Raw genomic sequence first — 71,362 nt, 5'->3', positions numbered from 1 at the left:
GACCCAGGCATTGTGCTGACATAAGTGTGTGAGTGAAAATGACCAGTGATCTGGCAGCAGATATGTTGATCAATTACTTTAATGGTTATTGTTTCTACAAAGTTAAAATGATATATAGGGATATATTCAATTTTCTGAAAGTAGATTGAATATATAAAGCTGTTATACTACATATAGCCTGAAGTTTGGCTGTTATTTTTGAGTGTACGTTAAAAGTTTAATATCACGCTTGATTGAATCTGTTTAAACAGCCAGCTGATCCCAACTACTGGAGGACAATTTATTGATTAAGCCATTGCCTTAGATTTTGTAGCTGTGGATGTCAGAATAAATTTATTGATATGAGAAGGCATTGCTGGAAGAGCAATTTATGGCTGGCTTGAGAACAATAATAAGGCTTTATTTTATAAAAGCTCTTTGCGTCTACACTTGATATCATAATGCGTGGTCCAAGTATGATGGCGAATCTAAGAGAAGCGGTCGCCTATTTCAGTGCTTTTATGTGATTATATGAACCCGTATGAATCTTTGTCTGCACTTTCCACATTAGGTTCAGAGGTTTTCCCATCTTATCCTCAGATGATCATCCCTTAACAAAGCCCACTTGATCCTGACACATTGGGAAATAAAGCAATTACACTTGATCTTATACTTTTAGTGAGCGTGCCCTTTTCTAAAGCTTTACTGGATACAAGTAGAGGCTGAGGAAAAACCCACTCTCTGTTATTTGGCCTTATCCTTAATCCGATTAAAAAGTGTTTATCTGACCCATTCCTCCACTGCAGTCGCATTAATATTTTACATTGTTTTGTGGTCACAGTAATGAACACTAGCGGCCGCGTTCAATACTGATTTTGTGTATTAAATTTTATTCTGTAACCTCATCTTCCCAGGGGCCATTTCATGCTTCCATCATTCCTCACTGTCATCCCTCGCTTCAGTGCTTTTATCTACTACATTTGTCTTTCTGTTTCTAAGCTTCTGTTTTTCTACCATGCAGACCACAGGTAAAATAGAAGAAACAATCAGTTTATAATGGCCTGAGAGTGATGGTCATTTTTCTAAAAGCAGGAACAAGTCTATCCGCTGGGAAAGGGTTGTGGAAGTGCCCGTTTATATGGTTTTGAATTGGATTATTTGCTGTTGGAAGCTGGGCAGAGAAAACACTAGAGAGCAAAAAGCAAAAACAACACTAACATGTTAATCCGACCTTATACAAAGACCTTTTAATGGCAAAAATGTTTTCTTAACTTGCAGGGTGAACGGCTGAAAAATAAGGACTGGGCAAAGTCATAGGTCACAGAAATATCCTCATTGTGAAGGTCTGAAAAGAAACTACTGGAAGCTGCTTCTCATAAACCCTCTCACACACTCTCACAGTGTAAAACACATCCCACCGCCCCATGTCCAGCTCAGTAAAAAATAATTAGAGGCTACCTTCTTCTCTGTGAATCGGTTTGCTGGCAAAGTGGCCTGTTCCCTTGGACTTTCTGTATTTTCCAATCACTGCTGGCCTCTGTCCAGTATCAGAGGATGAAAAAGACTGTTTCATCCTTTTCTCTTCTTTTTGACTTTTGTATGAAGGAACATTGCATATGGAATAAAAAGAGATACAGAGACTGTGGTTTCTAGGTGGAGAAAGATGTTAGACACCTCTCTTGTAATTATTTTTTTAACTTTCACATCTTGAGCCTGTAACAAACAACCGTATTGGTATTGATCCCCCATAGATAATTATAAATCTAATTAAAGTCCTATCTTTTGAAACGTGTTTTTAATTCAGCCTGATTCCATCTCACGACTCTCTTAATGTCTGTCATTATTACCTTATTACCAGGGAGGTCTTGTTTTTGTTTTGTTTGTGTGTCTGTTTGTCTCAATTCAGTGTAACTTCCTCTCCAGCATTTTCCACAGAATCCATTCAACCCATGGTGGTAGCGGGAATGCAAATGCCTGCGCACTAACATTGCTCTCACGTGCGACAGAGTCAAAGTGACTAGGACACAGACTAAAAAGGGAAAGACAACTTTGTGCATCAGAGAGAACTGCATGGCATCCACTTGGGGCTAAGTGTACAACTGCAGCTAAACTATGAGGTCCGACCCTCTGTCTAGACAGTAAAAACTTTATGGGCAATAGCATGATTGAGCATGCTGCAAATAGTGCTGCACACATCTATACAATTTAGCAACGGAGCAAAACACCAAGTAACAGGTCTCTTATTTTATAACAAGAAGTGTAAAAAATGTTTGGTTCATTATAAAACTGTCACAGTCCAGATAATTATTGGCGAGATATGGTATTAGCTTTGGGAGAGGGTAAGTTTTATCTTTTTTCCTATGTTCTTTGTCTTTACTGCATTTTTCTTTTTATCCATATATACATTTAAAGCACTTTGGATAAGCTCATTTTTGTTTTTAATGTGCTAAATAAATAAATCAAACTGGACTTGAACTGACTGTAGCGACTTTTCTATTCGACTTCACATTAGTGTTTAATGTGCGTGCCGGCTCTTTCTGTGCCGATGACTGATTTTGTATTTGTTCACATAAAACCATGATTATGAAAGTTTCAGATTCAGAATACTGCCATAAAAAAGGAATAGGCCTACACAGTATAATAAATGCACAATTGGCAGATTCAATCATAATACACTGAGCTTGGCTGCGGTGAGCTGCTTAGCGTCAGGAAAAATACATAATCAAGCAACCGAGGGACGGCAATAAGGCAGAAGAAGTAAAATGAAAAATAACAGTCATTGCACTGCTGGTGTTTTAAATTAGTTTCAGTTTTGTGGAGCCTAACAAAGAGCCTCCATGAAAAGCACTTCAGGATTTTTCTTTTCTAGGCAATGTTCTTTGTCAAGTTTACTTTCACTGAAATCTTTGTCTCTCACTTCTAAATGTGATCGATGTGACAGTTGTGAAAGTCGCATTTGTATAGACTCTGCCACCAGGTTAAATGTCCTGAACCTAACTTCTACTAGCGCTGCCACACTAAGGATCTGTATGTAACGGTCGTAAAAGTTTCAACAGTGTCTCACATGCATTTTTTTTTCTAGCAGATATTGACTCACAGATGTAATTATCTCCACCACGGCAATTAATTGCCTGTGATTAATAGGTATCATTGTTCATTTGCATAAATCTCCATTTTCTCCTCCCATACTTGTGGTCCTGCTACCCCTGAAAATAGATGATGCATGTCACCAAACACACCATTATTGAACTTTATTTTTATCCACTTTTATGCAGTAGAACGGTGGGAGACAAGTCTTATCGGACAACACTAAATAATTCTGCAAATTGTACTTTAATAAACTACACTGGTTTTTACGATCAACTTCTTTTTTACACTGTATTGTAAGCTCATGCTAATAAAGGTTACATTATAGGAGATATATGTGCAGTCCCTATGCGCACTGGTATTCCAGCATCCTTTCTTTATGATATTCATCTTATTGTCTTAATTTACATACTGACGCTTTAATCTTTCATGAAAAAAAACATGTATTTCCGATGTAAATCTCCAAACTGATATATTTCAGTTTGGAACGAGTGTCGTACTTCTTGATTTCTCACAGTCATGCACATTTTCAAAAACATTGTACTCTCTCTTTCTGTTTTATTTGTAAGTGCTTGGGACCCCCTCAAAAATGAGATGATACATCTGAGGGGGTTTATTCAATGACAATACATTTCAATGCTTTTAGGTGCTCATTTGGTCACAGGCCTAATTTCCTCTGTCTAAAAATATATGATCAATATGTGATCATTTATTAAAAATGAAAGAATCCAATTTATCAATCTGTTATGAAATTGGTTTCATAAACCAGACTTAGAGAGCACATGTCACTACCCTGCACTTTACTCTATACAGAGAATATATTTTAATGTATAATTCAGAGTAATGTTACAGTGACGGTAACCATTTCAAATTCAAAACAATTTTAAAATGGCAATCCACACACTGACATACAGTACATCATACCGCTTTTTAAGCTAGTGTCAGTTATATACCCTCTTCAATCAAATGAGTCACTCAAAGAATTAAGAATCTTTTCACAGTGTTTTTATCTAAGAGCATTTGGGGAAGATATCATCTCACTAATTTCACACTCGCTTAGTCCCTTTATTTTGCTGCTTTTTTCTCATTTATCAGCACATGGAATTATAATACTAATCACCATCATCCTAGAAATCATTATCGGAAATCAGTTTATTCTAGCACATTGGCCAATGTCAATGTCAGCGCCAATGTCATTACATTGTCAAGTTTGTCAAGTGTGTGATGTTTTCTGAATGAGAATAAGAAAATAAGTTAATGGGAGGAATGTAGATAGAAAACTGTGAGACGAGTATAGAAAAGAAAGGAGAAAGAGGAAATACAAGATGAGAAAAACAAAGACAACGCAAATATCTCATGATGGAAAGGGGAGTCATCCGTGTGTAAGATGCTAACAAAAATGTAAACTTGGAAAAACAATGAGATTTGAGAGCTTTTCATGATAAAAGACCGCCGCCTGTAGCGACGTGCTGTAAACAAAAACGTGATCGCAGAGGATTTATGCATCATCTCAGAAGCAGCCCCTCACTTGGACCCCCAGAGGATTTTCCTATTGTTGAGAATGCACCCGACCAGGAGAATATCCTGCTGTGAGGCAAACTTTGGACTCCAGATCTCATTTTCTGGAGTTCATGCCTGGAAACAGCTTCACTATAAAGCGTTTTGAGTGGGCGATGAGACAAGAAGAGCACTGCATAGATACACTTTACCATCACTCATTGCGTTGGCTTGACATTGCATAGAACTAATGCGAAGGAAAGTTCTAGGTTCAAACCATCGACACAGAATAATCCTGGCTATCTATATGAACATATATGTTCTGCTTGTGTCTGCGTGGGTTTCCTCTGGGCACTTCCTCCTCCAGCCTGATGAGGATGTTGATGTTTGTTTGTTTTTGTGTGCCAGCTCTTTGATAGACTGTCGACCTGTCCAGGGTGTAACCCACCTCTCACCCTGCAGTATCAGTCGGGATTGGCTCCATTCCCTGGTGCAGCTGATGGATGCCCACTCTACTTTTAAATGAATCAAACTCTCCGCTCTCTTAGTTATCATTCTTTGGAGCTCCCTCTCTCATCTCCCCGCTCCTGCCTATGCTCCTGACCTTCTCCTTTTATCAGTGTCACTATATATTTCTTCTTTCTTCTCCACAGTTCAGTCATGCTGTCATTCTCCTCTCAGCCTTCCATCACGTATTATTTGACTTCTCCTGGACTCCTTTATTCACCGTATTATGCATATGTCGTTCAATCTATGGCGTAAGGTCACATTTCATATTCAGGAATATCTTTTTATTATTTCGGTATTTGTTTCTGTGACTGTGCATACGCTCAGACGGCTTACTTGTCCATCTTAAAAAGCCTTCAACTTGCCCCTCTCATTCTTTTATCTATCATTTTGTCATAGCGAAAGTGTGATATTCAAGTGAGGAGTTAAGTCATGTAACCTCGAGCACTGTTATAAGAAACTGAGGCCAAGCCCCCAATCAATGCACTAAAACTTCAGTAGGAAGGTTGGTGTTCCTCTCGGTGTTCTTTTGCTCATATGAATTTTTATGACTTCACAGAGAAAAGAAATGACCCAGATGATTTGTTTTCTTTTTAAATGTATAGAATTAAGTCAGATTCAGAAAAGCAGATGACTATGTCGCTTTTTAAAGGATCGAGAGAAGAAAAAAAAATATTTTATTTGCTATTTAATTTTGTGATTTACCTTCAATAACCAAACATGTAAACTGAAACACAGAGTGTGATAAGACCAGGACTGAGTAAATGTTCACCTCCCACACCAACTGTGGCTCAAAAACAACTCATTAGGTCCCAAGTGGAGACAAGACCACTCTCATGACGTTTCCAGCCTTGGGCTAATGACTTGTACAGCGTGTCTTGATCTCTATGTCAGAAACGGAGTTAAAAAAACACCTGGATTAAACAGGGGTTCCTCAATTGTTTTGTAAAACACAGTGTTAGTGAGTACCTCACTCATAAGTTTTCTGTTCTGTAACAGTTTTATCATATATTTCTATATTTCCTTCTCTTGTCTCTGTTTAACTTAAACTGTTGAGTTCTAAAACTTCCTCCACCTTCATTTGTTTCCTGTCACCTGACACTGGGTTTGTGCTTCGAAATCTGTCACCTTGAACGCCACTCAGCTGTGCCTTGGTGCCACGGCGATAACATCACCTTGGAGATCGATGTGGACAAATGTGGGGCTGATGCACCAAAATAGTTGTCATGAAGTTTCTGCAGAAAACCCATCCTACAGTTCATTTAGTATATTTATTTACATAACATTGTTTATTTTTAAATTTCTTCCCTCATTTTCTACTTTTAATTGTCTTTATTATCTGATAATTGAGAGAACACCCTCTTTATCTGCATGTGGATCTTGAATTGAATTGTGCTTTTAAAGCTCCATGAAGCTGCATTGTTTTTGGATTTGTTCTGCCCCCCGATGGTCATAAAATGTGCAATGCAGGTGTAATTGACTAAAAAGGCAGCATGTACTGCCCCCATCCTGAGAGAAAATGTTCTTCACTGAGACTTAAGTTTATGAGATGATGCTGCAGATGAATAATAGAATAACAATTCACTGATTGTGTCTGTACATAAACTATAATAGTGACTACATTTACTTCACCCTGTTTGTATTTGCTCCTGCTCTCCCACTGTGTCTCTTTCAGTGTGACGCCCAGGAAAGGTAGCCTCGGCCATGAACGCATAAAAGTTACTGGTGCTCATGGGAAATGAAGGCAGTGCCCTGTTTGTTGATCTGAAGGCTTCCTCTACTCTTCAGAGGTTATATATCCTTTCTTGACTCACTGGAACAAAGGATCTCATGTTGAATGTTCCTCCTAACTTCTGAAGTGTTCAGTGCTTTCACTGTACGTCCTTTATTGTCCATGTCACCTTCACTGAGACACAATGATAACAGAATTATGGTCTAGGGACAAAGCTACCTCTGCTATTACAAACACATGCTTTAAATAGAGAGTAGGGAAAGTGAGTGACTGTCCTCTCCTGTTTCACTCCTCTTTGTTTTTGGATGATGAATTGATACAATATAAACTCTCAAAGAGGGAGTTGTAAAAGACCATTTTAGATGTTTTCAGTATGCCGACAGTAACAGGGGGAGGTGATCTATCTCCTGGGTTTTCTCTCTCACCTCCTCCCTCTGACATATAATTAAATATGATATGAACACAGCACGGTTCTTTTGTCAACATATTCAAATAAAAAACCATTAGTAGCACTGTTGAGGAAGTGAACGCAGCAAAGGATTGAATTTGAACTGAATTTTCTTTCACTGAAAATACAGTTTGGGGAAAGTTAAGGCTTTGTGCAGGATGTTTTTTTGTATAATGTGGTTACACATGTTTATGTATAGCTGTGACACGGTCTCAGGTAGAATTTACATAAACCACCTCAATTTTCATTTTTCTTTGTATTATTCTATTCATACAACAAGTCCAAAACAATTTCATACCCTTGATTCAATTGAAATGTATACTGTTAATATAATTACTCTGAGTAGTCCATCTTGCTTTTTGCTTTGCACTAGGTTTGTACTAAAATGAATACTAAAATGTCACTGGGCATTTTCATGTGTAATTGTGTGTCTACATGACTGCCTGATGGACAAATCTGTTCAGCAAAGATAAATAACCAATCCTGTCTCAGTGAATCCTTTCCTCTGCGAAGACTCAGTACGTTAAGTCTGTGCTTAATTTAAAATCTTCATCACTAGATGTGTGATATGCTTTATAAGGTCCCCATATGAAGATTTAATGATCCATGTGGGATGTTGTATAGTTTTAAATTGGAGTTCCTGAGCTGCCTTATCAGTGAAATGTGAGGGACTGAGACCAAACTAGACTGAGAAGATGAGTCTCTCTGTCAAGACAAATTGTTGAGTTTAATGATGAGATAATAACTTTGTTTAGATTTACTTCTGGCTATCCCACTGATGATATGCAAATCTGCCACCCTAACCTGAAAGTTAAAAGTACTTAAAAGTCTTGTTAAGTTTTTTATCATCGTCTCATCGTTATCTTTTATTGGCAGAAGTTTCTTAAAAGAGCAACAGGGTAATATTTACAATGGGATGTAAAATGTGAAAGGTTATGAAGCATTAGCTAGCCTACTAATCAGCTTGGGTGTGTGTGTGTGTTTATGTGTTTGTGTTTGTGTGTGTGTGTGTGTGTGTGTGTGTGTGTGTGTGTGTGTGTGTGTGTGTGTGTGTGTGTGTGTGTGTGTGTGAGGGAGAGATCCAGGTTTTACCCATGTTGTGGGGACCTAAATCTTTTTACACAGTCACATTACACAACATGGGGACAAGGGGTTAGGGTTAGGCAAATAATAGTAATAGATGACCAAAGTGTTTTTTTTAATCATGTTGTCTAACAATTTTATTGACAGTGGCAGCATGTATGCGCATATTTTTTTTATCTGCCTTAAAAGCTCAGCGCTGATCCATCTAATTCTAGCATGTCTGAAGCAGAATTATGGCCACTGCATATTGTAGCTTTTCAGACTGTAACCAAATTAGCACAACCAGAGAAAGCGTGTGGATAAAAGAGAATTTTCAGGATCAGGAGTGGTTTACTAAATTCAGTTTAGCCTGTGTGACTGAGGAACAGCGTTTGCATTATTTACACACCAATCCACTAACAATGCCCCCATGTCCCTACAATATCCAGACCGTTTCCATCAGCACTGCAGGAAAGTTCAAACCCTGGTTTTCCAAAGTCATGCGGGTTAAGTTTATCTACAGCTCTAAAGATCAGATCCAATTTTTGTGTCTGCAAAACATATCGCTTTTGTGTTTTCTCTGCCTTGTTTGGTGCCGTTCCCCTATCGATCGAATGAACAAATGAAATGAAAGACAGAGTGAGGGAGCGAGGGAAGAGAGCAGGCAGGAGAGACAGGAGGGTAATTCCCAGCCATGATCTGGTGTTTGATATCTGACTTGTGGATCAGATCAATATTGTGTGTTTGTTGAGAAACACACAGCCTTGCTGCCTGACTGCTGACCACAACTTCCTCCTGGGTATATATGAAGTCCTGAGACATCTACATACGCTGCCTTCCTCTCTTCTGTTTCCCTCTCACTTTAAGTCCCTTCATCCTGTCTTCTTTACTACCTCCAACAAGGAGGTTATGTTTTCACCCCTCTCAGTTTGTTGGTTGGTCAGCAGGATTATGCAAAACTGCTCAACTTGCATACAATTTGAAGGCCAAAGGTCAGGGTCACTGTGACATCACAAAGCACATTTGCTGTGTGAATGCAATAAATCTAGTGTTTAGAGGTCTAAGGTCAAGGTCACAATGACCTCATGTTACTGTGTTTCAGTTGTCAGAGGTAAGGGCCACAGGGACCTTTATATGGAAAAGAAGATGTAGAAATATGCACACAGAAACTGCACTTCAGTGGGGTAATTGTAGTTCTCAGTTTTGATGGATGGAAGGTTTAAGGCAGTCTAAATCTGCAGAACATTAGTGTTTTCATATCTTTTCATTTTCTTTTCTTACTCAAATAATCAGAACATAATTAAATCCAGGAGTCGGTAAGAGGCCAAATCAATAGCCTATAGTTGGAAGCTTTAAATCTCACTTTTGCTCATTTCCCCCTTTCAGTGCTCTATTCTTATACTTTACTGTGACATGTCTGCATAAAGGGCAGATGGATGACCAGCACATCTTGGCTTGAAAGATGAATAACCTGTCTCACCAGTTCTCTCTTGTCCTGTTTCACAGTGTTTGCTCTGTGTTTATCTTCTGCTTCACTATCAGCGTGGTGAAGCCTTAAGGTTTACATTCATTCAAACATCCGTTTCTAAAGCTAGAATAAACCAAACCTCACAAAGGCTCTGCAGTTAATTTAAATCCAGTAAGAAAACATATTTTTCACTGTGCATGTGTAGCTGTGATGTGAATGTTTGACCAACATGGGACCGCCAGTATGTGCAGTGATACATGAATTAAGATTTATAGCCATATTTCTCAGGGGGACACAGTAACTAGAGTCATCAGCCGTGGTGCAATATATTTTCTCATAGCATTTCACATTAATTTCACCCTGCTGATGATTCTGCACTGGACTACATGTTCCCTTCGTGAAATAATCAGAGAGCTGTAGCATGAACCAAAAGGAATAAAAAGAGATGATGTGATGGGTCATGACTGAAGCCAGGCTCACATCATTAACAGAAAAATACAGAGTCCTAAATGTCTCTGGGGCACATGAGTAATTGTTTTTTAAAATAAAATCTGAAATAGCTGAATAATGCAGCATCACAGACACCACAGACACCACAGACAGCCTGACAAATTACCATAGAGATGAAATCAACACACATGTAACACAGTCTGGACAGTGTGCTCTCCTCAATCGCCAAGATGAATCAATTTAACCATATTTCCTCTAGAATTGAGTTATTGCAATAATAAAATACCAAAGTGACATTTGAGGTAATTTAGTAACAGTGTTAGAGAAGAATGACATGTTTATTTTTCACATTTTAAGTGTTCAGAAGACAGAATATCAAAGTAGTCACTTGACAATTCTTAAATAAATTCATCTGAGAAGTTCCTATATTTTCTTGGATTGTTAAATGTTAAAAAATACAAAAAAAATACAAGAACAGGTCTCAAAATCAGACTCAAATCAGGTGTTGTGTTTTTATCTATCTATCTATCTATTGATCATGTCTGTCTGTCTCACAAGATAGCCTGTCTGTCTGTGATCTGAAGTATGGATATGTGTGGAGAGCTCTGTTTTTGCTCTGTCATCTCACAGAGTGCACGATCAGCCACAGTCTGGTCCCCTCAGGGCTGTTTGTCTCATTCAAGATGACTTCAGCAGGGGGAATGCTTCCACTCACATGGGGCCTCTATTGAAGGTCTCTGTTAACCACTAAGCCCCCTTGTGCTCTGAATGTACAAGTGTTCTTCATGCCCTCCCTGTGGAACAACTTTGATGTCAGTTCCGCGTCTGACTCTGACATCTTTAAGCCAGGCCTGACCCCGCTGAGCCGCTGAAAGAAACGCTTAACACGACATTTTGTCTCTGTGTATCTTGTCCCATTGTGTATGTGCCTCCCAGTGTGCAAATGTTTTCTGCCCCTGCTTTCTGACTCACTGCCCAGCAAAAGGACCTCCATCACAGGCAGCAGTGCCGTGTGCCTGTCACAAACAATCTGGGTCATGCCAAGTGAAACAGACAACAGGGCCCCTCCGAGACTCATCGCAGGCCTCAGTGCAAAGTTTAAAGAGAGAGGCAAGGATGAGGGGAGGGAGGGAGCAGCAGGAGAATCACAGGAGGAACAAGTGGAGCAAACGGGTGAACACATTCAGTTTGTGTCTAAACACTGACGATTGTCAAAGGGAGAGAAAGAAAGAGCTAAAGGGAACATTTAATAGAATCTACTAAAATCTTGCATTACGTCAATTGAGCTGCTGAGAGCAGATTACTGTAGGGTTAGTTATCATTTTGATTTTTTTCATTGTGCTTGATAATGATGATAAACTTCTTGCCTCACATTATATTTCTGCTATATTTGAGGATCCTATTATCTATTTCAACTATAAGCTACTAGCATTCATCATTTTTTTGTTGCTGGAATAATTAAATATATGAAAGTTGATAATGAATAAAGCACCATGGATTTAGATAAAAGCAAGCTAATGTAATATACCGCTGTTTTACTGTAAATGGCAAATGTATACAGTGACTCAAACTTACCAAGCACACAAAGGTTCCACAGCTATCCTCATGAGGACCTTGCATAGAGGACCATTCTTTGTGTACAGTTGGGAGATGAAAATATGTTATTTGAACAGACTAGCGCAGTAAAGTGGAAGACAATTAACTGTGCGATGGATAAATATCTTTGCGTTTTAGTCAATTTTGAATCAGTTTGAAGGACATCAGGCACTTGGTCCTTCCAGTTGAATTTAGATGATGGTTTGTTGTTATTATAGTTCTAAAAGCACTCAAATAGAGCTTATTCATCCAGGGTAATTTATTATATCAAATATTTTACAAAATGTATCAATGTGCTTTCATATTAGCAATGAAGGCTCAGTATATTTGTAGAATTGTTGCTGCAAAAAGAGCACTTTGTACTTTTAAAGGTAGCCAACAGTTTGTAATGTGTAACCCCAAGGTGACCAGAGTGTACAACAATGTACTACAATCAGGTGGAAACAGTGCAAAGCAGGACTGCATCATAGTTGGTGCTAGTCTAACACTATATAATGAACAACTCTTATGTGTTTTCCCATTTCATTAAATCTTTTTTTGTTAAGATGTAGAAACAAAATAAACAAAACATCAAGCCAACATTATGAAACATTTCATTTCTTTATCGTGCAAGTTTATGAATTTCTTGGTTGACTTAGATGATATATTTTAATGTAAGACTGACTTGATACAATAAACTATTAGTTCTTAGGATATTGTCATTAGTTAACCCTAACCCTTCTCTGACTGAACTGCTTTCTAGACTTTAACACACTGGGCTAGATGAATCTGACCTCCTGCTGGACCAAGCAGAGATAAGCACCATCGACCTGAACAAGTATGAGCTGTGCATGAAGCCTCTCTTCCAACTCCTCTCCTGTGATTCCTTCAAGGACAACAAGCTGTCTAACAACGAGTGGTGTTACTGCTGCAAAAACCTGGGAGTGAGGGAGGGGGGAGAGTTTTCTAGAGCCTGATGGAGTCTGACAGAGACAATGAGGCAGTTGTTGAGGATTAAAAGATGCATCGGTGAAAGTGAATTGGACATGTTGGAGCGGAAAATTTAACTTGCACTCATTTTCGGTAACCAAAAAAGTGTCCAGAAATAGGACATAGTTGCAGTGGACATTCTCTGCAGGAGGTTAAGAGACAGTGATGGAAATGTAGGTGGTTGTACTGCCTCCTGCAGCCTGATGCAGAGAGAGTGATGGGAAAATAGAACAAAGTGCAACATGGACAGAGGAGAGAGACCGTGATAATGGAACAGAATTGCTAACTATTTGTGGGGAAACAGTAAATTAGGGAGAATCATTGTAAAATAAAGAAAAGTGTATCGTATGTGTTTGTTACAACAGGATCATGTTCTTGCGTGTTTGTAGGACTGACCTGCAAAGTAGTATCGGAGGACACTACTGACAGCTGCCAGTCACTCGTCTGTATCCAAGGACAACATGGCCACCCACAATAAAATGATCACACTGTATATTTCATGTTCGTATTTCTAAGATTAAAATGACGACATGGAGAAAGTAGTTCTGGAGGAGCTGTCTTATGTATTAACAGCCAGAAAACAAAGCCATTATAAACATTAGGGGATGAAAATATTTAAAATGATAAAATATCAAGATTAGAAGTTAATGTTTGCCTAAATGTCTCTGGAGTGAGCCATGTGCACCTCTAACTTTCAACCCAGTCAGATACTGCTGTCTTTTTCTCCACCTCTCAACCCTGCTGAAAGATGCAGAATTAACTTTCTCTTCCCTGTCACTTTTTTCTCCATGTGCAATTTATTTGTCAATTTATTCTCCCTCTCCCTGTCTTTGCCTCCTGTCTTTGTCACTGTGTCGTGGCCGGATCCTCTGGTCTCAGTCAGTGAGGCCAGAAATAAAGGTTTAGCTACCACTCGCAGGGTAATAAATATTTAATATTTCCTTGAGGAAGGCCAAATTCTGTCCGTTTTTCTTTTGTATTTCACAAATAGGCTCCTTGTAAGGTTTTGCGGGTTTAACGGTTTGTTGTATTGGGGACCTTGAATGGTAGAGAACTGCAAATAAACATAATATTTCAGCGTATGTGTTTTTTATTTTAATGTTCCAATTAAAAGTAGAACAACAATTTATCTTGGCAAAAATAATGAATGAAATCTTATGTCCAAGCTGATATAATGAATTCAAAATGTGATGTTATGTTTGATGTGTGATGGCTCCTGTACTCACTGTCGCTTGAGCTCTTCGTCTCCCCATTCAACCACTGTGAACATATTTGTCAGTCGTGTTTTTCATCATATTGAAATTCTAAAGAAGTGGTGCTTGGTTTTTCTGTGGCAGTTCCACAATGTTTGTCTGAATACATTTAATTCATCTTGTTCAATTCTGTCTGTTCAGTGTCCTCACTTCAGCAACAGCAGCCCACATGTGCCATAACTCACATGTTGGTATGGACTAGTTCTCTCACTCTCACACACACACACACAGGTAGGTTGCATATATTGACTCCAGCTGCAATTTCAAAAGTGTTTTAAGATTATAGCCCACACAATTATTCATTTATTCTGGCGTGAATGTGAGTAATGCATTTAGGGGAGTTTTGTTCAAATGATTTCATTCTGAGACATTTGCATATCGCCCAAATGGCATCAACTTTTGATTATTCCCATCATCATCCTTCAAAGTGAGCTTGTCATGCTTTTGTCTTCATTTAATATGCAGTACTAAATCCATTGAAAGGATGATGCAGTTTCTGTAGTCAATTTGATTAATGCTGCTTAAAGAAAATCCATTTTCCACCATCTTTCTACCCTGCTTCATCCTGCTTTTCTCATCTTACTACCGCTATCAGTCCATCTGTGAGGTTGTCATGGTGGTGGCTCGGATATGATGATTTCAGACTAGTTTGAAGCTGTACTGCATGAGTGATGGCATGGATAACTGCACGGACTGGACTCACTGGTATGAAAACTTGATCTTTCCTGGGGAGTGACAACCAAGACCTCTTCTTCTCGAATGCTCAGAGATACTTCAGCCGTAAGCAAATTGTCGCGCTTTCCTGGTGTAGATTCATCTCATACCAATTCCCTCCTTCTTCTATCTTTCATTACTTGCGAGCTAAAGAAGCAGTGAATATGCAGGTGTCAGCCACCGATGGAACAGATGTTTCAGAACAGCTGCATTTAGCACATTTTTTGCATAGACAAATATTGTGTTTTCTTCTACAAATGTTTACATGTAGACCGCTTTCCATTATAGGAAAAAAATATAACCAGGCCCTGGTAATGCTGTGAGATTGATGGGAGCATATGGTATTTTCTCCTTGGGAAGTGATGGGTGGCATCCAGGTTTTATCAGCTGGATGTGTCGACTGGAACACAGCACTATCCTCCAGGCTAACAGCAAGAGCTAACACATTGTTTGCTCAAGCAATTCTGCTCTGCTTTTCTTTCAATATCTATTAGTCAACAAATATTACAGAAACTGAGAATAAGGCAGAAAAAGAGTCGAACCTACGCTGCAAAATACCCATAAGTCCTTTCTCCCTGAGGTGTGAAAGACAATTGGATTATGCCCACGGTCAGTGAGTTGTGTAGGCAGGCCAGCTGGTCCACATTACCTTTGGGTTTAACCCCTTTCCAATGCATCATTAAGATTGACTATGTGTCCTGGCCTCTAAATGGAGGTTATTGGTCTTAATACACTGCGCTGATAAACTCCTAATAGCCTGCACTGTGTGCACATGAAGCATGTCTCACCCCCACCTCATAAAACCTCATTTATATTTATGACAACCTTGACTCTCCATTCCTGATTAATCCACTTAATATTAGGACACAGATCCGTAAATCTCCCCATGCCTCTGTGGAGAGCAGTAAGAGAACCAGGGATGTGACGAGCATGTCAACACAGATTTTCACCGAGAAACATACACTCGCACCCAAAACCTCCCAAATCTTTGCACTTGTCCCAGAACCAAAAAAACCCACAGTTGTGCAGGAGCCGACTGCCAGACACCAAGAGATGCACATTCTCATCTCTGTACAGCACATCCTAAGAAGATTGGTTTGAGTCACATGCGAGCTATTGAAGTGCTGATGATTATGATCCTCTCTTTCACTAGGAAGGACAGAGAAAGAGAGGCTGTGAGACAGACACATACAGAGACACAGATTAGCCAGTCAGCAGAGAATAACTGCTGCTTAATTCCCTCTGAGGAGTTCAGAGGTGTCCTCCTCTGTGTTGAGAGCTGCACTGCACAAACGGAGGAGCAAATGAAGTTTTCATGGGAGGAGAAGCATCAAAGCTTTAACACGTCCATGACAGCGAGGTTACAAGAGTCACGGAAACACGTGTCACGATGCTTTTGATTTGTTTTATGTTTAAAGCGTTTATAATCATTCGTGTCTGACTAACTTTTACAGGTCAGGGATGTTAGTCCTCTCTGATATGCAGCCAAGTTGAACAAACTCTGTGATAATGTGCTTATTATGTAACTGTAACCCCATTTTTTTTTTCTACCAGGGACTGAATGGATGTATCCTCACTCCCTCTGTCTTTGTACCCCACTCACATTTTCTTAGTGATGACAAGCAAGGCTGTGTCCTTGAATACCCCTGAGAGTCCCTCCTCCCACCCTAACTCACCCACAACTCTATTTAAGCAGATGGCTACAGATGGGAAAATGGGGCCCCTTGAACCTGGTGGCATCTGTTTTGAGTCACGCACTCCATAACTCTCCCATACGCATGTACACTCAGACTATTAGTCACTCCTGCTATGACATCATGACACGGTTACTGAAGGTTGGTGTTGATACAATGCAGAGCAAAGTGTGACATTCAGGAGCGAGATGACTGCTCTGAATTGCATAGCAAATGAATTTTAATTGATCAAGTTGAGTGTCTCTATGCCATAACTCACCCATCACACTGCAGGGAACTGTGCTGTTAAGTTATACCTGCTGCAGAAATATTCACCCAGTTACATTATTAAAGCCAAATAGAGTGCCTCTCTGATCGAATTCAACATGGACTTTTTGGTTGTTTTGAGGAGACAATGCGGAAATTAAAGCATTTGAGCCCTCACTTACTTTATAATTTAGATATTAAAGTTTTGAAAGTGTAAAAACTGTTGACAATTTGTATTTGTCTGTCAAATTGTACAAAATACATTTAAATGAATTGGTATTTATTCCAGAGAAAGGTATGAGGCAAAATGTAAAAGTCAGCAGCACCTAACATTGTAATTGTAGCACTGAAGGAGTAAAAGTTCTGAGTATGTAAGTATATGTGTATTGTTACTTGCTGATAACGACACAATCATGATCTGTGAGCTGTTGAATCATTATTTTAAATGGTGGAGGCCACCAAAAGTATGTATCTATTATGTATTGAAAAGAAAACAGTATGTTTTGTAACATAATTTGAGGCTCTTTAAGAAGAGATTACAAACGAAAATGAAGATTTATTTTGCAATTTTCTTTCATTTTGCTAAAATCCTGTGGCTTAAAGAGCCTGTCAACATTCTCTGCTTCTCTGAATGCTTGTGCGTTGACAACCAGGTGAAATGAAGCACTGGCCAGAACAGCTCCCATCCACTGCGAAGCATGCTCCATCCATTTCCAAGTGACAGATCATTACAGCTCTGATGCTCGACCGATGGTGATGAATTGGCACAGATACCGATGCTTGACAATTTTGGAGGCAGTTCATTGCACAAACTGCTATATCACTTTTTCTCCATGATGTAGCCGTCCTGAGTGTGCCAGATAATGACAGAAACTACACCCACCTCCTCCCACGCCCACACAGTTCACCAGAGATGGTTAATACCACAGGGATGATCACGCTTGTTGCTTCATGCACAAACAGATGTTTATTCTGACAGAAACAATCACCATTCACTGAAGACACTGACTAATATCCAGCAAAGCCAATAAAGCATGCTGCAATTAATATGACAAATACACAGCAAGACCTGACTTCTTAGTGTCCCACAGAGCTATACAACAAAAAAACAAAAAACAATGCCTCTCTGGGGATATGATGCTCCTGTTAGATGAGAGTTTGTGGAAGTCTTTCATTTTTGAACTAACCAATGCTGTCATCTAGTGGTTTACATCTGTAAAGGCTTCAGTATTTTTTCACTGACAAACTAAATGCCACATTTATGTTTGACATTTTTCCCTCTGATTTAGGCCCCTACTGCTACACCCACTGGTGAACATACTCTGAAAATAAACCATAAACATACACAAAGTACTTTGGGAAAAGCTCAATATGTTTTTTTATTGAAAAAAGAATGTTGGGAGATCTTTAAATTATCTTTTAAACAGGTGTCAGTGGAGAAACATCATGGTGCATTTGATTTGCAGGGGAATTGCACAATTATCACAAATGCTGCAAGTGTTGAACATATCATTTAATGTAGACATTAATAAATACGATTAAGCTGATGTAATCTCAACATATTAAATTAACAGTAACATTTTATCTACAAATATTTTTAGGTGGTTTTAATGTGAGCATAAATAATGTGAGTATAAAGTGTGCACTATGTATTTTCTCTTCTTTCAAATATTTTCAAAAGAACAAAATGTATAAAAGTCAAGGGAAGAACAATTCCAAAATATAATATTTCATTAAATGTGACCCACTTCATCTACAAAAGGCTTTGCTTGTTGTATTACAGTGATCTATAACCTTAAATAAGGGCCACGCTATACTTACACTCCAATCTTGGCCTCACCCAGTGTCTCACCCAATAATTTTCATGTGCATCATCAGCCTCAACAACAGACGGCGGCCAGATTACTGAGCTGCCTGGTTTAAAACATGCTGCTAGGTTTTTTTTCCCCTTCTATACCACCAGCCACACTAATTGCACAGCTGGCCTTTCAAATGGCCCACTCAGCAGTCTTGAAAGCCACATTGTCCCAGAACTCATACACTGAACAGATGATTGGACCCTGCTGACTTGGATTTACAGAGAAAATGTCTCATATGTGTAACATTCAAGATATCTGTTGTGTTATAAAATGCCGCAGTTAAAGTTGAAATTTGGTACAGGAAACTCAAGAAGAAAATTAGTTTTCCCCCTCTGTTCTTTCTTTCCTATATGTCAGCAACAACCTGAAAAAACATCCGTAAAAGACAGAGACCATCTCTGCCAGTAGCATTAAAGGGATAGCTCACCCGGAAATTCACTCATTATCTACTCACCACTATACCGATGGAGGGGTGGGTGAAGTGTTTGAGTCCACAAAACACTTTTGGAGGGTCAGGGGTAGGTCAAAGTAGCTGGTGACTCCTTCAAATGTAAAAAAAAAAAAAAAACTGAAAAAAAGATAAAATGTCTCCATACTGCTCCTGTGGTGTCATCCAAGAGTCAGTAAACCCCAACATTATAATTTGAATAATAATAAATAATTGATACTATGTTTTATCCTAAAAGTCTGCTGTTATCCATTATCCGTGCAGGGATCACAGAGGGCATTATGGCTTAAAACATGGTGTAAATAGACGCTGTTTCAATTAAATTTGTTGAAATGTTGAAACTCAAAAAGTGTTTTGTGGACTCAGACACTTCACCCAAGCCTCCATCGGCACAGTGGTGAGTAGATGAGTGAATTTTCAACAGACACTAGCTCATCCATCTGACCCCATTAGTTCATCTAGTTTCTGAAGGTAGGCTGTATGTGTCTCCCAATGGACATTGTTTAAACCCAGTGAGAGTTGTTGTTGTGTTTTGTTTCACATAAATAAACTCATCGGACAGATTGTGCTGAGGGAAACAAACCAATTTAATTAGGAGTGAGTTGAAACATGATGAACCATGTCGACGTGAACGAGAGGCAATATGTGTAGTTCTGTAATTTTCAGAAAGATAAACCCAAAGGTTGATGTCATAATGTTCTGGTGGATGTGTGTAATCATCCTCGAAATCACATCCAGGACCTGAAATTAAATGTTTTGGGGGGAAATGTGTGTAAAAGGGTGACAGCAGCTGATGTGAGTGGAATTTATATAGCGAGCATGTTTTAAAAGTGGCCAGCAGATGTCACTGTTCTCACTAAATAGTACAGCTTTACAAAATAAGTAATTACGAGGCAACATGTGAAAAGCTCGACATCAAACATCAAGAGAATGATTTAGTATCGACGTAAAAACTTCAACGGGACCAATTTAAAAAATCTAAGTTTTGCTGAATCTAGTACTTCAACTGGAGCCAGATCGTCTTCTCACCAACTACAAGTCCCACAATGCACAGTTGCAGACGCCCGCCCGGCCTCGACGATGTTTCGTCGCTTCTGTCCAATGGCTGTTCAGATTATTTTGATTGCCACGCCACCCGAGAGATCTCATTGGTCTCCATGTGGTTTCCAGGAAGTGAACGCCACGGTTCTAACCACCTCCCACATGTGCGGCCCCGTCGTTAGCACCACGCGCGGCGTGTGGAGGAGAGAGGAACCGGTCGGGAAGGCAACGTCACTCCTCGGACCACCGACCCGACGTAGCGCAGCAGACTGAGAGCGGAGCGGCGTTGTCCGAGGCAGGTAACGTACCGGCTCCATTTCTACCGCTGGCCGAAAATCTGACAGCTGGTTTCCATGTGTTTTCCAAGAGATCGGGGGGGAAAGTAGGTCGTATTAGATAAGAACAGGGTGGACGCTAGGGCCTGGCAGACTGTAGGCCTGTTATTCTCCACGCACTGTACTGACAGAGAGAGGCCGGGTAGGGTCTTTCCCTCACGGTCAGTCCAGCTGCCCGCTCTGGTCAGGTGCCTTAACGGACGCCGCGCCGCTAGTTTGGAGAGGTACTCACCCACCGAGTCGGCACGAATGATCCATCTGCCCACTGGGACCGTCAGTCTGGTTCCCGGTCGGTTCAACGCATGTGTTTTACTCTTCTTTTTCGCGTCTTTTCAGGTGCTGAAGCGACTACAGCAGAAAGATGGCGGACGACCCCAGCGCGGCGGACAGGAACGTGGAGATATGGAAAATCAAGAAGCTGATCAAAAGTTTGGAAGCTGCCCGCGGGTAAGTGATCGATTTAATGTGCGGGTCGATACCGTGGCCCGGTTATTGGCACCGGGCTCTTTGGCTTCGGCTGATGGTGTGAAAGTGGACCGCCGCAACAGCTGGAGATCGGATAAGTGCGGCCGAGTTTGGGAGTGGTTAGCTTAGCTTAGCGTGGGTAACTTAGCTTGCTAAATGCTAGCCGCTAACTGCTGGCGCATTTGGTCTCGTCTGGAGGTCGGGAAGACAGTTTAAATGTGGAGGAATGTGTGTTTTGAGCCGCCTGTGGTTGTGTGCTGTCGGTGACAACGCGGGCTTTGTCGCCTCGAGTCTCAACAAAGAGTGGAAAGCTAGCAACGGTAGCGTTAGCTGTGTTGCTAATGAGACCCGTTATTAGACGTCATCTCTGGAAAGAGGCCGCCATCGGTGCCTGTATCGAGAAAGCACGTTGACGGTGAAAGCTAGGCCGGCTAGCTTACAGCTTCCACATGCTTCAGACGTGTATCACGACTGTGAATGGCGTATGCGCGACAATTTTACACGTAGATTAGACGTCAAATCTTCTCACTACCCTGAAGACAATGTGAGTTAGTTGCCTCATGGCAGTCGGGCTACTCGGCGTTACATTAAAGTTTGGTGGCTAAATTGTGGTCAGGTGAAAAGAAACCGGGATCAGTTGTTTGCCGGTAGGGACACTGTGGCCTTGCTGAATAATCAGACACGACATGTGAGATGTGGGAGCTGCTACACCGGCTCCTAGCGTGCCTTCTAGTGTTTAGCAGAATTTGCTGTCCTCCACTGCCTGCCATGTTACACACACTTTGCCCTATATTCATCCAGCTGCTGCTACCTGCGCCGGTGACTGTGTGTGTGTGTGTGTTATAGGTCAGCCAGCACTGGCATGCTTTGCTTTCATGACAAGAATTGAATGGAGGACAACAATGTGTAGCAGCAGAACTGTAACTCAGTCCTTGGCTTCAAGGGCAGATATTGTAAACTGTGTGACTGAAAACTCACCCTCAACTGTTCAGAACTTTTCAAGGTGATATCTGCCATGGGGAAGTTGTGTGTTTACAAAATCATGAGAGGAAGAGGGGGCATTATCTGAATGATGATGAAGTGACAGGTCCAAGTTGCAGTTCCAATTAGTTGAAGTTGTGTATTGTTGGCATTGATAATTATGTTACTGTTGTGTTAGGCTAGTCACATGAGTGAGTATTGTTAGACATTGCATCCCATAGCATATTGTGTGTATGTATGCATGAGTGTTTTTATGTAAACACTAACATGAAATCATCTTTCTCTCTCTCTAGTAATGGCACTAGTATGATCTCGCTCATCATCCCTCCTAAGGACCAGATTTCCAGAGTGGCCAAGATGTTGGCGGATGAGTTTGGCACTGCTTCCAACATCAAGAGCCGAGTCAACAGGCTCTCTGTACTCGGGGCCATCACCTCTGTACAGCAAAGACTAAAACTCTACAACAAGGGTATGTGTCACAAGGCAAACCTAATATAACCTGCTGACTTCTTGTGACATTTTTTTGGTTTTAGACTTAGCTGGACAGAACTGATTCCCACCACAGTGTCTTAGCATAAATTGTATCCTCATGTTCTCAGTGAAGGAGACATAAGTCTGCTCTGGTGTTTATTTAACATTAAAATGTTACCATTTGTAAAGACATATCAATGGCTGAGACAACAGCAGCTAAACAATCACACAGAACAGAAGATTTGATCTGATTTTTGTGCTTGTGTACGTTTAATTCCAGATTTACAAACATGATCAGCTTTTGTTACAGTAGCTCTAGATTGATCTAGAAATCATAAATGTGTTCATGCAACACCTCTCCATCTTGCAAATCTTATATTTATTCCATGGCAAAGACATCAATTGGACATAACCATTCATTACAATGCTATCCCTCCATGTCAAAGTTGCTCCTAAACATCTAGTAAATGAGAGGGTGGTAAATGGTCTGTATTTATGTAGTGCTTTTCTAGTCTTGATGACCACTCAAAGTGCTTTACAGTACAGCTTTTTTTGCTATTCACACACACATTCATACAAGTGCCTCTACTGGCTGCACTTTTAATAGTATTGAACTGGGTTAAGATGTGGCAGTAATAGCATTGAATTACATGCTGTGTCTCAATTTGCATGCTGCCATACTCACTCCTGTTATTTTGAGTGTGCATGTGTCATCACACTGAGGTATGGCAACACAAGTGTAAGAAGATGCACTCACCCTCGTCGTTCACAATCTGGGTGATTTAGTGGAAAGAGAATTATAACTTTGTGAAAACAATGGCAGAGGAAGGAGGACATGTTAAATTTTCTTGTTGCATGACATGGGACACACAAGAAATTTAAATATTCCTTAGTACATCATCTCAGCAAAGCAGTAAGCAGATAATTTGGCAGATGACAATTGTGGTCACACGTTGTGATTGTCATTTACTGTGAATGTGCAATGGCCATGTCAAATTTGGGATAGTTAAACCAGTTAGAATTCACACACTATACCATTGAATACACCCGGTACACCGTGTACTACATGTGAGTGTAGTGTACAGACTGAAGTATCCGATTTGAGCATCAAACACAGCATCAATATAGGTGGCTATAAATATTGAGGAAATGTGTGTCTTACCCAGAGGCACAATAGCGATGCCCACATTATATCATACACCAGAAAAAACCAGGGAGAACTTTGGACATTTTGTCACAGATTGTCTTGGCCCTTTCAGAGCCCCTGCAATGCAACCAACACAATGACATACATGAGTGTCAGTAAGCTTGATGTTTCTCTACAGTGTCTGTCTCCTAACACTCCTCTACATTGTGTGCCACCTCTGGCCTCTTGTTGCATTGTATATGCATCTGTACAAAAACTTGATATTTCTTGAATGTAATCACCTCTCACTTTTCTTTCTAGTGCCCCCCAATGGTTTGGTCGTGTACTGTGGCACCATAGTAACAGAGGAAGGCAAGGAGAAGAAAGTCAATATCGACTTTGAGCCTTTTAAGCCAATCAACACCTCCCTGTACCTCTGTGACAACAAGTTCCATACCGAGGTGAGAGCTATTGTTTGCTTTCTGTGTCTTAAGATGATATCTTTTCTTGTAGAGAAGATTCTTGAGATGGAAAGTTCTGTAATGTAATTCTTCCCTCACTCTCCTAATACAGGCACTGACAGCCTTGCTCTCTGATGACAGCAAGTTTGGCTTCATTGTGATCGACGGTAGTGGGGCACTGTTTGGCACACTACAGGGCAACACCAGAGAGGTGCTGCACAAATTCACTGTGGACCTACCCAAGAAGCACGGTACTAACCCACTATGCTCACACAACACTGAAATCTAGATGTGTTCAGCTACACAAGCAGGGATCTGTAGAGAATTTATTAATATTACTCTGTTTTAGCTTTTACTTTTGCACTCAGCCAAGCAGATTCTAAAAATTTAATCTCTTATCTTTCTTTCAGGCAGAGGAGGACAGTCTGCTCTGCGTTTTGCTCGTCTGAGAATGGAGAAGAGGCATAACTATGTGAGAAAAGTGGCTGAGACGGCTGTCCAGCTCTTTGTGTCCAACGACAAAGTCAATGTGGCAGGAATGGTCTTAGCTGGCTCTGCCGACTTCAAGACTGAACTCAGTCAGTCCGACATGTTTGACCCAGTAAGTCTATGTGTGTGTTCTAACAAGAAAGGGTACAGTGTATTTATTGTGTAATATGTTGTGTAACATTTTATTGACTGGTAATATTGTGTATTTTTCCTGATAGTTACTTAATACATAATACATATGTTTATATGTCTCAATGGTTTAACTTTCATGTGTGTTTGTTTCAATAGAGGTTACAAGCCAAGGTTCTGAAGCTGGTGGACATCTCCTACGGAGGGGAGAATGGTTTTAACCAGGCTATTGAGCTCTCAGCAGAGGTTCTCTCTAATGTCAAGTTCATCCAGGAGAAGAAGCTCATAGGTGAGTCACTGTGCTGATTACTGGTTTTACCAGCAAGAGCTAAAGAAAAACAAAGCTTTTTTTTTTTTACTTGAGATTTTCCTAACTGCTCTCTCTCTCTCTCTATAGGACGGTACTTTGATGAGATCAGTCAGGACACGGGGAAGTACTGTTTCGGTGTGGAGGATACACTCAAAGCCCTGGAAATGGGAGCGGTGGAAATCCTTATAGTGTACGAGAACTTAGACACCATGCGATATATCCTACGCGTGCACGGGGCTGAGAGCAACGGATTGGAGAACGGTACACAAACCATATACAGTACATCTTCCATTGCTGGAAGATTATTTCAAATAATAATTAGGATGACAACATTGTAGAAATGCTGTAGTGTTAATATCCCTCTTTTTTAAATTTTCAGATGAGAAGACCTTGTACTTAACGCCGGAGCAAGAGAAAGACAAGTCTCACTTCACAGACAAAGAGGTATGCTCTGCAAAGAAAAGACAGATCCCTTTAAATGAAGTTAGACCAATTTACGATCATGACACGTGTCTCTGACTTCTGTTGTTTTTCTAGACGGGGCAGGAACATGAGCTGATTGAGAGCATGCCACTACTGGAGTGGTTTGCTAACAACTACAAGAAATTCGGAGCCACGCTGGAGATAGTCACAGACAAAAGCCAGGAAGGGTCCCAGTTCGTCAAGGGCTTTGGAGGCATTGGGGGTGAGCACACAGTTGTTTTACGCCAGGATCTATGACCCTGGATTAGTACATTTATACATCAATTAAAGGGGAAGGAGGATGTGTGCAGCTCAGTGGTTATCTCATTCAAGTTTGTAGAGAGTAGATGTAGTGCCCTTAAACTGGAGAGGTCAGTCTCTATGTCCTTTGTGTCCTCTGTATCTCCCATGCTGAAGAAGTTGTGTGCCAAATATGAAGGGTACCTTAGGACTGCTTGTCAGCTGGTATAATGTAGGAAACAAAGCATCTCAATTATCTAGGTGGCTGATAATTGAGATACTACGTCACAAAAACAGGTTTTTAAGAAATATTTTGTATGTCTCTTAAATTCAAGATTTACTCAAAATTCCTTCCATGCTGATGCCAGCAGCAATCAGAAACCCATAGCCTAGGATATACTGTATGGCTGCAAGAATGTCCCTTGTTAATAATAATTATCAGCTGGGCACTATGATCTATAAATAGGGGAAATAGCTGTTATAAATGCTGAACAGATACCATTTGGGACCAGTTTTGAGAACAAACGGTGAACACACAACCATAGCTATATTTGAATAAAACATTAAGTGTAGCACTCCTGCACTGACAGTGCATTGGCTACTTGTTAAAGCACAACTTGATATGTTTTCTCATAGTAGAGGAGACAGACTGTTCCAGTTTGGTTCTCTTCCCTTCTCGATTCACTTCCCCCTGACTAACTCCTTGAGTTAATTATTGAGTTTGCTTGGTAGGTTTAGAAATGTGGAGGCAAAGTAGAAGCAGCCTGAATTGATAATGTTGCGCTGTATATGCAAATTTATGTTGTCGAATGTGATGAAAGAATTTCACAAGGAATGCCATGTCATCAATAAAGTTTACACTAAGCTCTTCTTTACCAAGTGAGTGATTGTGCATTTGAACTTTTATTTTTAAGAGTATGTTAATCATCTTGCCAACCACTCACTCTAATAACTATACACATTGGTGCCATAATAAATTGACAAATTCAATATATATTTATTATGGTTTCCTGCTACAGGTAAGGCCTATTCATACTGATGAGTTACAACATAGGTATTAGTGTCAGTCATGCAGAACCTTTGTGTTCTGTGAACTGTTGTGATACGGAACATAAAGCAGAACAACTAAGGAATTGTTGATGACCTAAAATGTCAAAAGAATTTATTAGCAGTTCTTTTTACATTTCCTCCTTCTAAAATGTAATACTACGTTGGTTTTGCAACCCGTTAAAAAAAAAAAAGAGAGACAGAATTTCATGAATTCATGCTTTTAACAAAGTAATATTCCCTCCCCCATAGCTAATGAGGGTTAATTTATCCCAATACAAATTCTTCCTTTAATGCTTCCACAATCTAACTAAACATGACATAAGCTGACTGGCCATCATATTACCCCTGCTAATCTATTATCTCTGTGTTCCTCAGGTATCTTGCGGTACAGGGTGGATTTCCAGGGCATGGAGTATCAAGGAGAGGACGATGAGTTCTTTGATTTGGATGACTACTAGGTAGTCGGGGACTGAATTATTGGGAGAAAAAAAACAAAGGAATGAATGAAGAAATAAGGAAAGAAAAATGCCACCTCTCTTGCAGCAAGTGAGAGGTGCGACCGTGTTGACCATATATATGACAGACACACCTTCCAATTAACCTGTTGCATACACAAACTTGCACATACATTTCATCTGTACACAAAACAAAATACATCTTGCAGGCTGAAGAGGAGTGAGAGTTTCTTTCATCCAGAGAGGGAGAAAGCCCTTCCTGAATAAATCCCTGCCTTAGAGTGCTGGTTCCTTCCCCTAGTTGGATTGGACTCGACTCATTTTTGTTCTTTTTTTTTTTCTCTCCTCCCCTCCATTTTGAATGAACACAACAGCAAGTTCCCAGATTCCTCGCTGCCCCTGACCCGGTCTGAAGATGAACTTTGGACTCACTCCTCACATATAGAAAATATATTTTCCCTTCTTGCCTCATCATCTCCCTACCCTCTTTCTCTCTCTCTCTCTCTCTCTCTCTCTCTTCTCCCCTCTATGCTTTCTCTCTCTTTTTTTTTGCATTTCATTTTTTTTACTGGTAACTGCTGCTGTTGTATTTTATGAGAGTGGGGGATTTTTTTTACCTGGGTTTCTGTAGAGAAAGGGGGACAAAGTATTAAATTTGAACTGCTGAAAACCATTTCTACCTCCTCATCTGCTGTGGTCTCAACCCTGTGCTTTTGTCTGTCTGTACCTGGAAGGAATGATGTTTTGTCTTCTCCCTGACAATGGAGAAATGAATATGTATTGATGGTCCTGTGTGAGTCATAAGGACACTTGACTGCTTTCAGGGAATTCATGAGGATCACCTCATATCGAGCTAAATTATTTTTTAATTACAGGAAGTAATGTAGTACTTTTATAAAGATATTCATTAGTGTCCTGCTTGATATAAGATGTTTTCTCATAAAACAAAGTATTGAATCCAATTGCCAGTTTTCATCTATGACATATTTTAATTATTCTTGTAAATTAATGCTTTAATTGGGTACAAAAATTTACTTTTTTCAATGCATTCTTGTGGATATATTAATACCTAATCGTCTAGAAACTTAGATTTGCCAGTGGCTTCCTTCAATCAAAGATGAACTTGAGTTGTCTATAAAGCTTTGTCAAAAACTGATGAAAGGGCTGTTAAAGAATGAAATACACCAAGAAACATCCCTATTTTCAAACAATTATTTCACAGGAAAAGCTAAGGAGGTAAATTGAGCAACATTTTTAAAATTCTTGAAGTACGAAACATCCTGCACATTACAGTGCAAAAACTTTTCTAGGGAACCCATCTGTGACTTGGGATGTGATTAATTCAAACACAGCCAGTTTACTGTCAACTTCTTTTCTCTCATTCACTTGGGATTCTTTGGATTGCTCCAGAAAAGGTGAACTAAGGTAAAGAATGGCAGGGACATCGCTGCATGGGTTACTTTGCTGAATAAAGCTTGGAACGAACCCCCTTGCATGAATCCATGTTCAGCAGGAACTTCTGGGTTCTATTCTGCAAAGATGCACTGTAAACTCCTTGACTTTTGCAAGAGGCACCTGATGTAATGACTGTTGCATTGTATCATCCCTCTTCTTACTCCATTGCATTTATTCAAATCTTGCATGCTCTTGTGTGGATTTGCTCAAATATTTAGCTGGATGTAAATGTATCGACGCTGACACCCTTACCTCTTCTCTTGAGTTTGATCATATTATCTCAAAGCTACAGGAATGCTCCACCTCAAATCTTTGCCTCTCAGCTTCTGGAGCCGGATTTAAATAACGTTTCCTATTGCTCTCATGTGACATATTGAAAACATCCTGCAGCATCTCACAGCAAAGCTATGCGGATGATTGATTTCGCCTTAGTGTATTCCTCTTCAGGATAGCAACAGCATCTTCATCCATTTGCCCTTTTGTTTGGGGGAGTCACCGGGGAAGCCTTGGTAGCACGGCGAGCCAATCAATAAAAGGCTAAGCGTCGAAACGACCCTCCTTTTTGGCAAAATCCGTCCAATCGGCGCTGTTCCTCCGGAGCATGGGCGTTCCCATCCCCCACCCACCCTTTGACACTGCCCTACCGGAGCTGTGTGGCTGAGCGAAGTGAATGACGTCTCTGCATTTGCGGGCCGCCGACGCAGGGCTGGGTTTCCATTTTCAGAGCGAGTTTCGGGGGGGATCGTCAACATGGAGCCGGAGATGGAGGACAAAACGTTGGAACTGATGGTAAGGATCGTTTCGATGCGGCATCCCGAGCTCCCGCGGGCGGCGGTATCGGTGTTATATCCGGGGGGGATGAAGCGCCGAGGCTCGATTCGACGGCAGGGACGAGCTGAGGCGGCTTTTCGGGAGAGGTGGAGGAGAAAGGAGGGGGGGACCAGAAATCAGAGGGAGGGCCTGAAATGATCGCTACATTTTGTTAAGAACGCTCCTCTTACGGGTCTGATAGGTGAACAACACCGAGACGATATCATCCGACAGGTGTAAAGTGTGGGGATTTCGGGGTAATGTTGGTAATCAGCGGGGGGAATTAAAGGGTCAGTGTGGAGTCGTCGGCGGAAGACAGCGGAGGGTTCTCGGTGTAGCGTTCACTGCGGTGACGCTGCGCCACTTTAACTGGGCCCTGTCTGATACTTAGCCATCCTGCTAACACTGGCTAGAAGGCGACGAAGCACGTAAATTCACGGGTAATGTCACATTATGTCGTTTATGTTCGGAGCCGCCAACACGATAACTGATGTGTGGAGCAGTCGGGTCGTTTCCACAGCTCCATGTAATACAGCTAAAATCGTAGCAATGCGCTGCCTACGTGTTTATATTTTTCAAGTGCGTAGAAGGAAGTGTTGTGCTTTTTCATTCACACAGGCGAGGTAGCAATTAGCTTAATAGTTAGCGTGCTAAAATGCTAAGTATCCTTGACCACCATTTACACACCAAACAGTTAATTGGTCAGGGCGATGGGAGCTATTTTGGCGAGCAGAAACAGTAAGTACCATTATAAGACAGTTTCCCTCCATGTGAGGTCAGGTTAGGACAACATGTAACGTAGGTTTCTTGTGAAATGATTAGCTACCCCGATAAGCTACCCAGCTAGGCTAACATTAGCTCACCAACAGCTAACATTAATATTACAGGGGTCGAAGTGGTCGCAGAGAAGACGTTGGTTAGGATGGGGGCACAAAATGTGTTTGTCATTTTGCCTACACGCTGTTAGGGTCAGTTTGACAGATTAGAATATATAAACAACACATCTGAAGTAGTGAACATCCTCAATTGTCAAAGCAAACAAGTATTGTATTGTCAGGACGACCTGCGATAATAAGATATGATTAGAAAACGACAGTGTTTTGTAGATGTTATAGACTTAAAGCATCCTGTATGGGGTGATGGTTTCTTAAATTAGCAATTTGTGCCTACTTTTGCTCATAACCTTCTCCACAATCACTATAGATGTCTGTATGCCATGAGAAACTATGGAGACAAAATACATCAATGTTCCAAATAGATTATTGTCTATACATCATTGGAAAAGAGCACATGTTGTTGTTTTGTATTTTGCAACTCCTCTCTGATTTCACATATTGAAATATTAGCCTTAATATAAATGCAGCGTTTGAGGGATTAAATCCTCTGAAAAGTTTGAAATTTGTCTGGGTTGTCTTTGTATTTAATTTGAGTTTTTGAGTTTTTTTGCCCCAGTGTTATTCACTAACCACCCATGAGAGTGGGGATGGCAGAACAGTGGGTCGGGATTCTGTCAAAACAAAAATAATAGCAATAATTGACAAATTAATCCCATTGCCCCTCCCTCTCCTCTACCTATCCCCACCCAGTTCACGTCTAATAATGCTTCTGTGTGTGTGTGTTTACCAGTCTGTATCTTGTGTGTGGATGAGTGTGTGTTCCTGCGCTCACTGTGTCAATGTGTGTGTAGCTCTAATACTGGTTTTTCCCCTCACTATCCCCCACCTCCTCCCTTCTTCTTTTCTCCTCACCTTTGATAATTCCACTACTCACTTCCTCTCAATATCAAACCAAACCTTATTTATTTACATTCACATTATTTTTGTATTCCTGACACTTTTCCACACTCTTCTACCTCAACAACTCCTCACCACTTCCATCTGTCCATCCATTCATCGATCCATTCACTCACTCGTCTCCTTTGGTTTCCTCCTCTGAACATCCCTCATCAAACCCCCACCCCCCTCCTCTTTTCCTTTACTTCCCATCTCTGGTCTCTCGCTCTTCCCTTTCTCCTCCTCCCTCACCCTGTCCACTTCGTTCTCCTCCTCCCTTCCTCCCTTCCTCTCTCTCTTTCACACAGTGCTCTGTGCCTCGCTCTCTCTGGCTGGGCTGCTCCTCGGTGGCTGAGAGTTTGTGTGCACTCAGGTGCCTGCAGAGCATCCCCTCCACCCGGGCTCACAACCAGGTTCTGCCTCTCTCCTCTTAATTCTGCTGCTCCTTCTCCTCTCCCTTCCCTTCCTCCCTCGCCATCTCCTTACCCATCACTTTTCTACACCCACTCCTCATGAGTCCTAATACCGCCACGGTGCAGAATGCACCTACTGACCCTTCCCCACATCCTCTCACCTCCTCACCTTCCGTTGTCCTTTCCTCCCTGTTGGAAGCACACTGCTCTCAGGTTCTTCTCTGGTGCGTCCTCAAACTCGCTCTGCTTTAAACTTAATTTTAGCTGTGCAAAGTGTAATTGGTGTCTTTATAATCATGTTAAATCACAGTTCTTGCATCTAAATTAGGTCCCATAACATTTAGAAAGAAAGTCAAACAGTGATTGTGCCCTATAATGAAAACATGACTCTTATAATCAGTTTAGTTTGAATGGTAAAATACTTCCACAGTACGTTTGTGTGGGTTGAGGGAGGCTGCGGGGGTACCAGAGAATAACCCTGCATTGAGGAGTAATGTTTTCTCCCCTTCTACCTGGAGATGTGAGGGCCGAGGTGGGGGGTCTTCCTTCAAGCTCTGAGAGGCTACATGCTTGCTTGCCTGCCTGCCTGGCCAAACCTGGTCTGTCTGTTTTTATTTCTCCTTTCTTCTCTTCTTCTGCTCTGCATGATCATTAACACCAGCAAACTAGCTTCTTGTCCTGTCTGCTTCGGTCTTGGTACCTGTCCATTTGTTTGTATGTTTGTGTGATTCTTCTAGTGGCAACTACTAACATTTTCTATGTTGGTTTTGCTCTCCACATGTAGCAGCAACCCCAAGTTAGATGGATAACTGCAATGAGTAAAACCTGGCACTGCACTCTGTGATCCAAATTCGATGGGGTTCTCTCTTTCATTAGAAAAGAATATCTAGATAATTTAGCAGTAGCAATTTTAAAGAGGCCTCAGGTAGAGACCACCTATGGCAATTCTTAAGCTTCTGGAGAAACAATAACAGATGAGCTATTACAATAGAGAGACAGGCCTCTATTCTAGCTTTTTCGCCAGCATAGCCATTTTCAAAGACTCTGACCTTGTACAGATATACAATAGCTTTGACCCTCTCCTTAGTAAAGGCCTTGTGTGTCACATTCCCCCAAATTAGGTTGTGATATATCTGGGAATAGGGAATATACATTGTTAGGAAAATATATATACTTGGGAGTAGAGGAGGATTATTGTACAGTACTCTGACATGGCTTGGCTGTACGTTCTCCTGTCTGGAGAATTTGTGTTAAAGAGCTGTCATTTTAGATTAATGGACAACACGGTGAATATCCCTTGTATGTTTGAAGGTCGTCAAGTATGTGCTAGTTTGATGAGAATGTTAATTTTCATGTTGACCTTATAACTAGTCCTGTGTATCTTCAGTCACAGCTGAAAGCTGTAGATAGCAAGCACCCTAAAGAGAAAAACAGATCTCCATGTTGGTGGTGTATGTATGAAATGATGAATGCAACAAAATGATATGGCTGCCTCATTGAATATGACTTCCAAAGAAGTATGCCTGCTATAAAGAACTTGCTATTCACCTAATAATTAAAAAAGGGCTATTCTCCAATTGATGATGATGATGATGATGATGATTTAAATTATTCAGAACTGGACAAATGGTCACCCTTTCATTCTGTCTCTGTGGATATGTGAACTACAGTCATTGTAGGACTTCAGTCATGATAGAAATGGCTAGGATCCGGTTTCCTCTCAGTTTTTTTTTTCTATCTTCCATATATGCTGTATGACCACTATCTGACTAGAGTTTCATTACAGTCATGCCTGAGCTTCTGCCAGTGACATACCCAAGATGCTGCAGTTTAATTTCCTGTCCAGACTACATAGCCCACATCAGACAAGCAAGCAGATAGATTCCTTTTGTTGCAGCTCAGTTTTTTTCACTCCATATGTTTGTGTGTATGCACGTGTTTTTGTGCGTGCACGCCTCAGAAGTCATAAGAGTTACCCTTCCTTGGCTGTCTCTGTGGCACTCATGTGTCCAGCGCTATCTACACCGCTGCCCTGGTTCTCACAGTGCCTTCAACCCAGACACAAAGAGAATAAAACACTTACCTGCACCATTTCTTTGTTTTGTTCTTTTTCTACAGAACACATCAGGGATGGAGTCGCAGAACCTTGTGGACGATCTGTCGCCAAAGAAGAACACAGTTCTCAAGGTGTGTGTGTGTATGTGTGCGCGCGCTGGGGGGTAATATGTGTGCATGTGGGTGTGTGAACTGTTAGTGTATCTGAGACCACAGCTTGGTGAACAATTGAGATCTGCACCCCCTTTAAGAAAGTAACATTTATAGTAATGTTAACTGTGGTGATTTTTGATTTACAATATACAATGACAGCAGATTTTTTAAGCAATTATTATTCTTTTCATGCATTTATTCAAATAAACACTCAACATTGATGTTGAAATAAACATTTATAATAAACCTTTTTCTTTTGTTCCCACACGTACACAGCAGTGTTCTAGTGGGTTAGCAAACATTAACCTCAAGCAATGAAAATTGATTTTTAATCCATTCTACAACAGCGAGAGACATGATTATTTGCATAGAGTGCGATATGGCCCAGAACAGCCACATTGTCACGAGCCCTATTTTTATCTGTCATACTCATTTCATACATGAAAAAATGTTTTACATTTAAATTTTTCAAAAAAACTAAGTTTAAACAATGCTTTTACTCACTTTACCATCTCTCTCCATATTTGCATGTCTATGAGCCCTTTGTGTGTGTTTGGGATTGTGGGTTAAAAACTGCATGTATAAATAAAAATGAGTGTAAAAAGAATCTCCCCCTTGGGAGAGTATGTCTTACTAAACATCATCTGACATTTTCTGTATTTGCAGAAATAACTTGTTGTGGAATGAAATTAGATATACAGCCAAAACGAGTTTCTTTGTAATACACTGAGAATAGAGGAGTGTCCCCACATGACAGATATTTCTTTTTTAGTATTATTATTAATATACACTACACTATAATATAGATATTATAACTATTTAATATTATAGAAATATTAATTAAATATTTCAACACATTTTTAAAATGTCTAATATGGTGGTCTGATCTTTATAGCTTAGTAATGGGCCTGTTGTGGGGTCCCGCAAGCGTCCATCGGAGGGAAACTATGAGAAGGAGAAGGAACACTGCATCGCACTGTTTGACCAGTGGTCAGAGGCCGACCAGGTGGAGTTTGTCGAGCGACTGATCTCCCGAATGTGCCACTATCAGCATGGCCACATCAACTCCTACCTCAAACCCATGCTGCAGAGGGACTTCATCACTGCGCTGCCAGGTACACACTTTTAAATGCAATATGTACAGTACAGTCTGATGGTACACAGGTTGCCACTTAAACTTTATTTTTCTTTTTTGCACAAATTGCCTTCCACTCATATGACTTTATAAATAAGGAAAATCCAAGTTTAACTTGTGATAATTTTGAGGCAAAATTTAACTCTGCTCCATCTCTGTAGCCCAAGGCTTGGATCACATAGCGGAGAACATCCTTTCTTTCCTGGATGCACGCTCACTGTGCTCGGCAGAGCTGGTGTGTAAGGAGTGGCAGAGGGTCATCTCTGAGGGTATGCTGTGGAAGAAGCTCATAGAACGCATGGTCCGCACCGACCCGCTCTGGAAAGGCCTTTCAGAGAGACATCAGTGGTGAGATTTTGCAAACACGCATAGTGATGGCTATACTACTACCAAATATTATATAAAGGTAAAGATATAAATAGCTGAGGCTGGTATAATTTAAATGGATGCCTATTGAGATTTGAAGTAAACACTTAGTTACTGGAGTTCCTGATAGTCTTGTTTTTGAATTTTAAATGAGGCTGACTCAAGGAAAGAATGAGATCAGATTCTGTTGGTCTTGAGTGTCAAAAAAATCCCAGTTGACACAAAGCAGCCAAAGCACTTATATTTTTCTTCCCCCAGGGAGAAATACCTGTTCAAGAACCGCACAGCAGAAGTCCCACCCAACTCCTACTATCACTCCCTTTATCCCAAGATCATCCAAGACATAGAGGTGAGAACCAACAGCTAAAGGGGTTTTAGTATTACACTTGTTGTGTAGAGTTGAGTAATTTAGCATAGCTTTCTTCATTGCAACGGATAATATTTTCCTTCCATGTTTAACATGCAAACATTTTTAGTCTGTGGGGACTGTGTTGAAGTATTTTAGAGCAAAAACTGAATGCTTTGCTTTGTTATTTCCACTACAAAGGGAAAAAGACAAATTTCATGACATTATTATATATATATTGTATTAACCAAATTGAAACTAGTCAATTGTATTACATTTTTAATATTTAGCAAGTTTATTTACATTTATGTACAAGAGTTTTTTGGCCGGAGTGGTCTACAAATGCGTATATAATTCTTAACAGTTAATTAATATAGTTATTGTCTGTAAACCACAATAATATATGACCTTTTTCCACCTTTCTAGATCTCATATATTTCTGTCTGTTCTAACAACATTACGTTGCCCAGTGTGAAGTGCTACCATCTAGTCTTTGGATGCCTCCTGTGTTAATCTTTTTCATTGTTTCTCTCTCGTTCCTCCAGACTATTGAGGCCAATTGGCGATGTGGCAGACACAACTTGCAGAGGATTCAGTGTCGCTCAGAAAACAGTAAAGGGGTTTACTGTCTCCAGTACGATGATGACAAGATCATCAGTGGCCTTAGGGACAATTCCATCAAGGTACGTGTATTTTAATGTTAAAAATGTCTCGGAAAATCTGAGGTCTAAACACTGATGGCTTGGCCATCTCTTATTTTTATTGTTGCTACTGCAACCCACCATCACCATTTCTAACATTTCAGATGCAAAGCTACCTCAGAGGCGTGTAGAATGTTGGCAGATAATTTCACTGTCAATTTCATAGACCATTTCTTTTATTATCCAAGGTAAAATTTCCTTTTTTTCCAAATTTTTCTCATCGACAGCTGCTGAAGCAAATACTAATTTCCAAGAATTACAGCTGAGGGCCCCTGTTCTGTACGACAGAATAACAGCAAGATGTGAAAGTCGTGTTGAGTTAGTGACTGCAACTTTTTTACAAAATACAAATGTGCTGCACCACCACTAAGTCATTATGTTAACATGGACAGCTATTATTGACAATAGTCTAAGTAAGTCACTCCCATGTAAATGGCACTTTCTGATGACTTTAACCGGAATAAGGTCATACTAGGAATAACCAATACTCAAATTAAGACAACGAAGTATTCCAAGCTTAGTTGCGTTATGTAGCCATGTACGTCTTAGTTGAATTTTAAAGTCCTTTTTGGGTTTTAAAACATTTGAAACATTGACATGCAGCAGTTACCAACTGCTTGACGAAGCATGCCCTGGCTACCAGTGTTAACAAGATGGGAAAAGTAACAAGGAGTTTAAGCTTATAGAAAATTAGAAAGAAAACACTCAATAGGATAAACATTTGCATTGTGCACTTAACTATTACAGTTTGTGGTTTTAAAATCGTGGTCGGATGTATGGAGGCGTGGGTGTAATGTTAATGCAAGTCATAATCAGACTGCAATCTATAAAATGTAAACTGCAGTATGAATGGTATATTCTTTTAGCAACTCATCTTAACATTATAAATTGAGAATGTCTTATACAGCATATGGTTCAATAGTTTGAATATTCCTATCCATGTAAATATAGTCAGTGTTACAATTAATCAGAACTGATTTATTTCAAAACATAAGAGCCTGAGTTACATTTCAATTTGTGTGTAGCTACTGAGGCAGTGAAAACATATTGTAGACATTTACTAGTTTGCCCTACTTGCCCAAAATGACATAAAGGAGTAATTAACATGGATCCCATTTGTCTAAGCACCAGTAGTAGAGGGAGCCAAAAGTGTAAGCTGTGAATAACAATGTATGCTGTCTGTGTGGCTGTTTTCCTCCAACCTATCTTTGTGTATTTATGAATTGATTTTTTTTCTTCTGGCTCAGAATGGCTCATTGTCTATGTCGCTGAGCTAAACCAGCAGACACGGAGACATAACACAAGTGAATTATAGGTTTAAAGGGCTCAGCTCCAGACCCGTTGTGTGTTCCACTTATCTGTCTGGCCTGGGAGAAGACAAGAAGAAGATGATGAAGAGGAGGGGAGGATAGAGGGAGGAGAGGGAGCAGATTTGTCTTATTGTTCTGGAGGAGGCTGGCGCACACCCACGGAAGAGCTGAATTGCTCTTTTGCACACTCGCACAACTCAGCACAACAGTGGGGAAATGGGGCATGAACAATACACACTGTAAGAATAGGCCATTCTTGGCATGACCCAGATCTGCAACCTTTTTCAAAACCTCTTACTTTTCTTTTTTTTCTCTGTGTGCTCCTCTGTCAATGTCACCCTCTGCTTCACCCTTCTTCCTTCTTCTCCTCATCCTGCTGTGTTTTCTCCTCACAGATCTGGGATAAGCAGTCATTGGAGTGTCTGAAGATACTGACCGGTCACACAGGCTCAGTGTTATGTCTGCAGTATGATGAGAGGGTCATCGTAACCGGGTCGTCTGACTCAACTGTCAGGTACGGCACACGTCTTACAGAATTCATATGGTTTATTTTAAAGTAGGATCCAAAGCTGTGTTAGCAGAAATAAAAGTGATTCCTGTTGCTGAAGAGAAAGTTGTTACTCACCGCTCATTAGGCTTAACGACTCAATGTGACTCAAGATGAGGATTTATATATACTAAATTTGTTATCCTCAGACTAAAGTTAGAGATTGTATATTATTCAGTTTATAAGTCAATAATCATGCAGCTTATTGATGTTTCTCTGAGGGTTGAGAAATCACCCAGAATGTATTAGTACAGACACGTACAAGAGACATTTGATTCCATCACCGAGTACAAAAACAGAGTATTAAAAAAATGTTTAAAGCTTGGGCTTTGTTACAAAATAAAGAGGTTTTTGCACCACAGGCTCTGTAATTGAAGGTAAAGTCAGGTCAGACACACAAGAATATAGTCAAGGAAGAATTATATGAAATCATACATATACATATACAATAAAGCCTGGCAAATATTCATTTTCACTTTAAAACAAGCCATGGTGTATTTTAAATATAGCATAGTATGAGTTTTCCTCCTGTCTCTCTTTTAATGCATTCTGTAGCTGTCTCCACAACCTGCAACTCTGTTCAAATCAATTATTCCTGGTAATAAAAGAGCCAGCTCAGCTATTTAAATGGAAAGTATATATTTTTTGGGAGAAATTAATATAGCATACAAGATTATTTGACAATTCTTTTATAAACAAATAGACTCCTTTCAAAAATATTAGGGACACTGGTGTGTTTTCATCAAATTACTAATAATATTCTCCATCACTGTCTCTTGAGTTGTGAAAATGAATAGTGATTTGTTGTTAAATCACTGTACAGAGAACAGTCATTTGATAGAAATAGATAGGGATTGTATTTTTAGAGGCTATGATCACACAACAGGTGAGATTGGTGTTTTTAATAAAATCACTCATCCTGAGGGTTCTCTTTTGAAATTTCTTCGCACCTCATGCTTGCTGTCAGTGTGTTCAGTCATTCAGAATTGAGTGCCTCTGTAGATTATTGTGATGAGTTCACAAAAAAGTGCACTGACATTGTTTGTATGAATAGAGATTATCGTTTTCTTAACTTAATTCACCATATTTCATGCAAAATGCAGGACTGCCACGAACAATATTTATTTAAAAAACATAACATGGAAAATAAATTCCAATATCAGTTTATTTATTTTCATAATGTAAAATATACCTTCTGTGACCACATTTGATATAATTAATTTCAGGCTCAAAAGATGGTTCTACTGTTAACATTTCTATCATTTCTTTATGATATCATTACTTTATGTTTCTAGTCTGCTTTTCAAAGTCATGACCGAAATATCTTCTCCCTGTTTTGAATCCCCCAGTTTACAGTTGGTTCCCACCCAATCTACAGCTGCTCCCCACAGTCAGACAATAAAAACACTATATACAGATGCAATATAAAGAACTGAAGTTTATTATTTCATAGTGAGTTGGATTTACTTTCATTACCAGAGATAGCGGGATATGTTTTATTGCACATTTTTAAAGACCTGGCTTGTGTGTTTATGTCGACACTTGCTTGGCTACTGCACACAGAAGCTCAACATTAATTCTCTTATTACTTCACACTTCAGCCGTACTTGCTGGGCGGTATCCAAGGAAAATGTGACTTCACTTCCTTAGCAACAGCTTGACAGGCACTTTGTTTTTACATTTGGTTGTCAGCTTTTCCAGTGTTTTCTGCATTCGACTCAGCGGTGCTGTTCAGTTACATGTTCTTCACTGTGTGCGCGCGCACTAAGTGAACTCTGAGTTACTCTCCATTGTAAAACTAATAAACATAATTCTCTCTCATGTCTCCATTGTTTTCCTTTTCCTTCATTCCCACTACATGTCTTTTCCACTGTCCCTTCTTTTATTTCGTTGACATTTTCATCTTTCTTTCCTACACCCCCCTCCCCCCTGTCATTTTCCACTTTTTTTCCCCCCCTTTGTCATTCCTTCTCTCTTTGTCTCACACCCATCCCCTTACATTCAACATCCCCATTTTTCTTTCCTGCCCCAATTTCACCTTCTCTTTTCCTCCCTCCACTACCTTTGCCCTCATCAATTGGCCTCCCTGCCATCTCTCCATATGTCTGTTTTCATTTCCTCCTGTTTACCTCTGCGCCTCTTCTTCTGTCTCCTCTGCAGGGTGTGGGAGGTAATGACGGGTGAGGTACTTAACACACTGATCCACCACAACGAGGCAGTTCTTCACCTGCGCTTTGCCAACGGTCTGATGGTCACCTGCTCCAAGGACCGTTCAATTGCAGTTTGGGACATGGCCTCACCCACTGACATCAGCCTACGTCGGGTCCTAGTGGGACACCGAGCAGCTGTCAACGTGGTTGACTTTGACGACAAATACATTGTGTCCGCCTCAGGGGACCGCACCATCAAGGTAATAAGAGAACTTGACTTCTAAAGAAATATTTCTGATATTTGCTGGAGGGTAGGGTTTTGTAAAATAATGTTTAACTGCTGAGGTTTGGAGCTCTGACAGTTAAACAGAAGATGCAATTTTCTCAGTTTTTCTACAGTCTTATTTGAATTAAACCCAGAGGCACTGATAAACAGGGATGGATTTTTTAGTATTTAGTTTGGTTGCAACAGTGACATTTTAATGGTTTCATGGCATCACAGTATACAATATTTTAATTAATATTATTATCATCAGATTAAATTTGAGCAAGTATTTACATCTCTTATGTGAATAAAAGTACTAATAGCACTCTGTAGAAGTTATTCTGTGATAATCATGATAGATTAATCTGCTGATTATTTTCTTAATCAACTGATTGTTGGAGAGAAAAATTCAGAAAATAGTGAGAAATCTCTTCACAAGTTCTCTAACTGCGTAACAGTGTAGCCAGACTGATCCTGTCTGACTTCAACACCCATGCATATTAGCCCCAAGGTGGGAAAGTTTTGTGTGTTTCTTCATGGGGTCAGATCGGGTTAAGTGTGTGTAAGTCAATGATAGGGAAACATGCTTGATGTGTCCCCCTTCAACAATCCCTGTCTTTTGCAAACTTCCAAAAAAATCCAATCTCTGCGACAACAGCACATTCAGTTTTCCGGATATTCAAAGTATTCCCCCTCTGCTGATTTAAGTTTCATTTCTGGAGTATTGAGAAATGTGTTATCGGGTCTTGCTTCTCTCTACCATTGTCTCTGCTGTGTGGGTGTGTGTGGCACAAAAAAATGCTCACACACTGGTGTGATTGTCTATTCAGTTGCATTTTCTCCCGTATTCTGTTGTTAATAAGCAAATGGACACAGGAGGATACCATCAGTTTCATACCATGGTATCCCATGAAACCAGGGCACTGCTACAACTGATTTTGAATGTGAATTTTATGGATTAAGACAGTAAATTAAACACTTTTTTTGAAAGTTTTTTTTTTAATCAAACCAGCAAAGTGAGTCTACAAACATGTGTTGTCCTCCACCTGCAGGTATGGAGCACCAGCACCTGTGAGTTTGTGCGCACTCTAAATGGTCATAAGCGGGGTATTGCCTGTCTACAGTACAGAGATCGCCTGGTGGTCAGCGGCTCATCTGACAACACAATCCGGTACGCATCTGAGACCTGAGCATAAACCAGGCCATTTCAACCACCGGGTTGTCTTTACAGGAGCCTCTATTGTTAGCTGTCTACTAAAGATGCACAGGGTTAATGTATTTAAATATAGATATTAGTGTGAAGTAATAATAAATAATTTTGTCCAATGATTTGCAATTTATTTACTGTTAAAACACAGTGGATCTCTTAACCAGACATCAATGAGGCCTCTTGGGCTGAAAACATTCTATTATACAATGTAGCTGCAAAAATTAGTCTGTTTATTTCTGTTTGTAAACTCAGGCTTTTCTCTGTGCAGGTTATGGGACATAGAATGTGGGGCATGTTTGCGAGTATTGGAAGGTCATGAGGAATTGGTGCGCTGCATTCGCTTTGACAACAAGAGGATTGTCAGCGGCGCCTACGACGGGTGAGTGTTGTAAACACACACGTGGTTTTTATGCACAAAGACTGAATTTGTCCCTGATGTCCTGTCGTCTCATGTTTCATTCTGCAGTAAGATCAAGGTGTGGGACCTGCAGGCAGCGCTTGACCCACGAGCCCCCGCCAGCACATTATGTCTGCGCACTCTAGTGGTGAGTATCAGTGATTTAGTGTGTTGACACATGGCTAACAGGCGGGGCTAATGCACTAGTGTCTTAAAGGTCCAGTGTGTAAGATTTTGGTAAAAGGGAATCTATTGGCAGCAATTGAATATAAAATAATCGTAGTTACGTTTTCACTAATGCATTTCATCTAAATTGTACAAATTGTTATTTTCTTTACCTTAGAATGAACCTTTCATACTTAAATAATTCAATTAAAATAAATACTTTATTTATGAAATACTATATTTATATCTGGAGCGGGTCCCCTCTATGGAGGCCACCATGTTTTTTTTTACAGTAATCCAAATTGGAGAAACTAAACATCTTTTGAGTTTTTATGACAACTGAAGGCCACCACAGGTTCTCTCTCATCTTTGGAAGGGGAGGGTAAGGTGAGGGGTATTCAGCTGCAACATGCAACTTCACCACTAGATGTCATTAAATTGTACACACTGAACCTTTAATCCACTTCTTAAGATGAATTTAGAAGTTTGCTTTAAAACTCTCAGCTGTAAAGGATTAAAAGAGTTAATCAATGCTAATTAAATTCACGTATTTGCATCTTGTTGCTGAATTTGAGCGTCATTATGGAAATATTAGAGGGATGACCACTCAGTTTCTAGTTTGTATATAATTGTCTCTCATACAACATTTAACTCTAATGTCCTTTCATACGAAAATCTGAGTCAGATCAAGTATTTCCCAAACTTTGAGTTTCATGTGGTTGTTGTCTCAGGTGGGAAAATGAATCCTGTAAAAACACAACTGAATTCATAAGCTAATGAACAATCACGCAACAGTAGTAGATGAACCTGCACTTTCAGCTGCAATTGTGACATCACAAATGTCATACCTTTCTAATAATGTGTTGTGTGTCTTCAGGAGCACTCTGGCCGCGTGTTCCGTCTCCAGTTCGATGAGTTTCAGATCATCAGCAGTTCTCATGACGACACTATTCTGATCTGGGACTTCCTGAACGTCTCAACCAACGGGCAGTCAGAGGGACGGTCTCCCTCCCGCACCTACACTTACATTTCTAGATAGCAGGTACAAAAACACTCTCACACATGGCTGGAAAGAACTTCCTGTAAAAATGTAACATCATGCATTACATAGATGAGGTTGACTGAATTACCTCCTGAACTGTGCATACTTTATTTATGATCACTAAGTGGACCTGTGTGTGTGACTGGAAAAATGGTTTCTCTTCCTCAGGTGGCGTCGTCCACTGCACCCTTCCTTGGAGGAGCCCAGGGCTGATGGGCTGATGGATGCATCCATCATGGAAAAGGAGTCCATCTCCTCTCTTTCCTCTTCGTCATCTCTCTGTCCACTTCCCCACCCTGCACCCCGCCACCTCACCCCTCCTCAGCCCGTTCTGACAGACTCTAAAGCTTGTGCCCATGGCCTGCCAGTACGGTGACATGTACACACAGACACGCACATATACACACAGGTCAACACTGATGAGGACGCCCTACTACTCAACCAATGCAACTCTCCCAAGAAGTTCACCTTCAACTCTTAATTTATGTTTTGTAAAGTACACTAATGACAGTATTAACTTAGATAAGTCACAAGCTCCCTTTTGTCCCTTTGATAGAAACTTCAAGCAGCTTCTGCTCCTCAGTTTTCAACCCCTGCCAAAACAGGTTCCCACAGATATGGAATCGCTTATAGATATATATTTATATATACATATATATTACACAAACACGCACACACGCACACAAACACAAACAAACACACACAAACACACACAGTGGCGCAGTTGGACAGAGGATGACAGGAGCTGTGATGCAGGAGACAGAGACTCTTAACTCAGCTCTAGAAAAAGGAGGGGAGGATGGGAGACGGAGAGAGTGAACGAGGGAGAAATGTTTCGGGAATTACCTCCCTGCTCCCTCTCACTCCCTCTCACTCTGCCCTGTCTCTCTCGACACCCCCCGAACCCCCCCTCCCCTTCGCTCCCCCCTTCGCTCTAACCCCCAGAGATGCACACTTGCTTGGAACACGGGGGGGCACGCACACTCGAGTTTCGAGTGCGTTTGTGTATGTGGACTTATGTGAAATGGCCGAACAGAGCAGAAGCGTCAAACAAACAGACATGCATGTGAGGTTGCCATGGATACAGCATCCCGGCACACCTCTGCTTTTTTTTCTCTAACTCTTACTTTCTTACTGTTTTTTATTACTGTTATTTTCTAATTTTATTTGAGTATTTTGGTTCTTAGTACCAACATCATACTAAGCGTAGTCTTCTTTCTCTTTCCCTCTCTTTCTCTCTCTCTCTCTTACTGTCTTTTTCCTCCATTCTTTCTCTTAACTTCCTCCCTTGTCCATCTGTCCCTTTCACTCCATCTTTCTCTCCCCATCATCTACGTGCTTGCTTTGGTTATGAGAGAAGCTGGAACTCAAGAGCTCAAATTTAGCTGTAAACGGAGTTGTCTTGTCAAAAATTGTGTTGTATATTAAAAATGATTTTTTAAAGAAGAAAATGACCTTATTGTGAATAAAGTACTTGACAGTGGTGGAGTGTTGAGCCAACTGTAACGTGTGTGTGTGTGTGTGTGTGTGTGTGTGTGTGTGTGTGTGTGTGTGTGTGTGTGTGTGTGTGTGTGTGTGTGTGTGTGTGTGTGTGTGTGTGTGTGTGTGTGTTGCTACTGTATCTGACATGTTCTCAGACTGTTCCTCTTCTACTTCAAACTGCAGGGAACAAACAGTTTAGTTTTCTAGATCGCTGACAAGAAAACTTGAAAATGAAAACAAGAAAATTGTTTGTCAAAAGAGGCGCTTAACTCAAGATCATGTGACTAGATTTTACTGGAACATCTTGTATCGTTGAGTGTTTTCCTCAGCAGCAACTCAACTCAGCAGACGTCATTTGGTGAGGAAGACGGTGGAGAAAGGTGCAACTGAACGCTCAGGGAAATGGTGGGTAGTGAAACTTCTAGTGTTTTTTGATTTTATTTTGATAAAACTGCTGTTCTGAATGTTTCCATGTGCACTGGTATCTGGTTTTGAATGGATAGAACATGAGAAACATGGTTGTTCACACCCAACATTGTACAGCATGTGTGTATAGTTATTCATCTCACACCAACAAAAATGTTAGAACCCTGGATGAGGTGTTTACTTGCCTTAGTAAAGTTGTGTGAATTGGAGAACTCCATGCAGTGGATTTCTGATAACGGAATGAGATCCTGAGGTTTCAACACTACATCAATGACAAGACTTTGGTAGAGAGCACACCTCTGCTAAGGCCCCAGATGCCCTTCAAATTTAATCAAGCTGCACGCTCATAGATATCAGCTCCCTTCTTGATAGATTTTTTTCACTAAGATCTATTAATTATTCTCTGGGAAAACTGAAAATCTTGAAAACTGCTCTCACAATATTTAAGAAAGGAGTTTGATCTGCCCCCTGATCTGGATCCACACCAAGTTGAATGTGTTGTGCCCTGACACATACCACATCCTTCCACCAAGTGTTGTGGAAATCCAAACTGCTGTTTGTGTAAGTTTGCGTGCAAACAAACCTACGAAACCATCTTATATGTGAAGAGTGGATGTAAGTCTGGTCTTTGACTTCTGGTTGTTGTTATGGATCACAACAAGAACTTTAGGTGAGGAAGAGATGATCGGCATTCCACAATAACTTTCATAATGTAAAAACATGTTTATGATACAAGTATTTGAAAAGTCTGTTTTTGTAAAAATTAAATGAAGTTAATTGAATTGCTACAAACCGGCCCTTAATGACATTTCCCACATTTTGAACCTTCATCAGGTAGAAGGAATTTAGACTGTTCTTGTAAAAGTCAAAAGTTGTGTGAAGTAAAGGCCAGTTCTCATCAATTAAAGTAAATTATTTTCTCTTATCACATTTTACATTTATTAAAACAAAGTGTCGATTGTGACATTATGCACCTGTCAAAGACTTTCCAGTGTAAATTTCACCATTTTTTCTTTTTACCTTCTTAAAGCGTGGTACATGTATTTAGTTTCGCCACTAGGTGGGAGTATAAACTCAGCTATCTCCTGCAGTGTCATGTGTTTATGAGACTTGGGTCCTCAGTGTTTGGAGTCTAAACAACCTGTTACAGTAGAACACACACTCAGTCTTGTAAACACCGTAATCATGAAGGACTAATGTGTGTTTGAGATTCTCGATGTGGTGCATTTACTGCAGAGTCCTGGCGGCTGTGTTTGAGCTGTGCAGTGCGTCCGCCCGGTGATTGTACACTGTGTATTCTCTCTGCGAGGAGGAGGAGGAGGGGAGTTGGCCTTCTGATCGGGGTTGGTTTTCAACATTTCTGGGTTTAGTTCAGTATAGTAGAATGTTTTAAATTCTGGGAATAAGTTATGTGGGATGGATTTGTGCTTGGTGGAGCACCATTAGTATATGATGTGTGTATGTGTTGGATATGGGTGTGTGTGCTTCCTCTGGGTCTGTGGGATTTTGGCCCATAATTCCTGCAGCTCTCAGGTCACAGCTCCGTTCTCACGCACATATTTGGCATTCCTTCCCCGACATGATTACCATACACCTTCCACTCTGGGTTTGGCTACATGGGATATTTCCATCATTCCGGGGTGGAACTGGAGCAACGTTCCAGAAATGAACAACTCACCCCCACCACCTCCCCTACCCCCTAAAACCAGTCTTCTTTAGCCCACATCCACACCTCGATTCCCTCCCACCCCACTGTCCTCTTTATACATCCTACTTCCCCCCACCCCCTGCACAGATTCCTGCTGCCTTGCAATGGGAATCCTCTGGTACAACCCTTTTTTTCCCCCTGAGTCAGCTGTTTGTGTCTGCCGGCATGATTGGGTCATTTGCCAGCGACATCTCTTCAGTGACCTCCTGCTAGGAGAGGGAAGGAAGGGGAGGGATGGAGGGGGGATAAGAGCAGGATAGATGAGACGAGAAGCAGCCATGAAACTCTATCTAACTGCTGCACGTTTCCCTTCCTCTTTTCAGTTTGACCCTTTGTGCTGCATATTCTTGGCCTAAACTTTGGTAGATGTGGAGCAGACTGTTGATTTTTGCACAACAGTCGGGGCTCAACAGTTTTTCTAGGCAATTTCATGGGGTTCCTGACTGAGGCCGGTCCACCTTAGACTTGTGTTTGTCATGTAATTTAATATACCAGAGTTGAACTTCAGTGACTACCTCACGCCAAACCAACAAGAAATATGGAAACTTGAGAATTCATTCTTCTCTGGCCTTTCGGAGCCTGCACCTTGTCTCTATTACATATCTGCCAGTCTGAGAACTTTTCCCAGACGATGGATTGTTGTGGGAAATGCAGAATTACATAGTTTCAGACTCAACTCATACATCTTAGGAAAAAGAGACTTCTTGTCCCTTGATGCTTGACCAGAGAACATATTCAAATATTTTATGTGGTTTTCTAACATTTTTGAAGCCAGCTAAGTTGTTTTTTTTTTCCAATTAATCAGCATTCATCTATAAAAATGCCAAAAAAGTGAAAAATATCTATTGGGATTGGACAATAGGGATACAATCTATCACAGTAGGTGTTGTTTCATATCCAAAATATTGAAATATATATTAGATTTTATGTAGTGGATAATGAAGTGTGATTACTGTTTTTCTTTTCTAAATTAATAAAATGAAGGTATTTTGCTATAAAAATCTGAACATTGCCATAAAACATTGATTTCCATTGTCTATTGTATGATACAATCTCTGGTGATTAGATTGGACCATGGTCAATCATCAAACTGCCCCTCCTTAACCCCTCGTTTTGCGTAATATCTTCCAATAGCTTGGGTTTTTTCAATATTCCCAAACCCAAATAAAATCATTTGTTCATTATATAAAACGGAGAGAAGCATCAAACTTTAAAGTAGATTTTTTTAAACCTAAATATCAGAAATGTCCAATCACCCAGTAAAGCCAGTCGAGCACATCTGGAGCAACTTGCATGTCGTGTTGATAGAAACCAGTATGAAGAAGAAAGAATTTAAAGAGGCGTGGAGACAGGAAATGTTTCTGTAAGGTTTACTGAGTCGAGAAAGACTGCTGCACACAGAGCTGAAATAAATAAATGAAATAATTTTATCATAATAATTATAGTAACCATCATATTAAGATTGCTTATTTAGGGTTTCTGTCTTTTTTATATATATAATATATATAACTTTCAATAAATTGTTCCCTTTAATATTTTTTTTCTCCTGGGTGTATGCATGAGACTTTGGTTTGTTCCACTGAATGTCCTGGTAGCAGCACTCTGTATCCAAGATATCGCACGGGAGCATCATCCCCTGGGTTGTTTCTATAGCAATGATGCTAATTAAGAAGGCACCCTCCCCGCCGTGCTCGTCCCTTCGCTCGTCACCCTCCGCACCTATAAGCGGAGGGCATTGTGTCCTGGGGGTGGTGGTGGGGGAACGTGGGGAGGAGTCGTGAAGAAGGTCTCCAGTTGTCTTTGGTCGGTTGTTGGTTTGGTTCGCTGTGATTGGCTGGCTGTATTTGGTGCAGCTTGTTTTTTTTATACATTCCAGTTCCTAAAGCTTCAGTCCCTGCGGTGAGTTGTCACGGGTTCATGCAGGGACTGCGTGGTCCCTTTCCAGAGTCCCTTGTGATCCAGCTTCACTCATGGTTGTTGGTGCACTCACTCACTCATTCACACACACAAGCACAAGCACACCCGTACAAATGTTTCCTCGTCCTCCTACAAACATGCATTTATTCAGTAAGTCACTCACTCGATCGTTCAGACTCTTGTCACTCATCCTTCCGCTCGTCCAACAGTCTCACAGGTTCCCACCAATTTAGCAGTGAGACAAATAAGTGCGTCACATGTCAACAGTCAATTATTGGTCCATATGATCCGCTGCGCAGACCACTCTATCCCTTTGTCCAGTCCGCCATTTTCCTGTCTTCTCCTTCTTGCTTTCCCTTTATCCGAGGCTAAGCACCCACTGTCTTGTTCAGTCAGTCTTTCCCACCCTTGTTGCCTCTGTATGGTCCAGTTGTAATCCCGTACTTGACAGTGTCAAGCTGGTCCAGAAGAGGAGATGTGAAGGCCTTGAGCTTTTTGTAGTGGGGGGAATAAAGGTCTTTGTAGAGCCTGGGAGTCTGGCTGCCCTTCAGGTTTCCTGTCAGTATTTCTGTCCAATGAACGGAAGCAGACCAGGTCCAGCCATGGACCGGTAAAGCTCCAGTTGGTCCAGTAAGGGAACTAAAACTGAGAGGAATGATCAATAACTAAGGGGCTGTAGTGGCAAATTAGTAGGTGTAAAGCTAAACCCCGTGAATGATTCATCAAGTTTCTGGTCAATGTTTGTCCCAACAAAGGGAGGTGTTGAGTCATGTGTGATAGAAGTGATGACTGGGTTAGCCATTGGCAGGCTCAGGTCAAGGCTGTGGACGACAAGAAAGCGGGTGCTAGCGTTAGCCACTACTAGCGGGGTCCAGTAGCACGCACCCTCTTGCCCCGTTTGCTGACGGTGGTGAAGCGGAAGGGGGTGGTGAGGTCAGGCTGCTCTCCGGGCGGGAAGCGCTTCATGAAGTGCACGTCCTGCTGGTTGGGGAGCGTGTGGGGGCCGCGGCGAGGACGTCCTCTTTTAGTGAAGCCCACGTACCAGCCCGTGTAGCGTGCTGACATCAGAGCTGTGTAGTGGTTTTCCAGAACCTTTTCCACGAAGACACAGTCATCGCTTCGATTACTGGCCTTCTGAGAGGGCAGAGAAACCACACACACACATATTCACACATTGGGAGAAGAAAGAGAGGCTGGTCAGGAAACTGGTCAGATTTGATTTGCTTTTTAAGAAAGACGTCTCAAGAAAAAAAGAAGTCTCACCTTTCCTACCAGCTTGCCGCGGCGGTTCATGCACAGGTAGAAATCGGTTTCTTTGCCCCGGATTCTCACCTGGCTACCAAAGGTATCGGCCTCCACTACGAGCTGGGCTTGTAAAGGGACAGACGGAGAGACAGACAGACATTAGAGCCAAAGGCAACACAGACAATTGCAGTATCTTTATAGACCTTTAAAAACCACAAGTTTAAAGATTGTTTAATTTGAACATTTAAGCTTAAACTTTTACACATTTACAACATCAATGTGTTTGACACTAATTGCTCAGATTACCAGCCAATGTTAAATCAGATTTGGCTTTTAAACCTGATGAGGCATTCACATCGAATCGCTGTTTTCGGATTCATAGTTGCTATTAAATGTGTTGATAAATCCCACACAGATGTAAATGTCTCTGGCTGGACAGATGGTTGTCAGATAAGCCCGGTCACACACATGGATGTGAGGCTGCTGACCACAAATGGACCTCGTAAAAAAGATAACAGCCCGGAGTAGACGCAGCACGGTGAGCAAAGAGGACCTGGAGAAGGGAGCGCCTGCCACACTATTGTTTTAAGGTGTGTGTGCGTGTAGATCTGTGCGTGTGTGTGTGTGTGTGCATGTGTGTGTGCAGGTGCATTCATGTTCATCCTTCCAGGCAACACTGCTCCGCCAACTATACATCTTCAGACAGCGCTAGTGCCTGTTTAAAAATAAATCCCTAAAATGGTTCCTACATGACCTTAGTCAACAAAGGGGTCAAGAGAAATCAATACCTCCCTCCCTCCTGCCCTCTTCCTCTCTCTTCCCCCAACTCTCTTTTCGTCTCCCTTCTGCTCCTTCGCCTTATGTTTATACCTTAATGCATACGCTCCTTCTTTTCTTTATTTCTTCTCTCTTTTTGCTCTTGGTTTCCCTGCAATATCTCTTCATAATCAGTCAGTTTAAGGGGATTTTTTTGGGGTGTTTTTTCGAGTTGTATTTGAAAAAAAAAATCAGGGGCCCGTGCATCTATGATTCCATCTCTGGCTTGAAGTGTTGTGAAGAGAAACCTGGCATGTTTGTGAATGGAACGGGATGTGCAACATGAGCTGGGGCACATACAGAAACATGAACTCCAGCTGTACGGCTTGTATGTATGGCTTTCGACTGCCCATTGATTCTGTGTGTGGTTTAAGAATGGGTTAGACATCATTACAGGCAGGGAGAGGAGGGGGAGGGAGAGGGGGATGGACAGAGAGAGTGTTAGAGGATGGAGGGAGGGGAGGGAGAGGAAGCCTGCTGTTTTAAATCCAGAGGAGACAACAGGGAGGATGAGAAATCAATGGAGGAATCGATGAAGGAGATGAGTTTCTAACACTCGCTCCGACACTCTACCTGCTGGGCTTCTCCCTCGAACTCACACTTTTTTTTTTCCACTATCACCTTTTCTTTCTGTCTTCCTTTTGCTCTCTAGTGAATCATTGAGTCAGCAGCCAGTCGATGAGGTCTTTGTACTCCCAAGACAAGCTCCACTGCCCCTCTGCCAAAGCCCGGGGAGGCATGTGTGTGTGCTTTTGTGAGTGTGCACAGTTGCATTCTGTATCCGCTCATGCATGCACTTGGTCAACCTTTAAGTCTTTGTACTTGCAGCCGTTAGATTGTGTGTGTGTGTGTGTGTGTGTGTGTGTGTGTGTGTGTGTGTGTGTGTGTGTGTGTGTGTGTGTGTGTGTGTGCACGCAAGTCAGCGTCTTTCTCTGTGTGCATACACACTCGCATTCCAAAGCATTTCCCTGTGTTCTACTGTGTTCTACTGTGTTCTACTGTGTGCGTGTGTGTGCGTGTGTGTGTGTGTGCTTGCGCGTGCGTGTGTGTGTGTGTGTCTTACCATATTTGTCTCCATCTTCTCCTCGGGCGCTGATTCTGCGCCCCAGCACCTGGACATGTTTACCGCTGGTGCGACTGTAGAGCTGGTAGACCCGGTGGTGTCGCCGGCTCATGGTGTCTCGCACCTGAGTCTGGTTCTCCACATGCACGCTGAAGTTGACTCCATCCACACCAAGTACCTGCTGGGAACACACACACACACACACAGACACACCCAGAGGTACAGACAGAAGATACAGAGATTCGTGAACAGGCTTAAAAAAACTCCATGTACAACCAACATACAACTTATCTTACAATCACTCTTTGTCATGGATGTAGACTCTAACCTGTAATGGATTGCACATCACCAGCAACATCTGGATACATCTGGAAAAAGTAGAAACAGATGAGTTTAGAAATATGTAAGCAACATTGAATGCTGGACGAGTTAGACTTGACACCATCGTTTCCATCTCTTTCTTCTCTGCCGTTCTCTGTGCTCAACATCTCTTTTCCTTAGTGGGTGATTACTCACACCGCTGGGTGTGCAGCTGGCACAGCGACTTGACATACAGACCGGCAGATGTCCAGGGATCAACAGACAGACAACACCCACAGCACTGTTTATAGTAACGCTACCAGCCTTCTGTCTAAACCCATTTTCTGACCCGTTTGTGACTTTCGCCACGCCAAAATCTGGCCTCCAAATGACCCGCTTGGACTGTGGCGAAATGGCAAACATGCCGAGACATCTAGAAAATGTTTTGGTTTGGACATCTGAGGGAAACGGCTGGCTTAGTTGGCTGCTCTCTGTATGTAGACAGCTGGACTGGACTACAGGTGTACACTGTGCTGTGATGTGGCTTTGGAGCGTGTTGGACTGCGGTTACATTTATAGATGCTATGAATAAGTGAGAACATGAGCTACCAAAATGTGGGGAAAGATAATTTATGGAGGAAACAATCGGTGAGGAGTAGTCATGGTGATGTTGCAGATGGAATTCATTTGGATTGTACAAAACTTTTTCTCTATTTTCCTTACAAACTATTTGGACACTTTGAGACATTAATGATTGAAACAGCTGGTTACAGTAACAATTAAAATTCTTCTTACTTTAGCACATTGCTTAATTGAAGCTTAGACCTTGACCTTGGATATATCAAGTGTTATTTACAGCTTTAGTGAGGGAGTGATTGTGTTTGCAAATTCTACTCTGGCAGTCCTTGAACTGCTCTGAATTAGTGGCTGAAGACTGGATGAAGTTCAGAACCAAGTGTGTGGGCTGAAAAGCAATTCTACACATTGTGTCTTTCCCCACCTCATCTTCTGCTATCTCACTGCATGCTTCTTCTCTCTCTCTTTCTCTGACTCGTTGTCCTCCCTCTCTCCTCTACTTTATCTCTCCCTCTTTGTCCACTCTACCTTTCTCCTATCGTTCCCTGCCTCCCATCTTCCTTTATGTTTGGGGTTAGCAGGATGACTCCTCCACACTGTCTTGGGCATGTGTGTGTGTGTGTGTGTGTGTGTGTGTGTGTGTGTGTGTGTGTGTGTGTGTGTGTGTGTGTGTGTGTGTGTGTGTGTGTGTGTGTGTGTGTACAGGAGGAGCAGGCAGCTGACAGCTGGGCCAAAGCAAAGACATACGCGCTGCTGAGAGAGGGAGATAGCGAGAGAGGTAGACTGAGAGGTACACAAAGGGATAGGGCGAAAGCAGGACAGAAGAAGGGGATGGTAGAATAAATAGAGGGGAGATGAAGCAGGAGAAGGCTGACGGCGAATGAAAGACGTGGGAGATAAAATCAGAAAGAATGGGCAGATGCACAGATGTGAGACGGAGGAGAAACAGGACTAAGGTTACATCTCCAAGGCAGGAGGAGAAAAAGTGGCTAAATGAGAGACAGTAGTGTAACCACTGAGTGTGGTCTGGCCTGAGAAGTAGACAAAAAGATAAATAATGAGAAAGAAGAGGAAGAGAGTTCAACTCATGCACATCGTAACACATGTCACTGCCTCTTGACTCACACGCATGCACGAATACGCGCGCACACACACACACACACACACAAATACCATATACTCTTGTTTCCTCTCTCCTCTCCCTCCTCCTCTGTTTCTTTCCCAGTGTGTTGGCCCCTGAGTCCCTCTAATAGATGCAGACATCCCGGGCATTGCAGTAAAGTGTTGGCCCTCACATTTTGCCTGCGCAGCCGAAAAAACCTGAGCGCCTGTGCATTGTGAGGACTCTCAGCTGTTAAAACACCACGGCTGCACTGCCGCCGAGGACACTGCAGGAAAAGTGCCTCAGCACTGGATTCCCCCGCTCCCACAAAAACCACAGACACTCCATATTATGCCAGCCACAGAGAGAAAAAGAGAGGGAGAGAGGAAAGAGGGGGACAGGATCGGCCGGGGGTGGGGGAGGGATGAGAAAATGAGAGAATAAAAGATTGCAGGGTAAAAGTCGGGGAGAGTAAAGGAGGTATGGAGAGAGGGAAAGCCCGGTGCACCTTGGCCGGCTGCCAAAACAAGCAAAGGTCTGACATCATAAACCTGCGTCCCAGCATATCTACCATATGGAGGCTGCGGTTAGACTAGCAGGCCTCAGCACTGAGGACTGGGCACCAGCATGGAGTGAGAGCAGTCTGCCTGGTGGAACTCAGCACACAGCAGTGGTTTCAGCTGTGTGTAGCAGTGGTTAGCGTGGTAGGCCAACACTGGAGCAGTGGGCTTCGGCACAGTGCAAGACTTTCAGATGTTCAGCAGTGGGCCTTGGTGAAGACTAGTGGTTAGGCTAGTGGGTGTGTGAGTGGTATCAGCAGTAATAGGGCCTATGTTGGGGCAATGGTAAGCGATGAGGAAGACCTCGACATGGAGCTGCGGTTTTAGGAGAGGAGCAGAAACAGGTTGCTGTGGCAAAAGGCCCTTGGCTTTTTTTTCACCAGCTAAAAACTTGTGATCAATTTTGTAAAACAGCATGTGGATGGAGTAAAGTGTCTGTGGTAAAACTGATCGGCAAGAGGGAAATGAATGGAGAGATGATTGGCTCTGGCAGACCTAAACCGAAACCAGCAGACTAAACAGTGAGGCTGCTCTTTTCAGATACTGCCAGGGGCACCATCATTCATCAGTTATTAATTCATACTTTTTATCGGAGCAAGTATCTGTGGAAAAAGGGGTGTGGGCAAGACAGGAAGACAGATGTGGGTAGTTAGGTGAGTAAGTGGAGAGAGTGTGAAGGAGACAGACGGAGAGAGAAAGCCAGGCAGACACCAGCAGCAGCAGCACACACCCTGTCCAGGTTGTGTGAGGAATGAGAAGTATCTGGAGATGACTGCCATCTGGGAGAAGTACAGCCGACACAAAGAAAGAAAAATAAATCCCTGGCTTTTAACAAGACACACCTCGAATGGGCAAACTCAAACCCCCGAGTCTGTATCCTCCTCCCTTAGATTTGCTCTTGGCACTTTATCATTTTCCTATCCCACTAGATAAAGCTGGTGTTATTTGACTCAACTTCTGAAATATTTTCAAGAGGAAAAAAAAAAAAGAATCATTTTCTTGGCGATGGGAAAATGGTCTTCTCCAGGCCAGCTTGGTCATCCCTGAAGTAAGTGCAGATGGTGATGGAGATGTTTATGGCAGGTTTTATGAGTAACATGGCCCTGACTCTGACCCAGTGACCTTGAACTGTCAGCCAATCAAAACAGGGCCTTCCATGGTATGTTTTCTATGGGGACTGATGAGGAGTGACGTAATGTTAGACACTACAACCCTCCTCTCCATCATCTTCATCTTGCTCTGGCTACCATGAAACAAGTTTACACAACTGATGACAGAGATAGGACCTGATCGGATGCATAAGATTAGAGCATGATGAGGTGATAAAAGTGACTTACAAGACGGTCAGCGTGGAAAGAAGGGACCACATTGCTTCCCCCCTCCACTATGGAACTTGGCCCAGAGACAGTCTCCTCGCTCGGTCTGAGCCAGTCCGACAGTCCGGAGAGTTCCCCTGCGTGGTTCGAATCCGCTGGATGTTGGGCAGAGTCACACAGTCAGACACTCCCGTTGGCATCGGCGGCGGTGTGCCCAGGTCCCCCCGGCGTAGGTAAACGTGCGGGCGCGGGCAAACTGAGGTGTGAGGCCGGGGTGAGTGTGCCACTGTGACCGCCGGGCAACCTCTAACAGCTGTCCAGACCGGTGGAGACAGATGGGCGGGGGAGCAAAGGGGGGGAAGGTTAGGGGCTTTAAACGCTGCGCGTCCCCGACGAGGAGAGGAACAGGTGAAAGCGCGCTCAAGCCTCACAGATAACCAACTCCAGTCGACCTTGTTGACCCTCAGAGTGACGCTTGGCCCCGTGTACAGCTGCGGTACGCGCGTAATCTCCTGCGTAATCCAATGCGTAACGTTTCAGAGCAACAGCAATCTTCTGATCTCCAAATTGAATTCTGTGGTAGGTGAGGTGATAAAAGAAAGTGGCGGAGAGTTTGTCCCGGCACAGACACGCAGGTTTAGTCCCAGCAGAGCGGGGTCAGGAGCTGTTGGATGCGGGGTACCTGGGCTGGCTGATGGAGCAAACGGCGAGCTGGAGATGGGGGGTCTGCGGGCGCAGGGTAGTGCAAGGCGCCCTCTGTCATGTCTGCTCCCCCACGCTGGTTCAAAGGGTCTGTGGCTCAAGTGACACCGACCGACACTGTCCGGCACACAGGGTGATAAGGTCCCGGGGCGGTCCAGCTCAGAGAGGTATATGGAGAGTGCTGAATGAGAATGGGAGGGGATAGTAAAGTGGAAAGAAAGACGAGGGAGGGAGGGGTGGCTGGAGAGGATGGGAACAGCTGTGACTGGGTGGCGGACTCAGCCACCCGCGACACGGCGAGGAAATGACAGCCGCACTTTGCACCTGATTTTCCGGACTTCCCCTCTCGCCTCAGCCGCTGGTTACCGCCTGGCTGCAGCAGCAGTCCTCCCTGCGCCCTCTCGACACAATACCAGCCAAAACACAGCACGATGACATCACCTCCAAAATGTTTGAAGGGGGGAAATGCAATCTGATCTTTTTATTTATTTTTTTACACGTAGAAAGTTTAGGCAGTTTCTCTCAAGGGGAGGAAAAACACGAAAGTCTCTCTTCGTTCCGAGAAAAAGGGGAAAAAACGAAGTCCGCTGCGCAAAAGGGGAGAGGAGTCGAGCTCGCCAGTTTCTGAAGAAATAAAAAAAGTTAAAAACGGGCGCTTCTGGAAACGTGTTTACCCCAGAATCACTGTGACAGATCGAGTACCAGTCCACAGCCTGCAGCGTCCCTCCTCACCTTATATCTGCCTCCCTGTTTCATTCAGACACCATGGGGAGAAAACGCAAGAAGAAACCCAGCCGTGCGTTGTTATCCACTCCACTTGTGTTGTGCAGAGCCTTCTCCCTTTCAGAAAAAAAATCCAAGGTTTGCTTCCATTAAAAGCTCTTCTTGAAGGGGGGCTGCACAGGAGAGGCGCGTCGGCAGGCACAGACCTCACTCCAAGAAAAACCAGAACAAGATTTTAACAGACGCGGATCAATCCTCCCTCCCTCCTCCTCTCTCCCTCCCACCCCGCTTTCTCTCTCTCTCTCCCCACTCTCTCTCCTCTCACACACACGCACATGCACACTTATTGGATCAAAATGGGATTAGTCAGTCGCTATGCGATGCCGACCAAACTTACACTGCAAAAATATCCATTCTAACCAGTGTTCCGTCCTATGTGAAAAACATCTGGTAACGAGGTGAGATAATTTCACTTGTTTACAATGCAGAACCCAACTTGTTTCTATCATCTTTCCAGAATCCAGACAATCCTCTTTTTTTCTCTGCCTTGTTCTGTCTTGTTTCAACTAATATTTGTGTATGGAAATTCTTAAAACGAAGTAATTGGAAGCAATTAGGGATGATGTCATGTTATCGGGAGGAATTCACTTGTTTCCAGAGAAAACTATTTTAAACTGCGCGTCAGAGCAAGTCATCTCTTCAAAGTGTCTCAGACCGAAAGAGAAATTGGCAAAGAGACGGTTTACCTTCATAAAACAAGGACACCTGCCTCAGTCAAGTGAACATCTGTCTTAAAACCAACTAAGCACTCCTTGCCCTCCACTATCTCCCCTGAAGATAACCTCACCCTTGCGGACTCAGTGGCCCCGCGCTCACTCAGGGCGCAGGACGCACAGGGCGGAGGGCAGCGCGCTGTCTCCAGCACACCCTCCGGAGTCGCCGCGCTTTCAAGTGATGTATTTTGACTCCCCGTTTCATAACTTTTGAGTTAGACCTTAAGAGGGAAAAATGAAACGGAGAATGAGAGACAGTCGGGAGGGCGGTATGTAAGCACGGACACGGATCCAAAACGAACATTTCTCAGGGATTTCGGCAGCAACGCCCGCTCTGCGCTCCCAAAAAACTCCCTCTCACCGCCGCACAACCGCAGACGGTCAGCCAAGCCAACACAACACTCCTGCCATACCTTTCATTCACACACACACACACACACACACACACACACACACACACACACACACACACACGCACGCACATACACACAGGGGAAGAAAAAGAATAGAAGGAATGAGAGTAATTTTTTGCGTGTGTGCGCAAGCGTGTGTGCATGTGTGTGGTGGAAGTGGGAGGGGGATTTGGGCTCATTCATCAGGGACAGTTATCTTGGCTCCAAATGTAAGCTTATTCTTTTCAACATTGTACTTTCAAATCAGTCGCACATGCACGAAAGCACACGCACGCCCACAGACAGACTTGTGCGACTGGACAGGGTTGAGCTGGGCTGGGTAGGGGTACTGTGGTTGAATGCCTTTCCAGTCATGCTCCATAGAAAAGCCTCTGGCCTTCTTTCCTACTACTGGCTCTCACTCTGTCTTTGCACCTGTGTCTGTGCTTTTTTTGCCACTCACTGCACTGCTGCATGGGACACCAGGGTAAATGTTGTGGAGAGGGATTGGAACCACATTCTGGTGATAAGGTATGGGTCTGTCTGGTACTCTTAAGCCCAGATGGAAGGGTTCAGGCCAGTGGCTGTAGCAGATCTCAGTGCAATGGCAGAGTATGAACCATATAACTCCATTCACATACTGGAGTTTTATAGAAAGAAGATTTTGCAAAAGCATCCTGATGCTGAGAGGTTCTTACACCAATTGTAAATCCATAAAATTGATGCTACACAAAGATTCTTCAGAGAAACAAGAGCTAGTGTATATGAACTCTGATTGAGGCTGAAGAGCCAAGAGAAAAAGAAGGACAAATGACAGACAAAAGATCTGTTCTCTAAAAGCAGTAAGTTACCAGATTTTGCTCATTGTCTGTCTTTTTTTTTTTTTTAGAAATAACTGACTGCTTGCTGTTTCTGAAGACCTGATGATGGACAGAATCATCAGCAGGTGTTTGTGCTTGCAGATCTATGGGATTAGATTCAACCCAATGATGCTTGGCTTTAGAAAAACATTTTTCTTTATAATTTGCTCAAAATAAGATAAAAGTAAGACAAAACTGAGATAAACGGACTCAGCCTTTTTTTCCCCTTTTGCTCTCTCTTTCTTTCGGTCACATCACTCTTTCTCTCATACATTCTCTGTCCTCCCTATCTGTCTCTTTAATCTCCCGGCTGTTTTTTATCTGCTCACTCTGTCCCTCCCTCTGTTTGCAGTCAGCATATTGATTGCCCATGTCTTTGCCTCTGCAGCTCCTGCCTATTGATCCTTTGCTAACACTCACACACACGCACACACACGTTCATGGAAGTCCTCTTCCCATTTCCAAATACTAAAGGAACTGTCGTACCTTGATGCAGACAAACTTTGCTGCCTTCATAATTCACAAAAACACACACGTGGATGCACTCACATGTGCGCACAACACACAAAGAGACACACACTAGGACACGCATTTTTGCATATACCCTCTATTGTGTTGAATAGACTTGGCATTGATGGACGTTATGCCTTTGTGTTCCTCTCTCGAGTCATTAAAGTGAGTGAGAGCCTTGTGTGTGTCTGTGTGAGCGTGTGTGTGGATGTGTGTGCATCTTGGGGCCTTTAAGCTGCTGTAGGTCCAGGCCCAGCAGCTTTCTCTGTGCATCTCTCTCTCTCTCTTTTGACTGGGCCTGCAGGCTTCTTCATCCAGGGAGCCTGGTCAATATGGCCATTCTGTCTAGCAATTAACATCGATCAGTGCTCGTCAATACCGTCAGCACCCAGACAAAGACCCAGGGTGCATTGCGTGTGCTTGCCCTTTCTCTATCACAGTCCAACAAATCCCCAAACAGCACTCTCATTATATGAGGGCATTCTGGCCTGACCCCAAGGTCATCGTGCAGGAGAGGCATGGTGTTATGGACTCTATGTTATGGGTGACTGGAGTGGAACCTAATGCGGAACTCTGAGCCACGGGCCAGTTGTTGCCTCATGTTCTTGTGTGTGCATGCATGCATGCGTGTGTGTAGAGGTGCGGGTGAAGAGTCAAGTTTAGATATGCTTTGGTTTGGTTCTCAAATACAAGTTGGCAGACAGGCAATATCATCCCCATGCTGTGTGCTCCAAAGACTTCAACACTTTGAAAACTTCGAACGGTATAAATGCAATCCATCATCCTGGTGACACACTGAGCAGATATTGGGGTTTCAGATGTGTCAAGTGCAGCGGATTGTGTTCAATTAGCTTTGTCTATAAGGTATGGGGCTGTATATGTTTGGATGGGAGGAGGGACAGCGGAGGCAGGCCTGCAGGATCTCTGGAGGGGGGAGAAAGCGGCTTGTGGCTTTGATTAATACCTGCAGACACGGGCCTCAAACTTTGCATCTGATGTTGAGATGACAGCCTAACATTGGTCTCTGGTATAGATATTCCTACTCTGTTAATCATGGGCCAAGTTTAAACTGTTCCCCAATGTGTAAATGTATGAGACACTTAATAAAGTCCCTTTGATGACGGGGGCCCATGCAAAGTCGAGGAATGTGTACAGTGTGCTGTGCTTTGAAATGAGAACCTGTTTGCCACTTGTCCGCGTCTGCGAGATGAGAGAATCGACAGCTGCAACTAAGCAAGAGCAGGAATTAATTAGTGGAGCAGCCATTTGTGCAATAGTGAGCTCAAGTGAAAAGTGAGATGAAGAGAAAAGCAAAATATTGTTTTTATTAGCGGCGATGTTGGTGGTGCACAGCCTGCTCCCCTCGCTCGCTTAGCAAGATTAATCCTGTGAATATGAACGTTTACTCTCCTCTGTCCCGGAATCCATTGCAGCTGTTGTCTCTATACATAGCCCAGCTGAAGCACTGGAATAACTTTACTTTGACACTTTCAAGTTGGATGGTTTGATGCTGCTTTGGACGCGTGTCAGGGTAATTATTCATGCAATCTCGCCTGTCATTGTTAGGCCAGAGCCTGGTTTTATAGAGGGAATCGTGCCCAGGTAGTCGTGTTCTTCAGGCTACACCTGCCTTCTTAGCAGCATTCATGGCACGATTTTCATTCTGGACCTGATTCAGTGGATTCAGGAGTTTGTCATTGTTGTGGAAGAGAATTGCCAAAATGTCTCATAATACAAAACATCTGTGCCTTCCAGATTAAACGAGTGCATAATACTGACCTTAAATCCAGCAACACATGCAATCCAGCAGCTAGGCTGTCTCATCTTCGCCTCAGTGCCATCTGGCAAGAATGCTTGCTGAAGTTTTGGACGCTCCGCATTGATGAAGTGGTACGTAAAAAACATAAAGACATCAAACTTGGAATGAGCCATATTTATGCACCTGGATCATATATCAATTTGATCAGGAACTCTTGACAGAACCTCGTGCATGGGCCAACTATTCAAGAACTTCTGACCATCCAAATAACTAAGGCAGAGAAATAAATGTCAGCAACTACAGGGAAAAACAGAGTTTGATCTCACATTTTTATTCACAAAACTACTTTACCACAGGAGTGGCACTGCATGCTGTCTGACACTCAATGGCAGGGGCCGGTGAGTGCAATGTGTGAGGATGTACAACGTAATTGCTTCTGACCAATGAGGTTGTACATAAATATGCAACGCTGAGGGACTGGGTGGATGTTTGTTTAATTATGGTCCTTGTGGTCGCGTGTGTTTGGTTGAGTGAGAGTGTCATGACCCTCAGTGACAGAGTGTGCACAGTTGAGCGTGTGAGGTTTGTGGCTATGGTGTAAATGGTTACAAATATATGCAAAGATTGTTTTAACTGGGGTTTGCATAAAGTTGTACAAATGTGGGCTTTATGGATGCAGTGTGCATGTGTACGTGTTTGTGTGTGTGAGAGGGAGAGAGTCATCCTTTGCTCTCCATGCATAGTGATGTGAAATGCAGCTGTGGTTTATGTTGGACGCTGATCCGGCATGTTGTTTTTTTTCTTCCTGTTTCATGTTCAGGCGCTCAGCGATGGAATCCATGAGCATGGTAACCTTCACTCCTGTCATCTTTTCTGTTCATCTCTTCCACACCCCTCCCTTCTAGTTACCTTCCCCTCCTCACCAGTAAGTGCCCTTTTAACTTACATCCTCCCTCCGCTCTCCTTTGTGGCGCTCCTGCTCCCGCTCGTTGGGTCCATTTCTCTCGTTCTGTTATTTTCCCTCTCCCTGGCCCTTTAGCCTTGCCACCGGGCAGAGGAGGAACTGTAATGTTTATGAAACCCTTTAATGTGCTATGTAATTACCCTGGCAACACCTCCCATCATTACTCATGCCAATAAAGTACCTTTGAATTGACGTGTCAGAGTGGGAGAGTGAGAAACAGAGTGAGAAACAGAGAGAGAAAGAGAGAGGGGGGCATAGCACACAAACTTTCCATCATTCACCCCCTTCCAACACACACACACACACACACACACACACAAATAACCCCCCCAATTAATCTCTCCTCCTTTCTTGTCTTTCCTCTGTCTCCATTTATTCATCCCTGTTTTTGTCGTTTCTTTAATTCTTTCCATCTACAGCTCCTTCCTCTACCTTCTGCATCCCCTTCTCTCCGGCTCTCTGTGACTTCTGCCAGATGCCCAGGTGGTGGTCAATTACAACTCCTTTTGCAATAACAAAAGCATTCTTAAAACTTGCTCTGCCAGACCTATTTTGGGAAGGCTTCTCTGCATGTTGGGAACTGGGTGAATGGGCATGACAGAGGGGAGGTTGGAAACAACACTCTCCAAAAGAGTGTAAACAACGATGCATAAAAAGTTATGTTCATCTATGCAGAACATTTCCATATAATTAACACATACAGTCGGTTCCAAAGGTCTAAGAATAGTCACGATACTTCAATTGTGCCTTTATTTTAAATGTTACAGTAATTTTCTATTACTAACGTTGTCCCGATGATATCAGTGATAGATTTGGTAATAATCTTATTTTATTTGCTGTATCCCCCTTTTGCTTAAATGTTAGCTAACATGAACACCACAAGTTTGTTTTAAACCTGATAACCCCGTTATCCCTGGATAATTTCTACAGTGCTTGTCGTAATAATTTTAGATTGTATAATTTGCTGTCTTTGATCATTGCTGAAATGCGTCACAGAATGCTTGTCTTCGAGTGCTCCCATAAATAATCATTGGTAGAGGTCATGTGACTATGCAGTAAAGTCCATGACCGTCAGGACTACATCTTCTTTGCTCTTCAAGTACTTCATTCAAAGTTTTCATGTGTCTCGAGGTCACGCTCCTGCTGCAGATATGAATCATTCTCCACAAAGATGCAAACCAGAGTGTACGGCATGTCTCTGAAGAATGGGGTGGTATTTCTCCTTGGTCAGGGTGCAGTCAAATTCGGTACAGGTGTCCAACTCTAGAGCAAAACATCCCTAGACTTTAATATTCCCACCAACATGTTTCACTGTCAGTTTGATACACTGCAGTATCATTCTCTCTCCTGTTCGTCTACTTACATACACCCTCCTGTTACTGCCATAAATCTCAAACTTGGATTCGGCCGTAAACAGGACTTTTTCCAGTCATCTGCTGTGAAATGCTGGTATTTCTTAGCCCACCCCAAGTGTTTGGCCTTGTTTCCCCTCCTGAGAAGTGGTTAAGAAACTGCTATCCGTTGTCTACATAACAACTTTCCTTTGACAGTACACAGAACATTTGCTTATTGAAGTTGTGCATTCTTTAATCAGTAAATTTGTATATGTGGTTAGGTCTATTTTCCATCTATCAGGGAGATAAGTGTGATGAATTGATTTTCTGATGTTGCTGTGCCTTTTTGGTCACCTGATGGATACAACTAATCCAGATTGTGTGAAATTATTAAATTGTTCAATGCACTGCCCATTCAGTAATCTTCTACCTTAAATTTGCAGAGAATAACAATTGACATCTGGCACTTTCATTTAGTTCTGATGCAGTTTTTCTCACTAGCCTAATGCCATGAATAAGCACTGATCTGATCTGCTGGAAACTGGAGACAGCCTTATTTATAACAGGTGGCTGTTTGAGTTTCTTCAACGAGCCTCTGTTGAGTAGATCAAATCCACCTGAGTCCCGTCTGATCGCATGCTTCAGTGGAAGGGATACAACTCATGGCAATCTGACCCTTTGTATGAAGGAGTTAAGTAGTTCAATGCCCCAAATTTGCTTGAATTTGAGTGCTGACCTAGAAATAGTGCAGAATCCAAAGTATTTCCTCTTCATTTTACGTGACATAAATTGTGTTTTTGAATGTTCCCGAATTTCTGATTATTTCCAGGTTTGCATGAAAATATGAGACATTTTCAGTGTGGTCTCAGACTTTTTGGACCCCACTGTACTCTTACAGCAGTCCCTCCCTTTCCAGCGCACCCACCCATGCTAGTCCTCTGGCCACCATACCTCCCACTTCGACAGCTGAGGCCCTTGGCCTTATTGTGTTAGCACTTAAGCTAAGTTCCCTAGCTTTCCTCTATCTCTACTGTTAATGCTCAAACCCCATTTGCTGCCTTAACATTTGGCTTTTACCGTAATTCCCTTTGCCCACATTTGGTTCATCTGCTGCTGCAGCCTTAACTCCTCCTCTGCCCTGGCAAAATCCTCATTTGTAAGACAAATATTATAACAAATTAAACAGCTAAACAACGGGTGGGTGTCTGCCTGACGTCAGCCTGCATTTCATTAGCAATCGCTAGGCTAACACGTTCCATATGGAGGAGCCTGCAGGGTAGCCCCCTGCTGCCCAGCCCAGCATGGCCCAGCTAAACTTGGTTGCCACAGTTGGCCCCCACCCTCATTCTCAGTCAGCCCCCAGTTTGGACCCCATCCGGGCCCCCGCCATTATGTCATCTTTAATTTGGACTTGTCACACATCACCTGACACCTACCCCCGTCATGCTGTAACCTTTTGTCCCACTGGAGCGAAAAAGGCTCTCTCCCTCTCCTTTTCTCCCCACTTTGCCTGTTGTTTTATTCTCCCTTTTCTTCTCAATCTTTCTCTCACGCCTTTTCCCCCCTCACTCACACTCGCTCTGTTGGCTTCTGTCACTTTATCCCTTTTCTCTCTTCAGACTCTCTCTTCATGAAAACCCACCTGCCTTTCCCCTCTGCCCTTTGTTATTCAAACTTAGGTTAAAAAATGTGTGTGTGAGAGAGAAGAGCACATGAAACAACCAAGACAGGAATCTGATGACACCTCCGTTTAGTCACCCATACCCCCTTTTTCCCAGACCCCTGACAGATGAGCTGAATGACAGTGATGTATGGGAAGTGACAGACAGCGGGAAAGTAAACTGTTCTGGAAAGAGCTAAATTATAGCACATGACAGGATCCTGGAGTCAGACCTGTGGGTTGGACAGAACGGCGGACTTGTGGAGTGTGTCGGGGCCTCGTGGATGTCTCCTGAGATGGAAATATGGAACATGAAGTAAAAGATGAGAGGAAACATGCAGATAAGAGAGGATTCGCAATAATGAGCAGGATATCATGTGTTCAGTCTGCGTTCATGTGCTGTGACGATGATTTGTGTGTATGCTGTGCACTACAGGTGTGTTTTATATATGTGATTTCATCTGTGTAGGTACTAGTGAGCACAGCCTGTGTGGTTGCATTTACACACTTGCCCTTTCCTAGCCTGTGTAATCATGTGTGCTTTTATGGCCTTTGTGCACTGGTGTGTGCGGGTTGCCGTGCACACCCATGTATGTTGCTGGGTGTCTCTGGTACCCGTCCCTCATCACTGCTCTGTTCCCCCAGGTCTTTGCTGTTGGCTTCACTCTCCTCTCCTGTTCTGCTGCAATGCTGTATGCTTTGCTTTACCCCTATTCTAAAGAATAGAATTTCTTTTCTATTCTATTCTATTTTATTCTGCTGTGGAAAGGATGACAAACTGGCGCGGTTGTAAAGAGCTAATATACATATACAGTAGTATATTTTATGATACAGATAATACTTTTAGGGTTTGACTGGTTTAAAGCTCACAGTGGCATTGTTGGATGATTGAACATTGCAGTCACAATAAATTCAAATGCTTTGAAAGCTCTATTTTTATATCATGCAAGTCATAACTCCTTTCGCTTCACAAAATGAATGAATCAAGTAGTGACAGCTGGTGGACGAGCATTTGGTTAAATGATTATCTTCATCATTCAGCTCAGTGTATTCAGCTTGCTTGAAGGAAAATGGTTTTTATTATGGAGTAACTATTTTGGACTCTAACGGTCTGGTGAGAACTGCGCTCATTGACGTGAAAGGAAAATTCAGAGACTATAAAGACCCAATCGACTACATGTGTTATTGGATAAAACACAGAAAATGTAAAAGAGCAGATAAATCCATTTTAAATGCTGCACCTTCCAAACTGTAACACTGATACTTTTTCACTTTTTCCACTACCACTACTTTTTCTCTCAAATCTAAAAACAAAAATAAATCCAAATATTTAAAAACAGGACCACATCTTTGGCTTAACTAGTAGATCATGTGGAATAAGTATTTTATAGAGTTTCTTAATCCGCATGACAAACAATATGTTCAATTGAGCATGAAAATTCAACTGTAGAATGGCAAAAAAAATGTGAAAACAAAAAAACGTCCACACAGTGAGATAAAAATTAGTGAGTGGACCTTTATTATTAAAACTTGTATTTGTTTGATCTACAGCAGAATCAGTTGACTTTTAAGATCATCTCCAGCTGCAGTAAAGAGTTTCCAGCATTCAATGACACAGACTTTGGGCACGTGTAGAAACCACATTCAGGAGTAGTACTGTCTTCTGTGAGGAAAATCTCAACATCTATCATCACATCAGGTGCTCAAGTAGAAGTTTTTCAACTTTGTTTTTATTCTGCAGTGAAACTGAGACGTGAACTGTGTCGACGCGGTGGAATCGCAGCACTTCAGCTCTGTTTTCAACCAATAACTGTCACATTATGTGAGCTCTACTTTCAGCACACAGCTAAAATCACAATGCTTGCACATTCAAAGTAGTGAGGTTGGCTTATAAAATGACAGTGGTGCAGTGGTAAATACCAGAGTGACAAGATCAGACATTTGTTTAGTGAGTTTGGAGTGTCTGGTTGCGGAGTACGTTCAGTAGCAGTGTGTGTTTTGTGGCTGTGTCATACGTGTGTGTGTGTGTGTGTTTGAAAGCATGGTTTCTTATGTGTGTGTGTGAGTGTGTGTAAACAATGTCAGTGGCTTGTGCGTCCAGTAGCATGGTGTGTGTGTGTGTGTGTGTGTGTGTGTGTGTGTGTGTGTGTGTGTGTGTGTGTGTGTGTGTGTGTGTGTGTGTGTGTGTGTGTGTGTGTGTGTGTGTGTGTGTGTGTGTGTGTGTGTGTGTGTGTGTATTGGCTCTCTGTGGGGTTGTCGGTTGCTCATGCTGGTTGGAAGTTTATGATCAGTATTTTCCGGCTTGCATGACTTAGCGTGTGAAAATCCATTCACACCCAACACAAACACACTCACACGTACACACGTACACATGTACACACTCACACGTACACACGTACACATGTACACACACACACACACACACACACACACACACACACACACACACACACACACACACACACACACACACACACACACACAGACTAATGGTGTGGATCTTGATGATGTTCCATGGTGTGTCCGTTACTGTAGGGTAGTCTTGGTAGCGGTGCAATGTGGGGGGAGTCAGGGTGTGTGTATATGTGCAGCTTTGTGTGTTTGTGAGTGCAGCTGCATGTCGGTGTGTGTGGAATGAGTGTAAAAGACATCAGACACCACCGTTAATGGACTTAATCAATGACAGATGAAATTCTTGTTGTTTTTCTCACCGCAGCACTGTCTGCTCCAATAGAAACAAGGCACAGAATGTGCAGAGAGACTGATGGGGACGACTGAGGTTGGAAATCTCACTTACGTTCTCAGCCACCATACACACACAGACACACACACTCTTAAACGCAGCGAGGAAAGGTTCTACATTGGCATGAACCTGCTTGCATTTTGTTCTGCCACAGAGTTTACGAATTGCATGAAATATGCATTTTACAAATAAACTATGCATACATTGGTGTATGACTACACACATACATACACACACACATACACACACACTTGCCAAAGTCCTTTCTGTGCTCCAGCTGGGGACCCAGCTGCAGTGATGTCATTGCTTACTGCCACTTTGCTGATTGTGACTCTTATTGAAAGCAGAGCACTTTGATTCAGCTTCAAGAGCGGTCACCGTGCACAGACGTGCGCATGCATACACACAACGCAGAAATACAAAAATAGATTGCACGCATTATACACGTGTACACACACACACGGTTCATACCATCAGCATATTTGGAGTGAGGGCACACACACATATTGACACACAAAGTGCCTTATGGTTGGATCATAGCGGTCACAGCACTTTTCCAAAGTAGACAAACAGATTGAATACTCAGGAGATGAGATGGAAAGCAGGATGAGAGGGGAGGAAAAGTGAGAAGGCTGTGCCCCTGAAGACTTGATCCCAAAAGAGCGAGAGAACGAGAAAGAGAGAGGAAGAGAGGTGGGGAGGCAGCACTGACAGTTTGCTTTGAGAGCAGAGATAACAAAGATGAAGTTACGCAATGAGGGAATGTCTCCTTTGCCCAAGCTATCCCCAAATCCATCCATCTCCCTCACAAGTGTTAATTTATGCGCACAAACACCTACCACACAGCGTGCTGACAGACACACACATAACTGTGTGCAGATTGAGGCACAGAGACACACAAACTTGTCTTTGCCAGTACTTTTTTTAAAACCATCAAGATATAAAACATCATTCTCCTCTTAACCTCCCCAGCAGACACACATGCACACACTGACAAAATCAGTTACAAGGTTCTGTGAAAGTCCTGCCAGTGAAAAAGCTGCAAACATATGAGAACAGGCCTGAGCAGTTTCCCCATATTATGGTCCATCTGGATTTGTCCCAGCACCCCCCGCACCCACCCACCTTCTCCCTCCGCGCTGGCCTTCGCTCGGTGTCCTCAGTGCCAGTGGCGTGGTCTCAAGTTCTCAACCCTGCATCACCTCCTCCACCAGCCCCCCAAAACCTTTTCTACCCCATTCATGTCCCCAGACCTTATTCGTTTTTTGCCTCTCCCTAAACCTTTTTGCCTTGTCCCTTTCACCCCCCCACATCTCTCCCCTCTGCCCCCCTTCTCCCCCTCACCTCCCCTCCTCTCTCCTCTGCCTTGTATACACTCGTCTGTTGGCATGTCCTCTGTCTTTCCAGCCTTTGAAGGCTTTTCAGGCTGCTAATAAAAGACAGGTCCCCACCACAACAAAAGGGCTCAGCGCTGCCTTTGAATAAACAGTTTATTTCGCTTTTTTTTTTCTTCCCCATCATACACCCCCCCGTCCCTCCTTCCCCTATATCCTACCCCACCCCTCTGTATGTGTGTGTGTGTTTTCAGTCTTGGCTAACAGGGAAATATGTGCACTTGCTATGTTTTTTTTCCATGTGATCACAATGCTCTGGAACAGATTAACAGAAGACGAGGGAGGGAGAAAGAGGGATGAAAAAGAGCAGAAGAGGGAACAGAAAAAGAGAAAGCAGGTAACTGTGGCAACCTTGGCCTTCAGAGTGGACAGGCGTTCTCCATGTGTGTGTGTTTGTTTCTGCATGTGTTCATCTGTCAGTTGGTCCGTCAATCTGGCTCTCTGTATCTCAGAGCTGACTCGGACCATATTGCTCGAGGGTCATGGGACACATGCACACGCTCTCCTCCAGCCTCTGCATCTTATCTCCGGAGCACTGCAGCACGCTCCTACAAGCACCTGTAGTCTGCACTCTGAGGTAAACTCCCCAAACCACATTAGTCCTGTGTACACTGGCAACACCTTGCTTTTCCCAAGGGGATTCAAATAAACATCTCGTTGAAGAGAGACCTGTTTTGTTGGATAAACTGGAACAACTCGGCTTTGAATCTGAGCGTAATCCACCGCATCCAGGGGAATCACGTCAAAGTTTAGCTGACAATTTGTCCTGTTTACATGTGTAGAAATATTTCTCTGGCTTGAAATGACTTGTAAGGCATATTTGAAAAGGCGTATTTTCCCCCAAATGTTAATAAGTTCTCAGTTTGCTGGAACTGGACCCAGTGTGGCCCTGGTAGCTGGAAAGACACTCTGCTACTGAATGAAGCCCCAACAGTCGGGCCAGGAGCCGGCTGGGCAGGGCAGAGTGCTCCCTTCAGCAGATCTGGACAAACATAAATATGGCTCAAAATATTTGGAATGCTTGAGGTGAACCTTAATTCGTCTCATCAGACACTTACACAACTTCAGCACAAACAAAAAATCACAGTGAAAGATACGTTTATTAAGCACTTGTAACGTGCTCAGAGTGAATTCAGTGACTTTCTTTGCCCGGGTTTGTTTCCCTACTCGTTTCAGCCCAACCCACACAAGCCACAGCCAGACTGTAACACAACCAACCGCTGCACTGGACCAAACCACAGCTCGCTACTTGACATCCACGAGCAAACTCTCTCCCTCTCCGTCAACTTGTAGCTCTTTCTGCCTCATTCTTCTCTTGTTCGTCCAACACGCCTCTCTCTGTCCTCTCATGTTGTTTGCCTACCTTTTGCCTTCCTACCCCGTCCTCTGTTTTGCTCTTTGACTCTTGCAGTATTTTCTGGTACTGGCAGGCGATGTTGCCGCAGAGCTCAAAGTAAATAAATGGTCATTTTTCGGCCTCTTTCTCTTGGAAGAAGAACAACAGCGAGAGGAGCATGTGTGTAAAGGTTTGTGTGAAGTGTGTTAGAACGCATGTGTGTTTATGCGTCAGTGTGTACATATTTGTGTATATATGTATGTCTGTGTGTGTTTGAGGCTGCAAACCACAGGCTTATTGGAGCTATTAGAGAGCTGGCTGAGCAGCACAGCATAGCAGCACCAGATGGGCAACTAGACGTAGACACATTGCATGTAGATTCACA

General features: G+C 42.3%; 3 protein-coding genes across 8 annotated transcripts; 2 read left to right on the top strand and 1 right to left on the bottom strand.

Annotated features, from left to right (window-relative positions):
* Window positions 1–20,203: 20,203 nt before the first annotated feature.
* On the top strand, window positions 20,204–27,697 carry etf1a (eukaryotic translation termination factor 1a). Of its 3 annotated transcripts, none has more exons than XM_020083830.2 (11): window positions 20,204–20,349; window positions 20,722–20,832; window positions 22,125–22,300; window positions 23,750–23,889; window positions 24,002–24,140; window positions 24,300–24,490; window positions 24,667–24,796; window positions 24,905–25,078; window positions 25,197–25,261; window positions 25,355–25,502; window positions 26,945–27,697. In XM_020083830.2, the coding sequence occupies exons 2-11, from the start codon at window positions 20,747–20,749 to the stop codon at window positions 27,025–27,027; spliced, it is 1,332 nt and encodes a 443-aa protein (XP_019939389.1). In that variant the 5' UTR covers window positions 20,204–20,349; window positions 20,722–20,746; the 3' UTR covers window positions 27,028–27,697. The 3 variants fall into 3 exon arrangements, with proteins under 3 accessions (XP_019939389.1, XP_069387232.1, XP_069387231.1); XM_069531131.1 differs by having other exon boundaries at window positions 20,206–20,345; XM_069531130.1 differs by having other exon boundaries at window positions 20,209–20,609.
* Window positions 27,698–29,110: 1,413 nt separating this feature from the next.
* Window positions 29,111–44,799, top strand: fbxw11a (F-box and WD repeat domain containing 11a). 3 transcript variants are annotated; one of them, XM_069531129.1, is made up of 14 exons: window positions 29,125–29,268; window positions 31,370–31,474; window positions 33,593–33,661; window positions 34,578–34,797; window positions 34,979–35,165; window positions 35,442–35,532; window positions 36,075–36,212; window positions 37,936–38,054; window positions 40,248–40,497; window positions 41,555–41,673; window positions 41,981–42,091; window positions 42,179–42,257; window positions 43,152–43,316; window positions 43,485–44,799. In XM_069531129.1, exons 1-13 carry the CDS (start codon window positions 29,230–29,232, stop codon window positions 43,311–43,313), a joined length of 1,689 nt encoding a protein of 562 aa, XP_069387230.1. In that variant the 5' UTR covers window positions 29,125–29,229; the 3' UTR covers window positions 43,314–43,316; window positions 43,485–44,799. The 3 variants fall into 3 exon arrangements, with proteins under 3 accessions (XP_019939435.1, XP_069387230.1, XP_019939443.1); XM_020083876.2 differs by lacking the exon at window positions 31,370–31,474 and having other exon boundaries at window positions 29,111–29,268; XM_020083884.2 differs by lacking the exons at window positions 29,125–29,268; window positions 31,370–31,474 and adding an exon at window positions 29,424–29,729.
* A 3,477-nt stretch (window positions 44,800–48,276) lies between these two features.
* Window positions 48,277–57,499, bottom strand: fgf18a (fibroblast growth factor 18a). Of its 2 annotated transcripts, none has more exons than XM_069531885.1 (5): window positions 55,849–57,499; window positions 52,302–52,341; window positions 51,974–52,151; window positions 50,113–50,219; window positions 48,277–49,983 (listed from the first exon to the last, which is right to left on the bottom strand). In XM_069531885.1, the coding sequence occupies exons 1-5, from the start codon at window positions 55,878–55,880 to the stop codon at window positions 49,711–49,713; spliced, it is 630 nt and encodes a 209-aa protein (XP_069387986.1). In that variant the 5' UTR covers window positions 55,881–57,499; the 3' UTR covers window positions 48,277–49,710. The 2 variants fall into 2 exon arrangements, with proteins under 2 accessions (XP_069387986.1, XP_069387985.1); XM_069531884.1 differs by having other exon boundaries at window positions 51,974–52,154; window positions 55,849–57,496.
* Window positions 57,500–71,362: the final 13,863 nt, after the last annotated feature.

This window comes from Paralichthys olivaceus, chromosome 9 (genome assembly GCF_024713975.1).
Source record: "Paralichthys olivaceus isolate ysfri-2021 chromosome 9, ASM2471397v2, whole genome shotgun sequence".
Lineage (NCBI taxonomy): Eukaryota > Metazoa > Chordata > Actinopteri > Pleuronectiformes > Paralichthyidae > Paralichthys > Paralichthys olivaceus.
Note: the sequence above shows the minus strand (reverse complement) of the source record. Positions and strands in the feature narration are given on the sequence as shown.

Bases quoted from the DNA above. Each gene is read 5' to 3' on its own strand.
- fbxw11a (XM_069531129.1), top strand. From the start codon at position 29,230: ATGGAGCCGGAGATGGAGGACAAAACGTTGGAACTGATG. The intron at 33,662-34,577 runs GTGTGTGTGTGT...TGATCTTTATAG, and splicing joins AGAAGAACACAGTTCTCAAG to CTTAGTAATGGGCCTGTTGT. The intron at 42,258-43,151 runs GTGAGTATCAGT...GTGTGTCTTCAG, and splicing joins TATGTCTGCGCACTCTAGTG to GAGCACTCTGGCCGCGTGTT.
- etf1a (XM_020083830.2), top strand. From the start codon at position 20,747: ATGGCGGACGACCCCAGCGCGGCGGACAGGAACGTGGAGATATGGAAA. The intron at 22,301-23,749 runs GTATGTGTCACA...TTTTCTTTCTAG, and splicing joins ACTAAAACTCTACAACAAGG to TGCCCCCCAATGGTTTGGTC. The intron at 24,491-24,666 runs GTAAGTCTATGT...TTGTTTCAATAG, and splicing joins AGTCCGACATGTTTGACCCA to AGGTTACAAGCCAAGGTTCT.
- fgf18a (XM_069531884.1), bottom strand. From the start codon at position 55,880: ATGTGGTCCCTTCTTTCCACGCTGACCGTCTT. The intron at 52,155-52,301 runs GTTAGAGTCTAC...GTGTGTTCCCAG, and splicing joins TGATGTGCAATCCATTACAG to CAGGTACTTGGTGTGGATGG. The intron at 49,984-50,112 runs GTGAGACTTCTT...CTGCCCTCTCAG, and splicing joins GCGGCAAGCTGGTAGGAAAG to AAGGCCAGTAATCGAAGCGA.